This window comes from Cupressus sempervirens, chromosome 2 (genome assembly GCF_028749045.1).
Source record: "Cupressus sempervirens isolate cs-2001-9-10 chromosome 2, ASM2874904v1, whole genome shotgun sequence".
In the NCBI taxonomy this organism is placed as follows: Eukaryota; Viridiplantae; Streptophyta; class Pinopsida; order Cupressales; family Cupressaceae; genus Cupressus; species Cupressus sempervirens.
In genome coordinates this window covers 568,981,172-569,053,260 of record NC_143119.1, presented here as the reverse complement: position 1 = coordinate 569,053,260, position 72,089 = coordinate 568,981,172, and the positions used below count along the sequence as shown (strand labels likewise).

The 72,089-nt window shown below is 44.9% G+C and overlaps 5 non-coding genes and 5 pseudogenes across 5 annotated transcripts; 3 read left to right on the top strand and 7 right to left on the bottom strand.

The window, feature by feature from the left end:
* Window positions 1–9,297: 9,297 nt before the first annotated feature.
* LOC149574693 (25S ribosomal RNA) lies at window positions 9,298–11,635 on the bottom strand (annotated as a pseudogene).
* Window positions 11,636–11,856: 221 nt separating this feature from the next.
* Window positions 11,857–12,009, bottom strand: LOC149574692 (5.8S ribosomal RNA). Its single transcript, XR_016361319.1, has one exon. It is a non-coding gene; the product is annotated as a 5.8S ribosomal RNA (ribosomal RNA).
* Window positions 12,010–12,751: 742 nt separating this feature from the next.
* Window positions 12,752–14,562, bottom strand: LOC149574691 (18S ribosomal RNA; annotated as a pseudogene).
* A 24,996-nt stretch (window positions 14,563–39,558) lies between these two features.
* Window positions 39,559–39,712, top strand: LOC149574690 (5.8S ribosomal RNA). Its single transcript, XR_016361325.1, has one exon. It is a non-coding gene; the product is annotated as a 5.8S ribosomal RNA (ribosomal RNA).
* A 677-nt stretch (window positions 39,713–40,389) lies between these two features.
* LOC149574689 (5.8S ribosomal RNA) lies at window positions 40,390–40,542 on the bottom strand. The gene has a single exon (XR_016361341.1). It is a non-coding gene; the product is annotated as a 5.8S ribosomal RNA (ribosomal RNA).
* A 629-nt stretch (window positions 40,543–41,171) lies between these two features.
* On the bottom strand, window positions 41,172–42,549 carry LOC149574688 (18S ribosomal RNA; annotated as a pseudogene).
* A 6,011-nt stretch (window positions 42,550–48,560) lies between these two features.
* Window positions 48,561–49,939, top strand: LOC149574687 (18S ribosomal RNA; annotated as a pseudogene).
* Window positions 49,940–50,568: 629 nt separating this feature from the next.
* LOC149574686 (5.8S ribosomal RNA) lies at window positions 50,569–50,722 on the top strand. The gene has a single exon (XR_016361313.1). It is a non-coding gene; the product is annotated as a 5.8S ribosomal RNA (ribosomal RNA).
* Window positions 50,723–55,708: 4,986 nt separating this feature from the next.
* Window positions 55,709–55,862, bottom strand: LOC149574685 (5.8S ribosomal RNA). The gene has a single exon (XR_016361274.1). It is a non-coding gene; the product is annotated as a 5.8S ribosomal RNA (ribosomal RNA).
* Window positions 55,863–56,603: 741 nt separating this feature from the next.
* LOC149574684 (18S ribosomal RNA) lies at window positions 56,604–58,414 on the bottom strand (annotated as a pseudogene).
* Window positions 58,415–72,089: the final 13,675 nt, after the last annotated feature.

Here is a 72,089-nt window from a genome sequence, read left to right as displayed (position 1 = left end):
GACCTAAAGAGTTCACTTGGTGAGAGTACTTAGTGGGGTGACTTAATGAACGGACTCAAAGAGTCGACTTGGTGAGAGTACTTGGTGGCTCGACTTGATGAGTAGACTTAAAGAGTCCACTTGGTGAGAGTACTTGTCGGGGTGAACTGATGAACGAACTTAAAGAGTTGACTTGGTGAGAGTACCTTGTGGGCTGTCCTGGTGGGGTGACTTGATGAACGGACATAAAGAGTCGACTTGGTGAGAGTAATTGTTCTAGTGACTTGATGACCAAACATAAAGAGTCAACTTGGTGCAAGTACTTGCTCTAGTGACTTGAAGAACAAAATTAAAGAGTCAACTTCGTGGGGTGACTTGATGAAAGGACTTAAAGAATTGACTTGGTTAGAGTACTTGGTGGGGTGACTTGATGAAAGGATTTAAAGGGTCAGCTTGGCAGGGTGACTTGATGAATGAACCTCAAGAGTTGACTTGGTGAGAGTACTTGGTGGGGTGACTTGATGAACAAACTTAAAGAGTCAACTTGGTGAGAGTACTTCGTGGGGTGACTTGATGAATGCACTTGAAGAATTGACTTGGTTAGAGTACTTGGTGGTGTGACATGATGAACAGACTCGAAGAGCTGACTTGGTGAGAGTACTTGGTGGCTCGACTTGATGAGCAAACTTAAAGGGTCAACTTGGTGAGAGTACTTGGCGGGGTGAACTGATGAATGGACTTAAAGAGTCGACTTGGTGAGAGTACTTGGTGGGCTGACCTGGTGGGGTGACTTGATGAATGGATTTAAAGAGTCGATGTGGTGAGAGTACTTATTCTGGTGATTTGATGAACGAACGTAAAGAGTCAACTTATGGGGTTGACTTGATGAAAGGACTTAAAGAGTCAACTTGGTGAGAGTACTTGGTGGGATGACTTGATGAATAGACTTAAAGGGTCGACTTGGTAGGGTGACTTGATGAACGGATGCCAAGAGTTGACATGGTGAGAGTACTTGGTGGGGTGACTTGATGAACAAGCTTAAAGAGTCGACTTGGTGAGAGTACCTGGTGGGGTGACTTGATGAACACACTTGAAGAATCGAATTTGTTAGAATACTTGGTGGGGTGACTTGATGAACAGACTCAAAGAGTCAACTTGGTGAGAGTAATTGGTGGCTTGACTTGATGAGCAGATGTATAGAGTCAAGTTGGTGAGAGTAATTGGTGGGGTGAACTGATGGATGGACTTAAAGATTCAACTTGATGGGAGTACTTGGTGGGCCGACCTAGTGGGGTGACTTGATGAAGGGACATAAAGAGTAGACTTGGTGAGATTACTTGTTTTGGTGACTTGATGAATGCTCTTAAAGGGTCAACTTAGCGGGGTGACTTGATGAACGAACCTAAAGAGTTGACTAGGTGAGAGTACTTGGTGGGGTGACTTGATGAACGATCTTAAAGAGTCTACTTGGTCAGAGTACTTGGTTGGGTGACCTGATGAACGAACTTAATGGTTTGACTCTACGGGGTGACTTGGTGAATGGACCTAAAGAGTTGACTTAGTGAGAGTACATGGTGGGGTGACTTGATGAACGACCTCAAAGAGTCGACTTGGTGAGAGTACTTGGTGGCTTGACTTGATGAGCAGACTTAAGGAGTCCACTTGGTGAGAGTACTTGGTGGGGTGAACTGATGAACAGACTTAAAGAGTCAACTTGTTGGGAGTACTTGGTGGGCCGACCTGGTAGAGTGACTTGATGAACGAACATAAAGAGTCGACTTGCTGAGAGTACTTTTTCTAGTGACTTGATGAATGGACATAAATAGTCGACTTCGTGAGAGTACTTGTTCCAGTGACTTGATGATTAGACTTAATGAGTTGACTTGGTTGGGTGACTTGATGAAAGGACTTGAAGAGTCGACTTGGTGAGAGTACTTGGTGGGGTGACTTGATGAACAGACTTAAAGTGTCAACTTGGTAGGGTGAATTGATGAAAAAACCTCAAGAGTTTACTTGGTGAGTGTACTTGGTGGGGTGACTTGATGAACAGACTTAAAGATTCAACTTGGTGAGAGTACTTGGTGGGGCGACTTGATGAATGCACTTGAAGAATCGACTTGGTTAGAGTACTTGGTGGGGTGACTTGATGAGCGGACTCAAAGATCCAACTTGGTGAGAGTACATGGTGGCTCGACTTGATGAGAAGACATAAAGAGTCAACTTGGTGAGAGTACTTGGTGGGGTGAATAGATGAATGGACTTAAAGAGTCTACTTGGTGGGCCAACCTGGTGGGGTGACTTGATGAATGGACTTAAAGAGTCGACTTGGTGAGAGTACTTGTTCTGGTGACTTGATGAATGGACTTAAAGAGTCGACTTGTGGGGGTGACTTGATGAGAGGACTTAAAGAGTCGACTTGGTGAGAGTACTTGGTGGGGTGACTTGATGAATGGACCCCAAGAGTTGACTTGGTGAGAGTACTTGGTGGGGTGACTTGATGAACAGACTTAAAGAGTCAACTTGGTGAGAGTACTTGCTGGGGTGACTTGATGAACTGACTCGAAGAATCGACTTGGTTAGAGTACTTGGTGGGGTGACTTGATGAATGGACTCAAAGAGTCAACTTGGTTAGAGTACTTAGTAGCCCGATTTGATGAGCAAACTTAAAGAGTCAACTTGGTGAGAGTACTTGGCAGGGTGTAATGATGAACGGACTTAAAGAGTCAACTTGGTGGGCCGACCTGATGGGGTGACTTGATGAACAAACTTAAAGAGTGGACTTGGTGAGAGTACTTGTTCTGGTGACTTGATGAATGGATTTAAAGAGTCAACTTGGTGAGAGTACTTGGTGGCACGACTTGGTGAGAGGACTTAAAGAGTCATCTTGGTGAGAGTACTTGGCGGGGTGAACTGATGAACGAACTTAAAGAGTCAACTTGGTGAGAGTATTTTGTGGGCCAACCTGGTTGGGTGACTTGATGAATGGACTTAAAGAGTCAACTTGGTGAGAGTACTTGTTCTGGTGACTTGATGAAAAGACTTAAAGAGTCAACTTGGTGGGGTGACTTGATGAAAGGACTTAAAGAGTCGACTTGGTGAGAGTACTTGGTGGGGCGACTTGATGAACGGACTTAAAGGGTCGACTTGGCGGGGTGACTTGATGAACGGACCTAAAGAGTTGAGTTGGTAAGAGTACTTGGTGGGGTGACTTGATGAACAGAGCTAAAGAGTTGACTTGGTGAGAGTACTTGGTGGGGTGACTTGATGAACGCACTTGAAGAATACACTTGGTTAGAGTACTTGGTGCGGTGACTTGATCAATGGACTCAAAGAGTTGACTTGGTGGCTCAACTTGATGAGCAAACTTAAAGAGTCAACTTGGTGAGAGTACTTGGCAGGGTGAACTAATGAATGGAATTAAAGAGTTGACTTTGTGGGATTACTTGGTGGGCCGACCTGGTGGGGTGACTTGATGAACGAACATAAAGAGTCAACAAGGTGAGAGTACTTGTTCTTGTGACATGATGAATGGACTTAAAGAATTGACTTGGTGGGGTGACTTGAAGAAAGGACTTAAAGAGTCAACTTGGTGAGAGTACTTGGTGGGGTGACTTGATGAATGGACTTAAAGGGTTGACTTGGTAGGGTGACTTGATGAACGGACCTAAAGAGTTGAGTTGGTGAGAGTACTTGGTGGGGTGACTTGATGAACAGACTTAAAGAGTCGACTTGGTGAGAGTACTTGGTGGGGTGACTTGATGAACGCACTTGAATAATCGACTTGGTTAGAGTACTTGGTGGGGTGACTTGATGAACCGACTCAAAGAGTCAACTTGGTGAGAGTACTTGGTGGCTCAACTTGATGAGCAGACTTAAAGAGTCAACTTGGTGAGAGTACTTGGCGGGGTGAACTAATGAATGTACTTAAAGAGTCAACTTTGTGGGATTACTTCGTGGGCCGACCTGGTGGGGTGACTTGATGAAGGGACATAAAGAGTCGACTTGGTGAGAGTACTTGGCAGGGTGAATTGATGAATAGAATTAAAGAGTTGACTTGTTGGGAGTACTTGGTGGGGTGACCTTGTGGGGTGACTTGATGAACAAACTTAAAGAGTTGACTTGGTGAGAGTACTTGTTCTGGTGACTTGATGAATAGACTTAAAGAGTCAACTTGGTGGGGCGGCTTGATGAAAGGACATAAAGAGTCGACTTGGTGGGGTGACTTGATGAACGAACTTAAAGGGTCAACTTGGTGGGGTGACTTGATTCAATGGACCTAAAGAGTTGAGTTGGTGAGAGTACTTGGTGGGGTGACCTGATGAACAGAATTAGAAAGTTGACTTGGTGGGCCAACCTAGTTGGGTGACTTCGTAAACGAACTTAAAGAGTCAACTTGGTGAGAGTACTTGGTGTGCCGACTTTGTAGGGTGGCTTGATGAACAAACTTAAAGAGTCAACTTGGTGCGCTGACCTCCTGTGGTGACTTGATGATTGAACTTAAAGATTTGACTTGGTGAGAGCACTTGGTGCATCGACTTGCGCAGCCGAGCTGGTGAGTCGAATTGGTGAGCGAGCTTAAAACAACAAGTTGGTTCAGAAAGTTGGTGAGGCAAGATGGTAGGCCAACATGGTGAGCCAACTTGTCGAGCAAACTAAAAGAGTCAACTTGTTGAGGCTACTTGGTGGGGTGACCTGGCAACCCCACTTGGTGAGGTGACCCGATGAGAGATGCTATCCAACCCTTGGTTGCCAGCCCTAAGGAGAGGCATCTTGATGAGCTGACTTGGTGAGAAAACTTAGAGAGTCAAGTAGATGAGTTGGGTCATTGAGGCGACTTGGTGGGGTGACTTAATGAGCTGACCATGCGAGAAGACGTTGTGAGCAAACTAAGAATGTCAACTTGGCGAGCGTGCTTGAACAGTCAACTTGTGGAGCTGACTTGGAAAGTTGACATTGTGAGAAGGGCTTAAGATGTGACTTGGTGAGGTGACGTAGGAAGGTCCTGTTAATACCATAAACTTATAACAGAACCATAGAAATAATAGAAAATGCGAGAACCAAATGTGGTATTGTCATTTGGACTGCAGAAGTGGAATTGCATAATTCATAAGCACAATATGCTAACCCACACGGGCGCATTCACTGCAACAGTCTGCAAGATAAGCTGCCAGCTATCACCCAGAGTTGTCTTAGACAACATTCGAGCCTTTCTTAAATAGGCAATTGTATGCTAGCTCAGAAGGTTCTAGATGCTCAAACTTAATACCTATGGCTGGAAGACCCTGACAATACACATAAGTCTGCCTAATACATCTTTGACAAATTATTTTAGAAATTTTGGTAGCCCAACCTCCGGAGGCCATAACTCATGAATGGTTGCTCCGATTGGCTATTATAACCACTTTTTGGAAATGCCAGCTCCTGATCTACAGGCTCAGAATGGCGCTTGCACCCTTCCCTTGATTTTTTGAAACTCATCCGGGCACTCTCAAGCCTCCAATGGTGAGCCTGAAGATTTTTAGCATATTTTTCCATCGAAAATCTGCAATAAATTCTTGACGCTTATGCTTGAGCTAACTTGGTGAGAGGACTTAGAGAGTCAACTCATTGAGGTGACTTGGTGGGGTTGACCTAGCAAGGTGAGACCCACTTGGTGAGAAAACTACAAGAGTCAGCTTGGTGAGCACGTTGGAATTGCAGGCTTGGTGAGCTGACATTTCGAGTGGGCTTAACGAGGCGAGTTGGTGGGGCAACTTGGCGAGTGGAATTAAAGAGCCAACTTGGTGAGGTGACTCGATGAGTTAGTTCATTTAGATGACATGGTGAGCTAAACTATGGAGGTGACCTGGCAAGGGAACTTGCTGAGTTGACTTGGCGAGCCGAATTTGGGAGTTAACTTGGTGAGAAAACTTGAAGAGTAGACTCATTAAGGCAACTTTGCAAGTCCACCATGTGAGCTGACCTAGGGAGATGACCTAGGGGTGGACTTGGTGAGTGTGCTTGAATTGTCAGCTTGGCAAGCTGACATAGGGAGCAAACCTAGCGACTCGACGTGGTGAGTGGGCCTAACGGGGCGAGTTGGCGGGGTGACTTGGTGAGTGGAATTAGAGAGCCAACGTGGTGAGGCAACTTGGTGAGTTGGTTCATTGAGTTGACATGGTGAGCTAACTTGGTGAGTTGACTTGGCGAGCGAACATAAAGAGTCGACTTGGCAACGTACTCGAGTAAACTTGGTGAGGCGACCTGGCGAGCAGGCTCAAAGAGTCAACATGGTGAGGCAACTCATTGAGCTAGCTCCTTGAGGCAACTTGGTGGGCCTACTTTATTAGTTGACTTGGTGAGCCGACCTGACGAGCTGATACAGTGAGTGAGCTTAAAGAGGTGACTTGGTGGGGTAACTTGGCAAGCTAACTTATCAAGGCGAGATGGTGAGTAAACTTGGTGAGCTGACTTGGTGAGTGCACTTAAAGAGTCAACTTCATGAGGTGACTCAGCGACTTGGGCGAGCTGACCTGGCGAGTGAACTTAAAGAGCCGACTTGGGCAAGCTGACTTGGTGAGTGAACTTAAAGAGTTGACTTGGAAACGTACTTGAACAACTGACTTGGTGAGCTGACATGGTGAGTGGGCTTAGAGAAGCAACTTGGTGGGGCAACTTGGCAAGCACACTTGCTGGGGCAAGGTGGTAAAATGACTAGGTTAGTCAACTTGGTAAGCTGACTTGGTGAGTGAACTTAAGGACTTGACTTGGTGAGGCAACCTGAATATTCGACTCGGTGAGCTAACTTGGGGAGTCGACATGGTGAGCGGTCTTAAAGAAGAGGCGACCTGGTAGGGCAACCTGGTGAGACAAGATGATAAGTCATCTTGGTGAGCTAGCTTGAGGAGCTGTGAGTGGACATAAAGAGTCAATTCTTTGAGGCAACTTGGTGGGGTGATTTGGCAAAGACTCGAGGTGTTACGCCTAGCTAGCCATATTCGAGGTAGGGTAGCCTAAATGATCTGATTTGAGAATTTTCTTTATAAGAAGAGATCATGATAGGCCCTGTAAGGTGAAAAAGAATAAAATTTTGGGAGTTCAAAAAAAAAATGTTACCCAATTTTGGATCACGCACAGGGCTCAGGTCACGTAGCATCGAGGTGCCCATGGTGACATGATTCAATCAAAAAGTCGACGGTGGCATGAGTTGTGCAAAAACATTGGAGGCCATTAAGGCTCAAGGTGCTTCGAGTCAAGGTTGTTGAGGTGGGTTAGGTTGAAAACTTTGGGCGTTAACCAAAAAGAAAAAGTTAACCGCTTTTGGATCATGCACACAGCTCGGGGCACTTAGAATCAAGTCGAGCAGGGTGCCATGAGTCATGCAAAAAATTTGGAGACAACTCGAGTTGGGGTATTCGACTCTATTCGAGCTCAAAACTTTGGGACTTGACAAAAAAAAGAAAAAAGAAAAAGTTACCCAGTTTTGGATCATGTAAGTGACTCAGGCCACTCAGAATCAAGGCGAGTGAAGTTACATAAGTCGAGCGAAAAAAAATGGAGGCAATTTGAGTTGGGGTTGCTGACATGATTTGGGTTGAAATCTTTGGGTGTTAACCAAAAAAGGAAGAAGTTAACTGCTTTTGGATCACGTACATGACTCAGGGCACCAAGTCGAGCACGGTGACATGAGTCCTACGAAAAAATTGGAGGCGATACAAGTTGGGGTTACCAACACAATTTGGGTTGAAAACTTTGGGCGTTAACCTAAAAAAAAGATGACCGCCTTTGGATCATGCACATGACTCAGTGCACTTAGAATCATGTCAAGCACGATGACATGAGTCATGTGAAAAAATTGGAGGCAGTTAAGGCGATTCGTGTCAGGGTAGCCAACTCAATTTGAGTTCAAAACTTTGGGCATTAACCAAAAAAACAAGTTAACTAATTTTGGATCACGTACATGAGTTATCTGCCCTCGCAAAAATTATAAAACCTGGATACTCACCTAGAATTTGCAGTCAGAAGATTTTTCTGCCCTTACGAAAATTTACAAACCCCACCCGTTCAAAATTTGGACTTGGAAGATTTTTCCGCCCTCACAGAATTTACAAACCCCACCCGCTCAAAATTTTGCACTTGGAAATTATGAAACCCCACTTGCCCAAAATTTGGACTTGGAAATTACGAAACCCACATGGAAATTGTACTTGGAAGACTTTTTCGCCCTCGAGGAAACTTTGGCACTCGAGAGATTTTTTCGCACTCGCGGAAATCACAAAACCCCACCCACCGAGAATTTGGCACTTGGGAGAATTTTTTTCCCTTCCAAAAATCGCAAACCCCACCAGCTCAGAATTTGGGACTTGCGAGATTTTTTTCCCCCTCTTGGAAATTTTACAAAACCCCACTTGCCCGAAATTTGGCAGTCGGGACATTTTTCTGCCCTAGATAAAATTTCTACAAAACCACTCCCTCCTGCCCGAAATTTGGCACTCGAGAGATTTTTTTGCCTTGGCAGAAATTACAAACCCCACCTACCAGGAATTTGGCACCTGGGAGATTTTTACGCCCTCGTGAAAATTGCAAACCCCACCCACTGAGAATTTGGCACTCGAGAGATTTTTTCGCCCTCGCAGAAATAGAAAACCCCACTCACCCAGAATTTGGCACTTGGGAGATATTTTTGCCCTTGCAAAATTTTTTACAAAACCCCACTCACTCAAAATGTTGCACTTGGGAGATTTTTTTGCCCCGAAAGAAATTACAAACCCCACCTACCAAAAATTTGGCACCTAGGAGATTTTTCCGCCCTCATGAAAATTTCAAACCGCACCCGCTTGGAATTTGGCACCTAGAAGATTTCTCCACCCTCACGCAAATTACAAACCTCACCCGTTGAGAATTTGGAACTTGGGTGATTTTTTTTCCCTCGTAGAAATTTTTACAAAACCCCACCCGCCGAGAATTTGGCACTCAGGAGATTTCTTTGCGCTCGTGGGAATTTTCAGAAAACCCCACCCGCTCGAAATTTGGCACTTGGGAGATTTTTCTGCCCTGGTGGAAATTACAAACCCCTACCAAGAATTTGGCACCTGGGAGAGTTTTTTATCCTCATGAAAATTGAAAACCCCACCCGCTCAGAATTTGGCACTTGGAAGATTTTCTCGCACTCGCACAAATTACAAAATCCACCTGCTGGGAATTTGGCATCTGAGAGATTGTTACAACCTCACAAAACAAATTGGCAAAGGGCTCCCAACTAGAATTTGGCAGTTGGAATATTTTCTCGCACTTGCACAAATCACAAACCCCACTCACCTTAGAGTCAAAAAAGGTTTTACGAATCGAGGTGATAGAGGGCTAAATCTTAGTGGATCATGGCGGCAAGGCCACTCTACCACTCACAATACCCTGTTGCTTATTTAAGTCATCTTTAAAAGATTCTTCTCGTTGATCGCTTGAAATTAATATCCAAGGTTGCTCCAACGGACTAATGCGCCGATCTAGGATGGCCAATGATACGGGCCCCAGGGATTGCAAGAGCACCCCTACTTCGGGTCGCGATGCAGTCGGAGAGAGATATGTACCGCATCTAGCGTGGATTCTGAGTTAGAGGCATTCAGTCATAATCTGACACACGGTAGCTTCGCGCCATTGGCTTTTCAAACAAGCATGATGACCAAATGTGTGAATCAAAGGTTCCTCTCGTACTAAGTTGAATTACTATCACGACACAGATCATCAGTAGGGTAAAACTAACCTGTCTCATGATGGTCTAAACTCAGCTCACATTCCCTATTGGTGGGTGAACAATCCAACACTTTGTGAATTCTGCTTCACAATGATAGGAAGAGCTGACATCAAAGGATCAAAAAGAAATGTGGCTATGAATGCTTGGCTACCACAAGCCAGTTATCCCTGTGGTAACTTTTCTGACACCTCTAGCTTCAAATTTCGAAAGTCTAAAGGATCAATAGGCCACACTTTCACGGTTTATATTCATACTAAAAATCAAAATCAAATGATCTTTTACCCTTTTGTTCCACACGAGATTTCTATTCTCGTTGAGCTCATCTTAGGACACTTGCGTTATCTTTTAACAGATGTGCTACCCAAGCCAAACTCCCCACCTGACAATGTCTTCTGCTCAGATCGGCGTGCCTAGATGCATGTTAAGGCCAAAAATAGGGGCATTACCCCGTCTCTGCCTCACAAAATAAGTAAAATAACATTAAAAGTAGTGATATTTCACTTGTGCCTAAAAGCTCCCACTTATTCTACACCTCTCAAGTCATTTCACAATGTCAGACTAGAGTCAAGCTCAATAGGGTCTTCTTTCCCCACTAATTCCGCCAAGACCATTCCCTTGGCTATGGTTTTGCTAGATAGTAGATAGGGATAGTGGGAATCTTGTTAATCCATTCATGCGTGTCAATAATTAGATGACGAGGCATTTGGCTACCTTAAGAGAGTCATAGTTACTCCTGCTGTTTACCCATGCTTGGTTGAATTTCTTCACTTTGACATTTAAAGCATTGGGCAGAAATCACATTGCATTAGCATCCATAGGGACCATCGCAATTCTTTGTTTTAATTAAATAGTTAGGTTCCCCTTGTCCATACTAGTTTTGAGTCAATTGTTCGCCACCTAGGCCTAGCCCTCAGAGCCAATCCTTTCCTAAAGTTACGAATCCATTTTGCCGACTTCCTTTACCTACATTGTTCTATTGACTAGAGGTTGTTCACCTTGGAGACCTAATGTGGTTATGAGTACGACTGGGTGTGAACGATACTTAGTCCTCTAGGTCCTTTCCCCACTTCAGTCTTCAAAGTTCTCATTTGAATATTTTCTACTACCACCAAGATCTACACCGAGGGCCGGTCCACCCAGGCTCACAGAAGATCAGGGTTAGTCAGCGGTGCACCCCCCAAGAGGGGATCTCGTCGGTCAGCTTCCTTACACCTCGTGGGTTTTCCCAACCTGCAAAATTGCACACATGTTAGACTCCTTGGTCCATGTTTCAAGACAGGTTGGATGGAAAGCCCGTTGGCCAGTGCCACGAGCACAAAGGTGCCCAAGAGCCAGCCATAAAGGCACGCGGTTCACTCCTTGACCGCCGTAATGGAACCATTTGTGCAACCAAAAGGTCGCACTTGTGCTGCCACGATAGCTCGCACTGGCACGTTTCCCAAACCAAGCGGTGGACCGGCTCACACAAGTTTGCATTGGACTGGGGCACATCGTCGACCTCCATCCGCTTCCCTCCAAGCAATTTCAAGCACTCTTTAAATCTCTTTTCAAAGTCCTTTTCATCTTTCCCTCGCAGTACTTGTTCGGTATCAATTTCTCGCCCGTATTTAGCCTTGGATGAAATTTACCACGTGATTAGGGCTGCATTCCAAAACAACCCAACTCACCGTAAGCAGCTCGTGGTGCGAGAAGGTCTGGGCCTGACGGGGCTCTCACCCTCTCTAGTGCCCCCTTCCAGGGGACTTGGGCCTGGTTCATCACTGAGGATGCTTCTACAGACTACAATTTGACAGGCACGACCGTCAATTTTCATGCTGGGCTCTTCCCAGTTCGCTCCCCGTTACTAGGGGAATCCTGGTAAGTTTCTTTTCCTCTGCTTATTGATATGCTTAAACTTAGTGGGTATTCATGCATGACTTGGGGATGCAATAGAGAGATGCAGCATTCCTACACTGCGGTGAGCCACTAAGCCTAGAATAACGTTCCTTGTGAGGAATCGTTTGATCAGCACAAATCAGTGCCGACCTTTGCGAGACACCGCTTGTTGCGACAGATCGACAGACCTTGTGCTCATTTTAGCCGACCATGCCACTTGCAGACACGGACAACCATCTCCACTCCTCGTTGGAGAGGGCAATTTTGTAGTGCGACGCCCAGGCAGACGTGCCCTTGGCCGAGGCCTCGAGTGCAACTTGCGTTCAAAGACTTGATGATTCACAAGATTCTACAATTCACACTAAGTATCGCATTTCGCTACATCTTCATCATGGCAAGAGTTGAGATATCCATTGCTGAGAGTTGTGATTTTGTTATGTTTTTTTATTTCGGCAACCCAAGCACGTAAGGCGGTAGATCACACTTCCTTCTTTGGATTTCTAAGGTGCATGGTACACCCGTGTGTTGGGTGTTGACACATCCCAAAACTTGAGCACCCAATGGGTGCGACGAGGAACACTGTGGTGTGTCCCCACCCTGTCACCTCTCAAAGGTGGGAGTCGACGCATGGGAGAGCCGTGTCATCGGACGGGGCCCCTGCCCCACAAATCATGTGAGTGCACTCATCCTAACCATAGAACACTCCAAGTGATTGGTTAACATCAGTCCTGAGTTATAACGAGTTGCGAGTTAACACACCTGGGAAAGGCAACGAGGGGTTGCGGAAGTCTTGACATGTCACCGTCGAAATGACGGATCTCTGGCACAGCGTCGCGCACCTGATCAAACCATGAAATCTCAATTGAGCACAAGGCCTGGACCCCCTCTGAACTACAACCGAGCAGAGACCTCTCTCTCCAATGCAGATGTCATTCGAAGGCATTGGTCCTAATTCAAATTGCATATGAGTCTCTTCTTTGCCCTGTGGGGAATCCACGCTTTCGATCACGACATTCGATGTGACCCTCAACCTTGACGGCGCTGGACTCATAGCTTCACCGCCATCTAGCACATCACTGTAGGGCCAAGTGTTTTCACATCGCCAAGATTTTGGGGGCAGGGAGGAGGCCAGCTCCATCCCCTACATGATTCAGGGTCTCGAACTGACAATGATCCTACTGCAGGTTCACGTACGGTAACCTTGTTACGACTTCTCCTTCCTCTAAGTGATAAGGTTCAATGAACTTCTCACGATGTCACCGACAGGAACCACCGTCGTCGCCACAATCCAAACACTTCACTGGATCATTCAATCGGTAGGAGTGACTGGCGGTGTGTACAAAGGCCAAGGACATAGTCAACGCGAGCTGATGACTCGCGCTTACCAGGAATTCCTCGTTGAAGATCAATAATTGCAATGGTCTATCCCAATCATGATGCAATTTGGCAAGATTTCCCAAACCTTTCAAGCCAGGGAGAGAAACTTGTTGGTTGCATCAGTGTAGTGTGCATGCGGCCTAGAACATCTAAGGGCATCACAGACCTCTTACTGCCTCAAAATTCCATGGCCTAGGAGGCCATAGTCCCTCTAAGAAGTTGGCCGCAAAGGGGAACCTCTGCATAGCTAGTTAGTAGGCTGCGGTCTTGTTCATTAACGAAATTAACCAGACAAATCGGTCCACCAACTAAGAATGACCATGCACCACCACCCATAGAATCAAGAAAGAGCTCTCAATCTATCAATCCTTACTATGTCTAGACCTAGTAAGTTTCCCCGTGTTGAGTAAAATTAAGCTGCAGGCTCCACTCTTGGTGGTGCCCTTCCATCAATTCCTTTAAGTTTTAGCCTTGCAACCATACTCCCCCCGGAACCCAAACACTCTGATTTCTCAGAAGGTGCTGGCAGAGTCCTTAGAGAAACATCCGCCGATCCCTAGTTGACATCGTTTATGGTTGAGACAAGGATGGTATCTGATCGTCTTTGAGCCCCTAACTTTCATTCTTGATTAATGAAAACATCCTTGGCAAATGCTTTTGCAGCAATTTTTCTTCCATAAATCCAAGAATTTCACCTCTGACAATGAAATACGATTGCCCCCGACAGTCCCTATTAATCATTACTCTGGTCCCAAAGGCCAACGGAATAGGACCAGACTCCTATCGTGTTATTCCATGCTAATGTATTCAGAGTGTAGGCTTGCTTTGAGCACTGTAATTTTTTCAAAGTAACTACACCGAAACTGCGACCTAGCCAATTAAGGCCAGGAACACGCCGCCGGTAGAAGGGAAGTGAGGGCCAGTGCACACACAGAAGGCGGATCGACCGTGATGACCCAAGGTCCAACTATGAGCTTTTTAACTACAACAACTTAAATATACGCTATTGGAGTTGGAATTACCATGGCTGCTGGCACCAAACTTGTGCTCCAATGGATCCTCGTTAAGGGATTTAGATTTTACTCGTTCCAATTACTAGACTCGATGAGCCCAGTATTGTTATTTATTGTCACTACCTCCTTGTGTCAGGATTAGGTAATTTGCGTGCCTGTTGCCTTCCTTGGATGTGGTAGCCATTTCTCAGGCTCCCACTCTAGAATCGAACCCTAATTCTTCATCACCCATAACCACTATGGTAGGCCTCTATCCTACCATTGAAAGTTGATAGGGCATAAATTTGAATGAAGCGTTGCTAGGACAAAAGCCATGTGATCCGTTGAGTTATAATGAATCACCAGAATAGCAAGCGAGCTTGCGCTGGCCTTTTATCTAATAAATGTAGCCCTTTTGAGAGTCAAGATTTGGTACACATATTAGCTCTAGAATTACTACGATTATCCAAGTAGAAAAGTACCATCAAAGAAAGTATAACTAATTTAAGGAGCCATCCACAGTTTCACAGTCTGAAATAGTTCATACTTAGACATGCATGGCTTAATCTTTGAGACAAGCATATGACTACTGGTAGGATTGACAAGGTATCTTGTAACAACGAGGGGATCCCCAAGACCTGCTACAGCCAAGGGGATGCCCGCCACGATTTTGAAACCAAAATTTGCATTCGCTCCGTCATTCATCCAAACATAATCCCCCGCACAAGCAACAAGAATGAAATTCATAGCATGAGCAGGTCTCAGAATGCTCAAAGATTTCAAACAAGAGGAATGTGTCCCATCATCGATCAGAGAGGGCCAAATAGGGAGCTTCGGTTCACAGGCACCTAGGAAGAATGTCCCATATGAAAGCCTTTACCCTCGAGCTCGCTATCGCCACAACTCAAAAAGAAGCCTCAAGTTTGTATGAGATGGATCACGCACCTAGCCACCTCAATTGTAAGGCCACTCAGAGACATCCATTTCCCAGGCATATGCCTCCTACAAACCTGTTGAGGTGCACTTACATAGACAAAAGCCTTCTCAATCGCAACGAACATTTTCCCATGATGAAGAGCTGGTTGTTGAAATGCCAACGGAGACCACCGTGCTAAAGGGTGAAGGGCCATGCGAGTCAAAAACATGGCTGGTTATGCGATTGGCGAGGGCATCACTGTGCATGCGACGACCTCAATTATAAGGCCGCTCAAGGGCATCGTGTATAACACACCCTACGAACATTTATAGGTGATGAGAGCCCACCTGCATACACAGACAAGTCTAACCTCTGGCAAATATCTCCTTTCCTTGCACAACCTCGCTAATTGTTCCCCGTAAAACATGATCTGACCACATTGGAATGACAACCACTGTTGAACCATTCCCAATGTTGTGCCGATTGAGTTGCACAGAGGTGACCTTAGGGAGCTCCCATGTAGCAATCAGGATGTGCTTTCGTACCCATCTCAAACAAAAACCAATGTTAGCTGAACAAATTTAGAATCCAAGGCTCGTATCCATCGATATCATTGGCACTGGGTATATATTCAAAGGCCACAAAGAGGTTCTGATAAGAGAAGCTCCCCTGGTCACTTGCACAAACATCCCAAATCCTAGACACAAGCTCCCACCCTTAGCATTCGTTGAGGGATTCACAATGATAGCAAAAATTTATGCAATACCCAAGCAACACGGGATGGAGGTGCTAGATGAGGGCTCCCATTTTAGATCAATTTTTAAAATCACCAAGTAGATGCGGTGGGGGCTGGCAACCGCTGCCAAACCATTTTTAAAAATTGCACCAGCCGAGTGACAAGACACCATGATCTAAAGGAGAGTCGAAGAATAGAACCTCGAGGGTGGGGCTTCATGCCCCTCTAATTGATTCAACGTCAGTGTCCACACTTTCAAACTCTGACATATCCATCTGCCTTGACACTGATGTTGAATTAATGAGAGGGGCATGGGAGAGGCCCATGGCAACCACCACTCCCATTGTAGCCACGATAGGCACATTAAAAATTGCTAGAGTGCCAAGTACGCACCTCATGGCTAGACGAGGGCTCGCCATTAGGATCAAATTTGAAATCGCTGAACATATGCATTGTAGAATGGCAACCGCTGCCAGGTCTCTTTTGTAATTACGTCGGTCGAGTGATCAAAGAAGGTGATCTAAAAGAGTGTCCAAGGGTAGGCATTCATTGGGGGATTCGCGCAGATGGAAAAAATTTATGCAATACCCGAGCAACACCGGACAAAGGTGCTAGACAAGGGCTCCCATTTTAGATCAAGTTTTAAAATAACCAAGTAGACGTGGTGAGGGTTAGCAACCGCTGCCAAACCTTTTTTTGAAATTGCACTAGCCAAATGACAAGAAAACAATATCTAAAGGAGAGTCGAGGAATAGCACCTCAAGGGTGGGCTTCATGCCCCTCTAATTGATTCAAGGTCCGTGTCCACTGTTTCAAAATCTGACATATCCATCTGCCTTGACACTAGCATTGAATCAATGAGATGGGCATGGGAGAGGCTCACGACAACCACCTATCCCATTGTAGCCGTGATAGGCACCCAAAAAATTGCTAGAGTGCCAAGCACCCACCTCATGGCTAGATGCGGGCTCGCCATTAGATCAACTTCAAAATTGATGAAAAGACGTGCTGTAGAATGGCAAATGCTGCCAAGTCTCTCCCATAATTGCATTGGTCAAGTGATAAAAGAAGGTGATCTAAGAGAGAGTCCAACTGTAGGCATTCGGTTGGGGGATTCGCGCCGATGGAAAAAATTTATGCAATACCCGAGCAACACTGGACGGAGGTGTTAGATGAGGGCTCCCATTTTAGATCAAGTTTTAAAATCACCAAGTAGATGCGGTGAAGGCTGGCAATTGCTACTAAACCATTTTTTGAAATTGTGCCAGCCAAGTGACAAGAAAATATGATCTAAAGGAGAGTTGAGGAATAGCACCTCGAAGGTGGGCTTCATGCTCCTCTGATTGATTCAACATCGGCGTCCACCATTTCAAAATCTGACATATCCATCCACCTTGACACCAGCATTGAATCAATGAGAGGGGCATGGGAGAGGCTCGCAGAAACCACCTCTTCCATTGTAGCTGCGAGAGGCACACAAAAAATTGCTAGAGTGCCAAGCACCCACCTCATGTTTAGATGAGGGCTCGCCATTAGATCAACTTTGAAATCGCCGATCAGACGCGCTATAGAATAGAAACTGCTACGACGGCTTGCCATTAGATCAACTTCGAAATCACCGATCAGACGCGCTGTAGAATGGAAATTGCAATACCTGAGCAACACCAGACGAAGGTGCTAGATGAGGGCTCCTATTTTAGATCAAGTTTCAAAACCACCAAGAAGATGCGGTGAGGGCTGGCAGCCGCTGCCAAACCTTTTTCCAAAATTGTGCTAGGCGAGTGACAAGAAAACATGATCTAAAGGAGAGTCAAGGAATAGCACCTCAAGGGTGGGCTTCATGCCCCTCTAATTGATTCAGTGTCGTCGTCCACTATTTCAAAATCTAACATATCCGTCCAACTTGACACTGGCATTCAATCAATGAGAGGGGCATGGGAGAGGCTCATGACAACCAACTCTCCCATTGTAGCCATGATAGGCACACAAAAAATTGCTAGAGCGCCAAGCACCCACCTCATGGCTAGACAAGGGCTCGCCATTAGATCAACTTTGAAATCACCGAAGACACACTATAGAATGGCAACCGCTACCAAGTCTCTTCCATAATTGCATCGGTCGAGTGATCAAAGAAGGTGATCTAAGAGAGAGTCCAAGGGTAGGCATTCATTATGGGATTCGTGCCGATGGAAAAAAATTATGCAATACCCGAGCAACATCGGACAGAGGTGCTAGACGAGGGCTCCCATTTTAGATCAAGTTTTAAAACCACCAAGAAGATGCAGTGAGTGCTGGCAACCACTGCCAAACCTTTTTCTGAAATTGCGCCAGTTGAGTGACAAGAAAACATGATCTAAAGGAGAGTCGAGGAATAACACCTCAAGGGTGGGCTTCATGCCCCTCTAATTGATTCAATTTCGGCATCCACCATTTCAAAATTTGACATATCCATCCGCTGTGACATCGACATTGAATCAATGAGAGGGGCAGGGGAGAGGCTCGCTGTAACCACCTCTCCCATTGTAGCCGCGATAGGCACACAAAAAATTGCTATAGTGCCAAGCACCCACCTCATGGCTAGACAAGGGCTCACTGTTAGATCAATTTCAAAATCGCCGAATAGACCCACTATAGAATGGCAACCACTGCCAAGTCTCTTCCATAATTGTGTCAGTTGACTGATCAAAGAAGGTGATCTAAGAGAGAGTCTAAGGGTAGGCATTCATTGGGGGATTCACGCTGATGGAAAAAATTTATGCAATACCCGTGCAACACCGGACGAAAGAGCTAGACGAGGTCTCCCATTTTAGATCAAGTTTTAAAACTACTAAGAAGATGCGGTGAGGGCCTGAAATCGCTACCAAAGCTTTTTCCAAAATTGTGCCAGCCGAGTGACAAGAAATCATGATCTAAAGGTGATTCGAGGAATAGCACCTCGAGCGTGGGCTTCATGCCCCTCTAATGAATTCAATGTCGGCGTCCACCATTTCAAAATATGACATATCCGTCTGCCTTGACACTAGCGTTGAATCAATGAGAAGGGCATGGGAGAGGCTCGTGGAAACCACCTTTCCCATTATAGCCATGATAGGCACATAAAAAATTGCTAGAGCGCCATGCACCCACCTCATGGCTAGACGAACGCTCACCATTAGATCAACTTCAAAATCGCCGGATAGACACGTTGCAGAATGGCAACCGCTGCCAAGTCTCTTCCATAGTTGTGTTGGTCGAGTGATCAAAGAAGGTGATCTAATAGAGAGTCCAAGGGTAGGCATTCGTGGGGGGATTCGTGCCAATGGAAAAAAATTATGCAATACCTGAGCAACACAGGACAAAGGTGCTAGACGAGGGCTCCCATTTTAGATCAAGTTGTAAAACCACCAAGAAGATGTGGTGAGGGTTACCAACCGCTACCAAACCATTTTCCAAAATTGTGCCAGCTGAGTGACAAGAAAACTTGATCTAAAGGAGTGTCAAGGAATAGCACCTCGAGGGTGGGCTTCATGCCCCTCTAATTGATTTAACGTCCGCGTCCACCATTTCAAAACCTGACATATCCGTCTGCCTTGACACCAGCATTAAATCAATGAGAGGGGCATTGGAGAGGCTCATGGCAACCACCTCTCCCATTGTAGCCATGATAGGCACACAAAAAATTTCTAGAGCACCAAGCACCCACCTCTTGGCTAGACGACGGCTCACCGTTAGATCAACTTTGAAATTGCTAAACAGACGCACTGTAGAATGGAAACCGTTGCCAAGTCTCTTCCATAATTGTGTCGGTTGAGTGATCAAAGAAGGTGAGCTAAGTGAGAGTCCAAGGGTAGGCATTCATTTGGGGATTTGCACTGATGGAAAAAATTTATTCAATACCCAAGCAACATCGGACCAAGGTGCTATATGAGGGCTCCCATTTTAGATCAAGTTTTTAAATCACCAAGTATACTCGGTGAGGGCTGGCAACCGCTGCCAAACATTTTTCCAAAATTGCACTAGCCGAGTGACAAGAAAACATGATCTGAAGGAGAGTTGAGTAATAACGCCTCGAGGGTGGGCTACATGGCCCTCTAATTGATTCAACATCGATGACCGCCGTTTCAAAATCTGACATATCCATCCACCTTGACACCGATGTTGAATCAATGAGAATGGCATGGGAGAGGCTTGCGGCAACCAACTCTCCTATATAAGCTATTAGTGTGAGGCTCGCTTTGCATAAGAAATTAGTGAACACATCAAAAACTGCCTTAAAAATCCAAATCATTGAAAAATGTGACGAAACAACCATCCACGACCCCATTTTTTATGAGGTTGGCAGAGGAGCGAAAGATTGTCATCGGTTAGGAGATGTGAATTCATTGAGCCAATGCAGTGAAATGGGTCATCGAGATCATCCGATCAACTTGATGATTTTATCCTTGAAGGGGCCTAATCCAAAAGTTTTGGAGGTCATCTCTTGGAACTGTCAAGAACAAGGCCAATCTTACATGCCAACTCTACTACTACGTGAACATAGGTTGCAATTAAAGAGAAATTGCAAGGTCATCACAATGGCTCGAGGCCAATGCTCTAACTAAAGTCAATTTTCTCTTGCAATCACCATGCTGTCGTTCACAGAGAGATCTCCCCATTCACTTGTGACGACGCACAATCCAAGTGCTAAATGTGAGCTCACCCTTGAAAGACCACTTTCCAAGAGAACCTGATGACACATTGGAATGACAACCGCTGTCAAACCATTCCCAATGTTGTGCCGATCGAGTTGGCACAGAGGCAACCTTAGGGATCTCTCGCATAACAATTGAGATGTGCTTTCATACCCATCTCTCATAAAAACCAATGTTAGCTAAACAAATTTAAAATCCAAGGCTCGTATCCATCGATATCATCAGCACTGGGTCTATATTCAAAGGCCATGGAGAGGTTTCAATAAGAGAAGCTCCCCTACTCACTTGCACAAACATCCCAAATGCTAGACACAAGCTCCTACCCTTAGCATCGCTCTCTAGATCACCACAATTACACATTCGAACGACAATAGCTGTGGAACAACTCCTAAATTTGTGCCAATGGAGTGAGAAAGAAGAGCAACTTTGGGGAGCCGCGCATAGCAAATGGGCTATTTCTTTATTTCGCTCTTATATAGATCCGACATCGTCGATTTTGTTTGAAATTCAAGGTTGCATTTGTCCTTGCTCACATAAGAAATGGCTCTTCTAATCGAATGGCCATGAGGAGCTTCTGACAACTAAGGCTTACTTGTCACTCGTGATGCGCAACCCAACTGCTAGGAGATGACTTGCCCTTAAGATCACTGCTACCCTGGCAACCACCACAATGACACCATTTGAAGGACAACCGCTGCCAAACCATTCTAAAAATTTTATGCCAAAGAAGTTGTTGCAAAGAGAACAACTCTGGGGAGAAATACCTCGCATAGCAATTGGGCTGGCTTCACGACCCTCCCAATCAAAACAATGCCGGTGCCAATATTCAAAATCTGAATAACGTGTCTTTCTTGAACACTAGCACTGATTCTATTGGGGAGGGTTGCCGATAGCTTTTGTTATCAAAGCTCCCATTGTAGCCATGGTAGGAACACAAAAAATTGCTAGAGCGCCAAGCACCCACCTCATGGCTAGACAAGGGCTGGCCATTAGATCAACTTAAAAATCACTGAACAGACGCGTTGTAGAATGGCAACCGCTGCCAAGTTTCTTCCATAATTGCGTTGGTTGAGTGATCGAAGAAGGTGATCTAAGAGAGAGTCCAAGGGTAGGCATTCATTAAGGGATTCACGCCGATAGAAAAAATTTATTCAATACTCGAGCAACATCGGACGAAGGTGCTAGACAAGGGCTCCGATTTTAGATCAAGTTTTAAAATCACCAGTAGACGTGGTGAGGGCTGGCAACCGCTGCCAAACCTTTTTCCAAAATTATGCTAGTCGAGTGACAAGAAAACATGATCTAAGGGAGCGTCGAGGAATAGCACCATATATATTGTTGGCACTGGGTCTATATTCAAAGGCCATGGAGAGGTTCCGATAAGAGAAGCTCCCCTACTCGCTTGCACAGACATCCCAAATGATAGACACAAGCTCCCGTGCTTAGCATCGCTTTGCAGATCATTGCAATGACACATTGGAACAATAACCACTGTTGAACAACTCCCAAAATTGTGTCGATGGAGTGAGAAAGAAGAGCTAGATCAGGTCGACGAAAATGGCTAAGCCAAATCACATTGGCCAGCATGGCTCGTGTAGATTGGGTCGGCCAGCATGGCATGGCCACCATTTTCCACCAAGATTTTTTGATATTAAAGCTCCCATGTTGTCGCAATAAGTACACCATGACAAATTGCTAGAGCGCTGAGCACCCATAGCAAATTGCCATTATACCAAGCAACGCCGGAGTGCTAGACAAGGGCTCATTTTTAGATCAAGTTTTAAAATCACAAAAAAGACATGCCATGGATCGGCAACCGCTGCCTCACCTTTTCAAAATTTGAGTCATCGGAAAACATGATCTAAAGGAGAGCTGAGGAAAAACACTCCGAGATCGCTTCATGCCCCTTTCATTGATTGAACATCAGCATACACCATTTGAAAATCCAAGAATCTGATCCGCCTAGACACCAATGTTGAATCAATTAAAGGGGCATGGGAGAGGCTCGTGGCAACCACCTCTCCTATATAAGCTATTAGTGTGAGGCTCCTTTTGCATTTGAAATATTTGGTAGCATGCAAAAATCCCTTAAAAATCCAATTTAATGAAAAATGTGACCAAACAACCATCCATGACACCATTTTTGGAGCTCGGCAAGATCGGGTTGGCAAAAATGGCCCAGCCAGATCGGGTCAGCCAGCATGGCTCGCCCAGATCGAGTCAGCCAGCATGGCTCAGCCACCATTTTTCATCGAGAGCTTTTGGTATTAAAGCTCCCATGTAGCCGCGATAAGTACACCATGACAATTTGCTAGAGCGCCAAGCACCCATAGCAAATTGCCATTATACCAAGTAATGACGAAGTGCTAGATAGGGCTCACATTTAGATCAAGTTTTAAAATCACCGAAAAGACATGCCATGGATCAAAAATTGCTGCCTCACCTTTTCCAAAATTGAGTCATCGAAAAACATGATCTAAAGGGAAAAGCACTCAGAGATCACTTCATGCCCCTGTCATTGATTCAACATCAGCATACACCGTTTGAAAATTCAACAATTTGATCCGCCTAGACACCAATGTTGAATCAATGAAAGGGGCATGGGAGAGGCTCGCGGGAACCACCTCTCCTATATAAGCTATTAGTGCGAGGCCCCATCTACATTAGAAATATGTGATAGCATGGAAAAATCCCTTAAAAATCGAATTTAATGAAAAATGTAACCAAACAGCCATCCATGACACCATTTTTGGAGCTCGACCAGATCGGGTCGCCGAAAATCGCTCATCCAGATCGGGTCGGTCAGAATGGCTCCCCCAGATCAGGTTGGTCAGCATGGCTCGCCTAGATCGCGTTGGCCAGAATGGCTCACCCAGATCGGCTCGACCAGCATGGCTCGTCCAGATTGGGTCAACCAGAATGGCTCGGCCGCCATTTTTTGTTGAGAGCTTTTGGTATTAAAGCTCCCATGTAGCGACGATAAGTACACCATGACAAATTGCTAGATCACCAAGAACCCATAGCAAATTGCCATTATACCAAGCAACACCGGATTGCTAGACAAGGGCTCACGTTTAGATCAAGTTTTAAAATCACCAAAAAGACACGCCATGGATCAGAAACTGCTGCCTCACCTTTTCCAAAATTGTGTCATTGGAAAACATGATCTAAAGGAGAGCTGAGGAAAATCACTCAGAGATCGCTTCATGCCCATTTCATTGATTCAACATCAACATACACCATTTGAAAATCCAAGAATCCGATCCACCTAGACACTAATTTTGAATCAATGAAAGGAGCATGGGAGAGGCTCGCAAAAATTACCTCTCCTATATAAGCTATTAGTGCGAGGCTCCTTCTACATTAGAAATCTATGATAGCAAGGACAAATCCCTTAAAAATCCAATTCAATGAAAAATGTGACCAAATAGACATCCATGACACCATTTTTGGAGCTCGGCCAGATCGGGTCAATATAAATGGCTTACCTAGGTCGGGTCGGCCAGAACGGCTTGCCCAGATCAGATCGGCCAGCATGGCTCGCCCAGATCGGGTCGACCAGAATGGCTCGCCCAGATCGGGTCGGCCAGCATGGCTTGGCCACCATTTTTCACTGAGAGCTTTCAGTATTAAAGCTCCTATGTAGCCGTGATAAGTACACCATGAAAAATTGCTAGAGTGCCAAGCACCCATAGCAAATTTCCATTATGCCAAGCAACGTTAGAGTGCTAGATAAGGGCTCAAGTTTAGATCAAGTTTTAAAATACCAAAAAGACATGCCATGGATCGACAACCACTGCCTCACCTTTTCCAAAATTGAGTCATCGGAGAACATGATCTAAAGGAGAGCCGAGGAAAAGCACTCAGAGATTGCTTCATGCCCCTTTCATTGATTCAAAATTAGCATACACCGTTTGAAAACCCAACAATTTGATCTGCCTAGACACCAATGTTGAATCAATGAAAGGGGCATGGGAGAGGCTTACGACAACCACCTCTCCTATGTAAGCTATTAGTGCGAGGCTCCTTCTACATTTGAAATATGTGATAGCACGGACAAATTCCTTAAAAATCCAATTCAATGAAAAATGTGACCAAACAACTATCCACGACACCATTTTTGGAGCTTGGCCAGATCGGGTCAGCCAGTATGGCTCACCTTGATCGGGTAGGCCAAAACGGCTCGCCCAGATTGGGTTGGTCAGCATGGCTCACTCAGATCGGGTAGGCCAGAATGGCTCGGCCAGATTGGGTCAGCTAGGATGACTCGCCCAGACTGGGTCAGCCAGAATGGCTCACCCAGATCTGGTCGGCCAGCATGGTTCGGCTAGAACGGCTTGACCAGATCGAGTCAGCCAGCATGGCTTGCCCATATCGAGTTGGCCAAAATGGCTTGGCCTCCATTTTTCAAGCACACTGCCTCCCTTATATAAGTTATTAGTGCAAGGCTTACTCTACATTAGAAATGTACATTCAGTGGACAAGTACCTTAAAACCCAATTCAATGAAAAATGTGACCGAATAGCCATCCACGACCCCATTTTTGATGAGGTTGTCAACGGAGACAAAGATTGGCACTGGTTAGGCAATTTGATTGCATCAGTCAGGGAAGTAAATTGATCAATTTTTTGAGACCAACTAGAATGGCTCGACGACCATTTTATATCAGAAGCTATCCAATTTGAGAATTATGACTCAAGTAGAATGGCTTGGGTACCCATTTAATATCGCAAGTTACCCAAATTTGAAAATTATGGCTCGGCTTGAATTTTGTATCGTAGGCAACCCAATTTGAAAATTATGGCTCGGATAGAATGACTCAACTTCCATTTCATATCCAAGGCTACCCGATTTTAAAATTATAACTCGACTTTATTTCGAGCACACTGCCTCTCCTATATAATATCTTAGTGCAAGGCTTGCTCTGTATTCGAAAATATGCATTCACGCAGACAAGTGTCTTAAAAAAATCAATTCATCAAAAAATGTAACCGAATAGCCATCCATGACCCCATTTTTGCTGAATTTGGCAATGGAGCTAAAAATTGACATCAATGAGGTGGCGTGATTTCATGAGCCATGAGAGTAAATTGACCGTGAGGAAAGATGGTAAGTAAATTGGGTGAGACGACTTGACTCAGTGAGCCGACCTAACGAGCGGACTTGGTGAGCAAACTTAAAGACTCGACTTGGTGGGCACACTTAAACTTTTGACTCGTGAGCTACCTTGGCAAGATGACTTGGGGAATCGAGCTAGAAATCTGACATGATGAGAAGACTTAAAGACGTGACCAGGTGGGGTAACTTGGTTAGGCGACATGGTAAGTCAATGTGGTGAATTTACTTGGTGAGCAGAGTTAAACAGTCAACTCATTGAGGCAACTTTCTGGGGTGACTTGGCGAGCCCACATGGTCAGATGCCTTGGCGAGCAGAGCTGGCTAGCCTGGTGGTGAGATGACTTGGCCAGCGAACTTGGCTAGCCTAAACGAACTTAAAGAGTCGACTTGGTGAGAGTACTTGGTGGGATGACCTGGCAGGGTGACTTGATGAACGAACTTAAAGAGTTGACTTGGTGGGCCGGCCTGGTGAGGTGACTTGATGAATGAACTTAGAGAGTCAACTTGGTGAGAGCACTTGGTGACTTGGTGGGCTGACCTGGTCGGGTGACTTGATGAAAAAATTTAAAGAGTCCACTTGGTGGGCCGACCTGGAAGGGTGACTTGATGAACAAACCTAAAGAGTCAACTTGGTGAGAGTACTTGGTGGGCAGACATAGCGGGGTGATTTGATGAATGAACTTAAAGAGTCGACTTGGTGAGAGTAGTTGGTGGGGTGACTTGATGAACGAACCTAAAGAGTTGACTTGGTGGGGCGACTTGGTAGGGTGACTTGATGAACGAACTTAAAGAGTCGACTTGGTGGGCCGACCTAGTAGGGTGACTTGATGAAAAAACTTAAAGAGTTGACTTGGTGAGAGTACTTGGTGGGCCAACCTGGCGGGGTGACTTGATGAACAAACTTAAAGAGTCAACTTGGTGAGAGTACCTAGTGGGCTGACCTGGTGAGAGTACTTGTTCTGGTGACTTAATGAACATACTTTAAGAGTCAACTTGGTTGGGTGACTTGATGAAAGGACTTAAAGAGTTGACTTGGTGAGAGTACTTGGTGGGGCGACCTGATGAACGAACTTAAAGGTTTGACTTGGCAGGGTGACTTGGTGAATGGACCTAAAGAGTTGACTTGGTGAGAGTACTTGGTAGGGTGACTTGATGAAGGGACTCAAAGAGTCGACTTGGTGAGAGTACTCGGTGGCTCAACTTGATGAGAAAACTTAAAGAGTCCACTTGGTGAGAGTACCTGGCAGGGTGAACTGATGAACAGACTTAAAGAGTCGACTTGTTGGGAGTACTTGGTGGGCCGACCTGGTGGAGTGACTTGATGAACTAACATAAAGAGTCGACTTGGTGAGAGTACTTGTTCTAGTGACTTGATGAACGGACATAAAGAGTCAACTTGGTGAGAGTACTTATTCTAGTGACTTGATGAACGAACTTAAAGAGCCGAATTTGTGGGGTGACTTGATGAAAGGAGTTAAAGAGTTGACTTGGTGAGAGTACTTGGTGGGGTGACTTGATAAATAGACATAAAGGGTCAACTTGGTCGGGTGACTTGATGAACGGACCTCAAGAGTTGACTTGGTGAGAGTACTTGGTGGGTCGACCTGGTGGGGTGACTTGACAAATGGACATAAAGAGTCACCTTGGTGAGAGTACTTTTTCTGGTGACTTGATGAATGAACTTAAAAAGTCGATTTCATGGGGTAACTTGATGAAAGGACTTAAAGAGTCGACTTGGTGAAAGTAGTTGGTGGGGTGACTTGATGATCAGAGTCAAATGGTTGACTTGGCCGGGTGAATTGATGAAAGAACCTAAAGAGTCAACTTCATGAGATTACTTGGAGGGTTGAACTAATGAACAGACTTAAAGAATCAACTTGGTGAGAGTACTCGGTGGGCTGACCTGGTGGGGTGACTTGATGAATGGACTTAAAGAGTCAACTTGGTGAGAGTACTTCAACTGGTGACTTGATGAACGGACTTAAAGAGTTGACTTGGTGGGTTGACTTGATGAAAGGACTTAAAGAGTTGACTTGGTGGGGTGACTTGATAAACGGACTTAAAGGGTCAACTTGGCAGGGTGACTTGATGAACAGACCTAAAGAGTTGACTTGGTGGGGTGAATTGATGAACAGACTTAAAGAGTCGACTTGGTGAGAGTACTTGGTGGGGTGACTTGATGAATGAACCTAAAGAGTTGACTTGGTGAGAGTAATTGGAGGGGTGATTTGATGAACGAATTCAAAGAGTCGACTTGGTGAGAGTACTTGGTGGCTCGACCTGATGAGCAGACTTAAAGAGTCCACTTGGTGACAGTACTTGGTGGGGTGAATTGATGAACATACTTAAAGAGTTGACTTGGTGAGAGTACTTGGTTGGCCAACGTGGTGGGGTGACTCGATGAGCGGACATAAAGAGTCAACTTGGTGAGAGTACTTGTTTTGGTGACTTGATGAACGGACCTAAAGAGTCAACTTGGCTGGGTGACTTGATGAAAGGACTTAAAGAGTTGACTTGTTGAGAGTGCTTGGTGGGGTGACCTGATGAATGAACTTAAAGGTTTGACTTGGCAGGGTGACTTGGTGAATGGACCTAAAAAGTTAACTTGGTGAGAGTACTTGGTGGGGTGACTTGATGAACGGACTCAAAGATTCAACTTTGTGGTTCGACTTGATGAGCAGACTTAAAGAGTCCACTTGGTGAGAGTACTTGGCGAGGTGTACTAATGAACAAACTTAAAGAGTCGACTTGGTGGGAGTACTTGGTGGGCCGACTTGGTGGGGTGACTTGATGAACAGACATAAAGAGTCGACTTGGTGAGAGTACTTGTTCTAGTGACTTGATGAACAGACATAAAGAGTCGACTTGGTGAGAGTACTTGTTCTAGTAACTTGATGAACAAACTTAAAGAGTCGACTTGGTGGGATGACTTGATGAAAGGACTTAAAGAGTCAACTTGGTGAGAGTACTTTGTGGGGTGACTTAATGAATGGACTTAAAGGGTCAGCTTGGTAGGGTGACTTGATGAACGAACCTCAAGAGTTGACTTGGTGAGAGTACTTGGTGGGGTGACTTGATGAACAAACTTAAAGAGTTGACTTGGTGAGAGTACTTAGTGGGGTGACTTGATGAACGCACTTGAAGAATCAACTTGGTTAGAGTACTTGGTGGGATGACATGATGAATGAACTCGAAGAGCCAACTTGGTGAGAGTACTTGGTGGCTCGACTTGATGAGCAAACTTAAAGAGTCAACTTGGTGAGAGTACTTAGTGGGGTGAAATGATGAACAGACCTAAAGAGTCGACTTGGGAGAGTACTTGGTGGGCCAACCTGGTGGGGTGACTTGATGAACGTACTTAAAGAGTCGACGTGGTGAGAGTAGTTGTTCTGGTGACTTGATGAACAGACTTAAACAGTCGACTTGTGGGGTTGACTTGATGAAAGGACTTAAAGAGTTGACTTGCTGAGAGTACCTTGTCGTGTGACTTGATGAATGGACTTAAAGGGTCAACTTGGTGGGGTGACTTGATGAACGGACCCCAAGAGTTGAATTGGTGAGAGTACTTGGTGGGGTGACTTGATGAAAAATCTTAAAGAGTCAACTTGGTGAGAGTACTTGGTGGGGTGAATTGATGAACGGACTCAAAGAGTCAACTTGGTGAGAGCATTTGGTGGCTTGACTTGATGAGCAGATGTAAAGAGTCAACTTGGTGAGAGTACTTGGTGGGGAGAACTCATGGACAAACTTAAAGAGCCGACTTGGTGGTAGTACTTGGTGGGCCGACTTGGTGGGGTGACTTGATGAAGGGATATAAAGAGTCAACTTTGTGAGAGTACTTGTTCTTATGACTTGATGAACGATCTTAAAGGGTCAACTTAGTGGGGTGACTTTATGATCGGACCTAAAGAGTTGACTTGATTAGAGTACTTGGTGGGGTGACTTGATGAATAGACTTAAAGAGTCCACTTGGTGAGAGTACTTGGCAGGGTGAACTGATGAACAGACTTAAAGAGTTGACTTGGTGGGAGTACTTGGTTGGCCGACTTGGTGGGGTGACTTGATGAGCGGACATAAAGAGTCGACTTGGTGAGAGTAATTGTTGTGGTGACTTGATGAACGAACTTAAAGAGTCAACATGGCTGGGTGACTTGATTAAAGGACATAAAGAGTTGACTTGGTCAGAGTACTTGGTGGGGTGACCTGATGAATGAACTTAAAGGTTCAACTTGGCGAGGTGACTTAGTGAACGAACCTAAAGAGTTGACTTGGTGAGAGTAGTTGGTGGGGTGACTTGATGAATGGACTCAAAGAATCAACTTGGTGAGAGTACTTGGTGGCTCAACTTGATGAACAAACTTAAAGAGTCCACTTGGTGAGAGTACTTGGTGGGGTGAATTGACGAATGGACTTAAAGAGTCGACTTGTTGGGAGTACTTGGTGGGCCGACTTGGTGGGGTGGCTTGATGAACAGACATAAATAGTCGACTTGGTGAGAGTACTTATTCTAGTGACTTGATGAAGGGACATAAAGAGTCAACTTGGTGAGAGTACTTGTTCTAGTGACTTGATGAACGAACTTAAAGAGTCGACTTGGTGGGGTGACTTGATGAAAGGACTTGAAGAGTCGACTTGGTGAGAGTACTTGGTGGGGTGACTTGATGAACGGACTTAACGAGTTGACTTGGCAAGTTGAATTTATGAATGGACCTCAAGAGTTTACTTGGTGAGAGTACTTGGTAGGGTGACTTGATGAATAGACTTAAAGAGTCGACTTGGTTAGAGTAGTTGGTGGGGTGACTTGATGAACACACTTGAAGAATCGACTTGGCTAGAGTACTTGGTGGGGTGACTTGATGAGCGAACTCGAAGAGCCGACTTGGTGAGAGTACTTGGTGGGTTGACTTGATGAGAAAACTTAAGGAGTCAACATGCTAAAAGTACTTGGCGGGGTGAACAGATGAATGGACTTAAAGAGTCAACTTGGTGAGAGTACTTGGTGGGGTGACTTGATGAACAAACTTAAAGGGTCGACTTGGCGGGGTCACTTGATGAATGGACCCCAAGAGTTGACTTTGTGAGAGTACTTGGTCGGGTGACTTGATGAACATACTCAAAGAGTCGACTTGGTGAGAGTACTTAGTGGGGTGACTTGATGAACGCACCTTAAGAATTGACTTGATTAAGTACTTGGCAGCGTGACTTGATGAATGGACTCAAAGAGTCGACTTGGTGAGAGTACTTGGTGGCTCAACTTGATGAGCAAACGTAAAGAGTCAACTTGGTGAGAGTACTTGGTGGGGTGAACTGATGGACAGACTTAAAGAGTCGACTTTGTGGGAGTACTTGGTGAGCCGACCTGGTGGGGTGACTTGATGAAGGGACATAAAGAGTCAACCTGGTGAGAATACTTGTTCTGGTGACTTGATGAACAGTCTTAAAGGGTCGACTTGGTGTGGTGACTTGATGAACTGACCTAAAGAGTTGACTTGGTGAGAGTACTTGGTGGGGTGACTTGATGAATAAACTTAAAGAGACGACTTGGTGAAAGTACTTGGTGGGGTGACTTGATGAATGCAGTTGAAGAATCGACTCGTTTAGAGTACTTGGTTTGGTGACTTAATGAATGGACTCAAAGAGTTGACTTGGTGAGAGTACTTGGTGGTGTGACTTGATGAGTGGACTAAAAGAGTCATCTTGGTGAGAGTACTTGGCGGGTTGAACTGATGAACTGACTGAAAGAGTCAACTTTGTCGAAGTACTTGGTGGGCCGTCCTAGTTGGGTGACTTGATGAATGGACATAAAGAGTCAACTTGGTGAGAGTACCTATTTTTATGACTTGATGAAAGCACTTGAAGAATCATCTTGGTTAGAGCACTTGGTGGGGTGACTTGATGAACAGACTGAAAGAGTTGACTTGGTGAGAGTACTTGGTGGCTCCACTTGTAGAGCAGACTTAAAGAGTCCACTTGGTGAGAGTACTAGGCAGGGTGAACTAATGAACTGACTAAAAGAGTCGACTTGGTGGGAGTACATGGTGGGCCGACTTAGTGGGGTGGCTTGAAGAATAGACATAAAGAGTCAACCTAGTGAGAGTACTTGTTTTGGTGACTTGATGAATGAACTTAAAGAGTTGACTTGGTGGGGTGACTTGATGAAAGGACTTAAGGAGTTGACTTGGTGAGAGTACATGGTGGGGTGACTTGATTAACGGACTTAAAGGGTTGACTTGGCAGGGTGACTTGATGAACGAACCTAAAGAGTTGACTTGTTGAGAGTACTTGGTCAGGTGACTTGATGAACAAAATTAAAGAGTTGACTTGGTGAGAGTACTTGGTGGGGTGACTTGATGAACACACTTGAAGAATCGACTTGGTTAGAGTACTTGGTGGAGTAACTTGATGAACGGACTTAAAGAGTTGACTTGGTGAGAGTACTTGGTGGTGCGACTTGATGAGCGGACTTAAAGATTCAACTTGGTGAGAGTACTTGGCGGGGTGAATTGATGAATGAACTTAAAGAGTTTACTTGGTGGGAGTACTTGGTGGGCCAACCTGGTGGGGTGACTTGATGAACGGACTTAAAGAGTCGACTTGGTGAGTGTATTTTTTCTGGTGACTTGATGAACGAATGTAAAGAGTCAACTTGGTGAGAGTACTTGGTGGAGTGACTTTATGAGCAGCCTTAAAGAGTCAACTTGGTGAGAGTACTTGGTGGGGTGAACTGAATAACAGAATTAAGGAATTGACTTGGTGAGAGTAGTTGGTGGGCCGACCTGGTGGGGTGACTTGATGAACAGACTTAAAGAGTCAACTTGGTGATAGTACTTGGTGGGGTGACTTGATGAACGCACTTGAAGAATAAACTTGGTTAGAGCTCTTCGTGGGGTGACTTGATGAACGGACTCAAAGAGTCGACTTGGTGAGAGTACTTGGTGGCTCGACTTGATGAGCAACCTTAAAGAGTCCACTTTGTTAGAGTACTTGGCGGGGTGAACTGATGAATGAACTTAAAGAGTCGACTTGGTGGGAGTACTTGGTCAGCCAACCTGGTGGGGTGACTTGAAGAAGGGACATAAAGAGTCGACTTCATGAGAGTACTTGTTCTTGTGACTTGATGAATGGACTTAAAGAGTCAACTTGGTGGGGTGACTTGATGAAAGGACGTAAAGAGTCGACTTGGTGAGAGTACTTCATTCGGTGACTTGATGGACAGACTTAAAGGGTCGACTTGTCGAGGTGACTTGATGAAAGGACCTAAAGAGTTGAGTTGGTGAGAGTACTTGGTGGGTTGAATTGATGAATGCACTTGAAGGGTCGACTAGGTTGGGTGACTTGATGAACGGACCTGAAGAGTTGATTCAGCTAGAGTACTTGGTAGGGTGACTTGATCAATAAACTTAAGGAGTCGACTCGGTTAGATTACTTGGTGGGGTGACTTGATGAACGCACTTGAAGAATCAACTTGGTTAGAGTACTCGGTGGGGTGACTTGATGAGTGGACTCAAAGAATTGACTTGGTGAGAGTACTTGGCAGGGTGAACTGATGAATGGACTTAAAGTGTTGACTTGGTACGAGTACTTGGTTGGCCAACCTGGTGGGGTGACTTGATGAATGGACATAAAGAGTCAAATTGGTGAGAGTACTTGTTCTGGTGACTTGATGAACAGACTTAAAGAGTCGACTTGGTGAGAGTACTTGGTGGGCCGGCTTGGTGGGGTGACTCGATGAACAGACTTAAAGAGTCGACTTGGTGAGATTACTTGGTGGGGTGACTTGATGAATGCACTTGAAGAATCAACTTGGTTAGAGCACTTGTTATGGTGACTTGATGAATGGCCTTAAAGAGTCGACTTGTGGGGATGGCTTGATGAAAGGACTTAAAGAGTCAACTTGGTGAGAGTACTTGGTGGGGTGACTTGATGAAAAATCTTAAAGGGTGGACTTGGCGGGGTTACTTGATGAATGGACCCCAAGAGTTGACTTGGTGAGAGTACTTGGTGGGGTGACTTGATGAACATACTCAAAGAGTCGACTTGGTGTGAGTACTTAGTGGGGTGACTTGATGAACGCACCTTAAGAATTGACTTGATTGAGTACTTGGCAGCGTGACTTGATGAATGGACTCAAAGAGTCGACTTGGTGAGAGTACTTGGTGGCTCGACTTGATGAGAAGACGTAAAGAGTCAACTTGGTGGGGTGAACTGATGGACAGACTTAAAGAGTCAACTTTGTGGGAGTACTTGGTGGGCCGACCTGGTGGGGTGACTTGATGAAGGGACATAAAGATTCAACCTGGTGAGAATACTTGTTCTAGTGACTTGATGAATGGTCTTAAAGGGTCAACTTGGCGTGGTGACTTGATGAACTGACCTAAAGAGTTGACTTGGTGAGAGTACTTGGTGGGGTGACTTGATGAATAAACTTAAAGAGACGACTTGGTGAAAGTACTTGGTGGGGTGACTTGATGAATGCAGTTGAAGAATTTGACTTGGTTAGAGTACTTGGTATGGTGACTTAATGAATGGACTCAAAGAGTTGACTTGGTGAGAGTACTTGGTGGTGCGACTTGATGAGTGGACTAAAAGAGTCATCTTGGTGAGAGTACTTGGCGGGTTGAACTGATGAACTGACTGAAAGAGTCAACTTTGTCGAAGTACTTGGTGGGCCGACCTGGTTGGGTGAGTTGATGAATGAACATAAAGAGTCAACTTGGTGAGAGTACCTATTTTTATGACTTGATGAAAGCACTTGAAGAATCGTCTTGGTTAGAGCACTTGGTGGGGTGACTTGATGAACAGACTGAAAGAGTTGACTTGGTGAGAGTACTTGGTGGGTCAACTTGTAGGGAAGACTTAAAGAGTCCACTTGGTGAGAGTACTTGGCAGGGTGAACTAATGAACAGACTTAAAGAGTCGACTTGGTGAAAGTACTTGGTGGGGTGACTTGATGAATGCACTTGAAGAATCAACTTGGTTAGAGCTCTTGGTGGGGTGACTTGATGAACGGACTCAAAGAGTCGACTTGGTGAGAGTACTTGGTGGATCGACTTGACGAGTAGACTTAAAGAGTCCACTTTGTCAGAGTACTTGGCGGGGTGAACTGATGAATGAACTTAAAGAGTCGACTTGGTGGGAGTACTTGCTCAGCCAACCGGGTGGGGTGACTTGAAGAAGGGACATAAAGAGTCGACTTCATGAGAGTACTTGTTCTTGTGACTTGATGAATGGACTTAAAGAGTCAACTTGGTGGGGTGACTTGATGAAAGGACGTAAAGAGTCGACTTGGTGAGAGTACTTCATTCGGTGACTTGATGGACAGACTTAAAGGGTCGACTTGTCAAGGTGACTTGATGAAAGGACCTAAAGAGTTGACCTGGTGAGAGTACTTGGTGGGTTGAATTGATGAATGCACTTGAAGGGTCGACTAGGTTGGGTGACTTGATGAACGGACCTGAAGAGTTGACTCAGCTAGAGTACTTGGTAGGGTGACTTGATCAATAGACTTAAGGAGTCGACTCGGTTAGAGTACTTGGTGGGGTGACTTGATGAACGCACTTGAAGAATTGACTTGGTTAGAGTACTCGGTGGGGTGACTTGATGAGTGGACTCAAAGAATTGACTTGGTGAGAGTACTTGGCAGGGTGAATTGATGAACGGACTTAAAGTGTCGTCTTGGTGTGAGTACTTGGTTGGCCAACCTAGTGGGGTGACTTGATGAACGGACATAAAGAGTCAAATTGGTGAGACTACTTGTTCTGGTGACTTGATGAACAGACTTAAATAGTCGACTTGGTGAGAGTACTTGGTGGGCCGACCTGGTGGGGTGACTTGATGAAGAAATGTAAAGAGTCGACTTGGTGAGATTACTTGGTGGGGTGACTTGATGAATGCACTTGAAGAATCAACTTGGTTAGAGCACTTGGTGGGGTGACTTGATGAATGGACTCAAAGATTCGACTTGGTGAGAGTACTTGGTGGCTTGACTTGATGAGCAGACTTAAAGAGTCCACTTTGTTGAGTACTTAGTAGGGTGAACTGATGAACGAACTTAAAGAGTCGACTTGGTGGGAGTACTTGGTCAGCCGACCTAGTGGGGTGACTTGAAGAAGGGACATAAAGAGTCGACTTGGTGCGGTGACTTGATGAAAGGACTTAAAGAGTCGACTTGGTGAGAGTACTTGGTGGGGTGACTTGATGGACAGACTTAAAGGGTCGACTTGGCTAGGTGACTTGATGAAAAGACCTAAAGAGTTGACTTGGTGGAGAGTACTTGGTGGGTTGACTTGGTTGGGTGACTTGATGAACAAACCTAAAGAGTTGACTTGACTAGAGTACTTGGTGGGGTGACTTGATGAATACACTTAAAGAGTCGATTCGATGAGAGTACTTGGTGGGGTGACTTGATGAACGCACTTGAAGAATCGACTTGGTTAGATTACTTGGTGGGGTGACTTGATGAACAGACTCAAAGAGTTGACTTGGTGAGAGTACCTGGTGGCTCGACTTGATGAGCAGACTTAAAGAGTCCAGTTGGTGAGAGTACTTGGCAGGGTCAACTGATGAACGGACTTAAAGAGTCGACTTGGTGAGAGTACTTGTTCTAGTGTCTTGATGAACGGACTTAAAGAGTCGACTTTGTGGGGTGACCTGATGAAAGGAATTAAAGAGTCAACTTGGTGAGAGTACTTGGTCGGGTGACTTGATGAACGGAATTGAAGAGTCAACTTTGTAGGGTGACTTGATGAAAGGACTGCAAGAGTTGACTTGGTGAGAGTAATTGGTGGGTTGACTTGATGAATAGACTCAAAGAGTCGACTTGGTGAGAGTACTTGGTGGGGTAACTTGATGAACGCACTTAAAGAATCAACTTGGTCAGAGTACTTGGTGGGGTGAATTGATGAATGGACTCAAAGAGTCGACTTGGTGAGAGTATTTGGTGGCTCGACTTGATGAGTAGACTTGAAGAGTCAACTTTGTTAGAGTACTTGGCAGGGTGAACTGATCAACAAACTTAAAGAGTCAACTTGGTGGGCCGACCTGGTGGGGTGACTGGATGAATAGACTTAAAGAGTCAACTTGGTGAGAGTACTTGTTCTGGTGAATTGATGAATAGACATAAAGAGTCAAATTGATGGGGTGACTGGATAAAATAATTTAAAGGGTCAACTTGGTGAGAGTACTTGGTGGGGTGACTTGATGAATGGACTTAAAGGGTTGACTTGGCGGGGTGACTTGATGAACGAACGTAAAGAGTTGACTTGGTGAGAGTACTTGGTGGGGTGACTTGATGAACAGACTTAAAGAGTCAACTTGGTGAGAGTACTTGTTGGGGTGACTTGATAAACACACCTGAAGAATCGACTTTGTTAGAGTACTTGGTGGGGTGACTTGATGAACGGACTCAAAAAGTTGACTCGGTGAGAGTACTTGGTGGCTCAACTTGATGAGCAGAAGTAAAGAGTCAACTTGGTGAGAGTACTTGGTGGGGTGAACTAATGAACGGACTTAAAGAGTCAATTTGGTGGGAGTACTTGGTGGGCCGAACTAGTGGAGTGACTTGATGAAGGGACATAAAGAGTCGACTTGGTGAGAGTACTTGTTTTTATGACTTGATGAATGGACTTAAAGAGTCGACTTGGTGGGGTGACTCGATGGAAGGACTTAAAGAGTCGACTTGGTGAGAGTACTTGGTGGGGTGACTTGATGAACGAACTTGAAGGGTCGACTTGGTGGGGTGACTTGATGAACGGACCTAAAGAGTTGACTTGGTGAGAGTACTTGGTGGGGTGACTTGATGAACAAACTTAAAGAGTCGACTTGGTGAGAGTACTTGGTGGCTCAACTTGATGAGCAGAAGTAAAGAGTCAACTTGGTGAGAGTACTTGGTGGGGTGAACTAATGAACGGACTTAAAGAGTCGACTTGGTGGGAGTACTTGGTGGGCCGACCTAGTGGGGTGACTTGATGAAGGGACATAAAGAGTCAACTTCGTGAGAGTACTTATTCTGGTGACTTGATGAACGAACTTAAAGAGTCAACTTGGTGGGGTGACTTGATGAAAGTACTTAAAGAGGTGACTTGGTGAGAGTACTTGGTGGGTTGACTTGATGAACGAACTTAAAGGGTTGACTTGGCGGCGAGACTTGATGAACGGATCTAAAGAGTTGAGTTGGTGAGAGTACTTGGTGGGGTGACTTGATGAATAGACTTAAAGAGTCAACTTGGTGAGAGTACTTGTTGGGGTGACTTGATGAATGCACTCGAAGAAACGACTTGGTTAGATTACTTGGAGGGGTGACTTGATGAACGGACCTAAAGAGTTAACTTGGTGAGAGTACTTGATGGGGTGACTTGATGAACAGACTTAAAGAGTCCACTGGGTGAGAGTACTTGGTGGGGTGAACTGATGAACAGACTTAAAGAGTTGACTTAGTGGGAGTACTTGGTGGGCCGACCTGGTGGGGTGACCTGATGAACAGACTTAAATAGTCGACTTGGTTAGAGTACTTGTTCAGATGACTTGATGAATGGATTGGAAGAGTCAACTTGGTAGGGAGACTTGATGAAAGGACTTAAAGAGTCGACATGGTGAGAGTACTTGGTGGGGCGACTTGATGAACAGACTTAAAGGGTTGACTTGGCAAGGTGACTTGATGAACGGACCTAAAGAGTTGACTTGGTGAGAGTACTTGTCAGGGTGAACTGATGAACGGATTTAAAGGGTTGACTTGGTGGGAGTACATGGTGGGCCGACCTGGTGGGGTGACTTGATAACCGAACTTAACAAGTCGACTTGGTGAGACTACTTGTTCTGGTGACTTGATAAACGGACTTAAAGAGTCAACTTGGTGGGGTGACTTGATGAAAGGAGTTAAAGAGTCGACTTGGTGGGGTTACTTGATGAACGAACTTGGTGGGCCGACCTAGTTGGGTGACTTCATGAATGGACTTTTAGAGGCAACTTGGTGAGAGTACTTGGTGTGCCAATCTTGTGGGGTGGCTTGATGAACGGACTTAAAGAGTCAACTTGGTGCGCCAACCTATGGAGCTGAGCTGGTGAGTCAAATTGGTGAGCAAGCTTAAAAAATGCAACTTGGTTGGTAAAGTTGGCGAGGTGAGATGGTAGGCCGACTTGGTGAGCCAACTTGTCGAGCAAACTAAAAGAGTCAACTTGTTGAGGCTACTTGGTGGGGTGACCTGGCGACCCCACTTGGTGAGGTGACCCGGTGAGCGAAGCTATCCACCCCTTGGTCGCCATCCCTGAGGAGAGGCAACTTGACGAGCTGACTTGGTGAGCAGACTTAGAGAGTCAACTAGATGAGTTGGGTCATTGAGGAAACTTGGTGGTGTGACTCGATGAGCTCACCATGCAAGAAGACCTTTTGAGAAAACTAAAAGTGTCAAATTGGTGAGCATGCTTGAACAGGCGACTTGTTGAGGTAACTTGGAAAGTTGACATTGTGAGCAAGGCTTAAGATGTGACTTGGTGAGGTGATGCAGGAGGGTCCCATTAATACCATAAACTTATAATAGAACCATAGAAATAATAGAAAATGCGTGAACAAAATGTGGCTAGTTGATTCGGCAGGTGAGTTGTTACACACTCCTTAACAAATTTTGACTTCCATGACCACCATCTTGCTGTCTTAATCAACCAACACCCTTTTTGGGATCTGGGTTAGCATGCAATTTGGCATCGTAACTCAGCTTTCAGTTCATCCCACATCAAGAGTTCTGCTTGCCAAAAATGGCCCACTTGGAGCTCGCATTTCCGTGGCACGGCTCAACAGAGCAGCTGCACCGACTTAAATATTTAAAGTTTGAGAATAGGTCGAGGGTGTTACGCCCTCGATGCCTCTAATCATTTTCTTTACCTAATAAAACTCGCACATGAGCTCCAGCTATCCTAAGAGAAACTTCAAAGGAAACCAGCTACTAGACGGTTCGATTAGTTTTTCGCCCCTATACCCAAGTCAGACGAACGATTTGCACGTCAATATCTCTGTGGGCGTCGACCAGAGTTTCCTTTGGCTTCGCCCTGCTCAGGCATACTTCAATATCTTTCGAGTCCCAAAAGTTTTTCTTGCACTCGAACCATTCATAGAAGATCAGGGTCAATCGGTAGAGCACCCCTTGAGAGGGGATCTCTCTAGTCAGCTTCCTTGCACCTCACAACAGATATCTCAACTCTCACAACGATGAAGAATGTAGCGAAATGTAATACTTAGTGTGAATTGAAAAATTCTATGAATCATCAAGTCTTTGAACACATGTTGTGCCTGAGGCCTCAGCCAAGGGCATGTCTGCTTGGGTGTCACACTACAAAATTGCCCTCCCCAATGAGGAGCAGAGATGGTCATCCATGTTCGCAAGTGGCGCGGTCAGCTGAAATAAGCATGAGGTCTGTCAATCCATCACGACGAGCAGTGGCTCACAAAGGCTAGCGTTGGTTTGCACTGATCGAACGATTCCTTGCGAGGAACTTTATTCTGGGCTCAGCGGCCTGTTGCAGTGTGGGCATGCTGCATCTCTCTACCGCATCCCCAAGTCAGGCGTGAATACCTGCTGAGTTTAAGCATATCAATAAGCAGAGGAAAAGAAACTTACCAGGATTCCCCTAGTAACGACGAGCGAACCAAGAAGAGCCCAGCATGAAAATTGACAGTCGCACCTGTCAAATTGTAGTCTATAGAAGCATCCTCAGTGATGGAGTAGGCCCAAGTCCCTTGGAAGGGGGCATAGGAGAGGGTGAGATCCACATCGAGCTCGGACCCTATCGCACCACAAGGTGTTTTCAGCAAGTCAAGTTGTTTGGGAATGCACTTCCACTTCCCTCCCAGCAATTTCAAGCACTCTTTAACTCAACACCAGCCTTTGCGAGCCACCGCTCATCGCGATAGATCGACGGACCTCATGCTCATTTCAGGCGACCGTGCCACTTGCGGACACGGATGGCCATCACCACTCCTCATTGGGGAGGGAAATTTTGTAGTGCGATGCCCAAGCAGATGAGCCCTTGGCTGAGGCCTCGGGTGCAACTTGCGTTCAAAGACTTGATGATTCACGAGATTTTGTAATTCACACTAAGATCGCATTTTGCTACATTCTTCATTGTGGCGATAACCGAGATATCCATTGCCGAGAGTCATGATTTTGTTATGTTTTTTTTATTTTGATGACCCAAGCATGCAAGGCGCTTGATCGTGCTTCCTTCTTTGGATTTCTAAGGTGCACGGTGCACCCATGTGTTGGGTGTTGACACATCCAAAAATTTGAGCACCCAATGGGTGCGACGAGGAACACTGTGGTGTGTCCAAGTGACAAGTTAATGTTAGTCCTGAGTTATAATGAGTTGTGAGTTAACACACCTGGTCAAGGCAATGGGGGGTTGCAGTAGTCCTAAATTGTTGCTGTCAAAACAACGGATCCCTGGCACAACGCCGCACACGCGATCGGACCATGAAATGTCAACGGGGCATGAGGCCCGGACCCCCTCTGAACTACAACCGAGCAGAGACCTCTTGCTCCGACGCAGATGTCATTCGAAGGCATTGATCCTAATCCAAATTACATCTGAGTCTCTTCTTCACCTCACAAGGAATCCATGCTTTCGATCATGACATTTGATGTGACCCTCGACCTTGACGGTGCTGGACCCGTAGCTTGGCCTCCGTCCAGCACATCGTTGCAGGGCCAAGTGTTCGCACATCACCAAGATTTTGGGGGTGGGGAGGAGGCTAGCTCCATCCCCTACATGATTCAGGGTCTTGAACTGATAATGATCCTATCACAGGTTCACCTATGGTAACCTTGTTACGACTTCTCCTTCCTCTAAATGATAAGGTTCAATGAACTTCTCACGATGTCACCGACAAGAACCTCCATCATCGTCATGATCTGAACACTTCATTGGATCATTCATTTGGTAGGAGCGACAGGTAGTGTATACAAAGGGCAGGGACGTAGTCAACGCGAGCTGATGACTCGTGATTACTAGGAATTCCTCGTTGAAGATCAATAATTGCAATGGTCTATCCCCATTACGATGCAATTTGGTAAGATTTCCCAAACCTTTCGGGCCAGGGAAAGAAACTCATTGGTTGCATCAGTGTAGCATGCGTGCGGCCCAGAACATCTAAGGGCATCATAGACCTATTATTGCCTCAAAATTCCATGGCCTAGGAGGCCATAGTCCCTCTAAGAAGCTAGCCGCAAAGGGGAACCTCCGCATAGCTAGTTAGCAAGCTGAGGTCTCATTTGTTAACAGAATTAACCAGACAAATTACTCCACCAACTAAGAACGGCCATGCACCACCACCCATAGAATCAAGAAAGAGCTCTCAATTTGTCAATCCTTACTATGTCTAGACCTGGTAAGTTTCCTCATGTTGTGTTAAATTAAGCCGCAGGCTCCACTCCTAGTGGTGCCCTTCCATCAATTCCTTTAAGTTTCAGCCTTGCAACCATACTCCCCCTGAAACCCAAACACTCTGATTTCTCAGAAGGTGCTGGCGAAGTCCTTAGAGCAACATCTGTCAATCCCTAGTCAACATCGTTTATAGTTGAGACTAGGACGGTATTCGATCATCTTTGAGCCCCCAACCTTCATTCTTGATTAATGAAAAAATCCTTGGTAAATGCTTTCGCAGTGGTTCATCTTCCATAAATCAAAGAATTTCACCTTTGACAATGAAATACGAATGCCCCTGACAGTCCCTATTAATCATTACTCCGGTCCCAAAGGCCAACAAAATAGGACCAAACTCCTATCGTGTTATTCCATGCTAATGTATTCAGAGTGTAGGCTTTCTTTGAGCACACTAATTTTTTCAAAGTAACGGTGCAAGAACCGCAACCCAGCCAATTAAGGCCAGGAACATGCGACCGATAGAAGGGACGTGAGGGCCAGTGCACACCTAGAAGGCGGACCGACTGTGACGACCGAAGGTCCAACTACGAGCTTTTTAACTGTAACAACTTAAATATATGCTATTGGAGCTAGAATTACCATGGTTGCTGGCACAAGAATTTCCCTCCAATGGATCCTCGTTAAGGGATTTGGATTGTACTCATTCTAATTACCAGACAACCATCCACAACCCCATTTTTTATGAGGTCGGTAGAGGAGAAAAAGATTGTCATTGGTTAGGAGATGTGAATTCATGGAGCCAAGGGAGGGAAATGGTCATCGATCTCATCCGATCAACTGGATGAATTTCACCTTGAAGGGGCCCAATCCAAAAGTTTCGGAGGTCATCTCCTGGAACTGTCACGAACAAAGGCCAGTCTTACATGAAAACTCTGCTATTGCACAAACATAGGTTGCAATTATAGAGAAATTGCAAGGCCGTCACAATGACCCGAGGCCAATGCTCTGACTACTAAGTCACTTTTCTCTCACAATCACCATGCCCCCATTCACAAAGAGATCTCTCGATTCACTTGTGATGACACACAATCCAAGTGCTAGATGCAAGCTACCCCTTGAAAGGCCACTTTCCAAGACATCTCGATGACACATTGGAATGACAACCACTGTCGACGCATTCCCAATGTTGTGCCAATCGAGTTGGCACAGAGGCGACCTTAGGGAGTTATTGCATAGCAATCGGGAGATGCTTTCGTACCCATCTCTCACAAAAACCAATGTTAGCTAAAAAAATTTAGAATCCAAGGCTTGTATTCATCAATATCATCGGCACTGGGTCTATATTCAAAGGCCACAAAGAGGTTCTGATAAGAGAAGCTCCCCTGCTTGCTTGCACAGACATCCCAAATGCTAGACACAAGCTCTTGCCCTTAGCATCGCTCTGCAGATCACCACAATGACACATTGGAATGACAATTGTTGTCGAACAACTCCCAAATTTGTGTTGATAGAGTGAGAAAGAAGAGCCAGATCGAGTTGAACAAAAAATTTGTGTCGAAAAAAAATTTGCTAGAGAGCCAAGAACTCATAGAAAATTGCCATTATACCAAGCAACTTCAGAGTGCTAGACAAGGGCTCATGTTTAGATCAAGTTTTAAAATCACCAAAAAGACACGCCATGGATTGGCAACCACTGCCTGACCTTTTCCAAAATTGAGTCATCAGAAAACATCATCTAAAGGAGAGATGAGGAAAAGCACTCAAAGATCGCTTCATGCCCCTTTCATTGATTCAATATTAGCATACACCATTTGAAAACCCAACAATTCGATCTGCCTACACACCAATGTTGAGTCAATGAAAGGGGCATGGGAGAGGCTTGCGGCAACCACCTCTCCTATATAAGCTATTAGTGTGAGAGACTCTTTAAGTGGAAGTGTACTCTTTAAGTCTTCTCATCAAGTCGAGCCACCAAGTACTCTCACCAAGTTGACTCTTTGAGTCCCTTCATCAAGTCACCCCACCAAGTACTCTCACCAAGTCAACTCTTTAGGTCCGTTAACCAAGTCACCCCGCCAAGTCGAACCTTTAAGTTTGTTCATCAGGTCACCCTACCAAGTACTCTCACCAAGTCAACTCTTTAAGTCCTTTCATCAAGTCACCCAACCAAGTCGACTCTTTAAGTCCGTTCATCAAGTCACCAGAACAAGTACTCTCACCAAGTCAACTCTTCATGTCCATTCATTGAGTCACCCCACCAGGTCGGCCAACCAAGTACTCCCACCAAGTTGACTCTTTAAGTATGTTCATCAGTTCACCTTGCCAAGTACTCTCACCAAGTGAACTCTTTAAGTTTGCGCATCAAGTTGAGCCACCAAGTACTCTCGCCAAGTTGAATCTTTGAGTCTATTGATCAAGTCACCCCACCAAGTGCTCTCACCAAGTCAACTCGTTAGGTCCGTTCACCAAGTCACCCTGCCAAGTCGACCCTTCAAGTTTGTTCATCAAGTCATGCCACCAAGTACTCTCACCAAGTTAACTCTTTAAGTCCTTTCATCAAGTCACCCCACCAATTTGACTCTTTAAGTCCATTCATCAAGTCACCAGAACAAGTACTCTCACAAAGTCGACTCTTTATGTCTATTCATCAAGTCACCCCACCAGTTCAGCCAACCAAGTACTTCCACCAAGTTGATTTTTTAAGTCCGTTCATCAGTTCACCCTGCCAAGTACTCTCACCAAGTGGACTCTTTAAGTTTGCTCATCAAGTCGAGCCACCAAGTCAACTCTTTGAGTCCGTTCATCAAGTAACCCATCAAGAACTCTAACCAAGTCAATTCTTCAAGTGCGTTCATCAAGTCACCCCACCATGTACTCTCACCAAGTCGACTCTTTAAGTCTATTCATCAAGTCACCCCACCAATTACTCTCACCAAGTTAACTCTTTAGGTCTGTTCATAGAGTCACCCCACCAAGTCGACCCTTCAAGTGCATTCATCAAGTCACCCTACCAAGTCGACTCTTTAAGTTCGTTCATCAAGTCACCCCGCCAGGTCAACCCACAAAGTACTCTCACCAAGTTGACTCTTTAAGTTCGTTCATCAAGTCACCCTGCCAGTTCGGCCCACCAAGTTGACTCTTTAAGTTCATTCATCAAGTCACTCTACCATGTCGGCCCACCAAGTTGAGTCTTTTAGTTCGTTCATCAAGTCACCCTGCCAGGTTAGCCCACCAAGTACTCTCACCAAGTCAACTCTTTAAGTTTTTTCATCAAGTCACCCCGCCATGTCGGCCCACCAAGTACTCTCACCAAGTTTACTCTTTAAGTTCATTCATTAAGTCGCTCCACCAGGTCGGTCCACCACGTACTCTCACCAAGTCGACCCTTTAAGTTCATTCATCAAGTCACCCCTCCAGTTTGACCCACCAAGTACTCTCACAAAGTTGACTCTCTAAGTTTGTTCATCAAGTCACCCTGCTAGGTTAACCCACCAAGTACTCTCACCAAGTCACCCTACCAGTTCGACCCACCAAGTCAACTCTTTAAGTTCGTTCATGAAGTCACTCGACCAAGTCAGCCCACCAAGTTGACTCTTTAAGTTCTTTCATCAAGTCACGTGACCAGGTCAACCCACCAAGTACTCTCACCAAGTTGACTCTTTAAGTTTGTTCATCAAGTCACCCTGCCAGTTTGGCCCACCAAGTACTCTCACCAAGTCGACACTTTATGTTTGTTCATCAAGTCACCCTGCCAGGTCAGCCCACCAAGTCGACTCTTTAAGTTTGTTCATCAAGTCACCCTGCCAGGTCGGCCCACCAAGTCGACTCTTTAGGTTCGTTCATCAAGTCACCCCACCAAGTACTCTCACCAAGTTGACTCTTTAAGTTCGTTCATCAAATCACCCCAATATGTCTGCCCACCAAGTACTCTCACCAAGTCGACTCTTTAGGTTCATTCATCAAGTCACCCTGCCAAGTCGGCCCACCAATTGGACTCTTTAAGTTCGTTTATCAAGTCACCCAGCCAGGTCGGCCCACCAAGTCACCAAGTGCTCTCACCAAGTCAACTCTCTAAGTTCATTCATCAAGTCACCTCACCAGTTCGGTGCACCAAGTCGACTCTTTAAGTTTGTTCATCAAGTCACCCCGCAAGGTCGGCCCACCAAGTACTCTCGCCAAGTTGACTCTTTAAGTTCATTTAGGCTAGCCAAGTCCGCTGGCCAAGTCATCTCACCACTAGGGTAGCTAGCTTTGCTCGCCGAGGCATCTCACCATGTGGGCTCACCAAGTCAGCCCAGAAAGTCACCTCAACGAGTTGACTCTTTAAGTCTGCTCACCATGTCAAGTCACCACATTGACTTACCATGTCACCTTACCAAGTTGGCCCACCCGATCACATCTTAAAGTCTTCTCACCATGTCAGATTTCTAGCTGAATTCCCCAAGTCAGCTCTCCAAGGTGGCTCACAAGTCAAAAGTTTAAGTGTTCCCATGGGGTCGAGTCTTTAGGTTCGCTCACCAAGTCTGCTCGCTAGGTCGGCTCACCGAGTCAAGTCGTCTCACCCAGTTGACTTACCATCTTTCCTCACCGTCAATTTACTTCTGTGGCTCATGAAATCATGCCACCTAACCAATGTCAATTTTTGGCTCCGTTGCCAAATTTAGCAAAAATGGGGTCGTGGATGGCTATTTGGTTACATTTTTCAATGAATTGATTTTTTTAAGGCACTTGTCTCCGTGAATGCATATTTTCGAATGCAGAGCAAGCCTTGCACTAATATCTTAAATAGGAGACGCAGTGTGCTCGAAATAAAGTCGAGTCATAATTTTCAAATCGGGTAGCCTTGGATATAAAATGGAAGTTGAGCCGTTCTACCCGAGCCATAATTTTCAAATTGGGTTGCCTATGATACAAAATTCAAGCCGAGCCATAATTTTCAAATTTGTGTAACTTGCGATATAAAATGTGTACCCGAGCCATTCTACTTGAGTCATAATTCTAAAATTGGGTAGCTTTTGATATAAAATGGTCGTCGAGCCATTCTAGTCGGTCTCCAAAAATTGATCAATTTACTCCCCTGACTGATGCAATCAAATTGCCTAACCAATGCCAATCTTTGTCTCCGTTGACAACCTCATTAAAAATGGGGTCATGGATGGCTATTCGGTCACATTTTTCATTGAATTGGGTTTTAAGGTACTTGTCCACTGAATGTACATTTCTAATGTACAGTAAACCTTGCACTAATAGCTTATATAGGGGAGGTAGTGTGCTTGAAAAATGGTGGTCGAGCCATTCTAGCTGACCTGATCTGGGTGAGCCATGCTGGCTGACCCGATCTGGCTGAGCTGTTCTGGGCGAGCCATGCTGGCCGACCCCATTTGGGCAAGCCATTCTGGCCAACCCGATCTGGGCGAGCCATGCTGGCTGACCTGATCTGGCTGAGCCATTTTGGCCTACCTGATCTGGGCGAGACATGCTGGCCAACTCGATCTAAGCGAGCCGTTCTGGCCTACCCGATCTGGGCGAGCTAATCTGGCTGACCCGATCTGGCCGAGCTCCAAAAATGGTGTCGTGGATGGCTGTTTGGTCACATTTTTCATTGAAAATGATTTTTAAGGGATTTGTCCGTCCTATCATAGATTTCAAATCTAGAAGGAGCCTCACACTAATAGCTTATATAGGAGAGGTGGTTTTCGCGAGCCTCTCCCATGCCCCTTTCATTGACTCAACATTGGTGTGTAGGCGGATCGAATTGTTGGGTTTTCAAATGGTGTATGCTGATATTGAATCAATGAAAGGGGCATGAAACGATCTCTGAGTTCTTTTCCTCATCTCTCCTTTAGATGATGTTTTCTGATGACTCAATTTTGGAAAAGGCGAGGCAGCGGTTGCCGATCCATGGCATGTCTTTTTGGTGATTTTAAAACTTGATCTAAACATGAGCCCTTGTCTAGCAGTCTGACGTTGCTTGGTATAATGGAAATTTTCTATGAGTTCTTGGCTCTCTAGCAATTTTTTGTTCGACACAAATTTTTTGTTCAACTCGATCTGGCTCTTCTTTCTCACTCTATCGACACAAATTTGGGAGTTGTTCGACAACAATTGTCATTCCAATGTGTCATTGCGGTGATCTGCAGAGCGATGCTAAGGGCAAGATCTTGTGTCTAGCATTTGGGATGTCTGTGCAAGCAAGCAGGGGAGCTTCTCTTATCGGAACCTCTCTGTGGCCTTTGAATATAGACCCAGTGCCGACAATATGGATGAATTCAAGCCTTGGATTCTAAATTTTTTCAGCTAACATTTGTTTTTGTGAGAGATGGGTACGAAAGAATCTCCCGATTGCTATGCAATAACTCCCTAAGGTCGCCTCTGTGCCAACTCGATCGAAACAACATTGGGAATGGGTCGACAACGGTTGTCATTCCAATGTGTCATCGGGATGTCTTGGAAAGTGGCCTTTCAAGGGGTAGCTTGCATCTAGCACTTGGATTGTGTGTCATCGCAAGTGAATCGGTAGATCTCTCTGTGAATGGGGGCATGGTGATTGCGCGAGAAAATTGACTTAGTAGTTGGAGCATTGGCCTCGGGTCATTGTGACGGCCTTGCAATTTCTCTATAATTGCAACCTATGTTTGTGCAATAGCAGAGTTTTCATGTAAGCCTGGCCTTTGTTCGTGACAGTTCCAGGAGATGACCTCCAAAACTTTTGGATTGGGCCCCTTCAAGGTGAAATTCATCCAGTTGATCGGATGAGATCGATGACCATTTCTCTCCCTTGGCTCCATGAATTCACATCTCCTAACCGATGATAATCTTTTGCTCCTCTACCGACCTCATAAAAAATGGGGTTGTGGATGGCTGTCTGGTAATTAGAATGAGTACAATCCAAATCCCTTAACGAGGATCCATTGGAGGGCAAGTCTTGTGCCAGTAGCCATGGCAATTCTAGCTCCAATAGCGTATATTGAAGTTGTTACAGTTAAGAAGCTCGTAGTTGGACCTTGGGTCGTCACAGTCGGTCCGCCTTCTAGGTGTGCACTGGCCCTCACGTCCCTTCTATCAGCCGCATGTTCTTTGCCTAAATTGACTGGGTTGCGGTTTTGGCACCGTTACTTTGAAAAAATTAGTGTGCTCAAAGAAAGCCTACGCTCTGAATACATTAGCATGGAATAACACGATAGGAGTCTGGTCCTGTATCGTTGGCCTTTGGGACCGGAGTAATGATTAATAGGGACTGTCAGGGGAATTCGTATTTCATTGTCAAAGGTGAAATTCTTTGATTTATGGAAGATGAACCACTGCGAAAGCATTTACCAAGGATTTTTTTCATTAATCAAGAATGAAAGTTGGGGGCTCGAAGACGATCGAATACTGTCCTAGTCTCAACTATAAACGATGTTGACCAGGGATTGACAGATGTTGCTCTAAGGACTTCGCCAACACCTTTTGAGAAATCAGAGTGTTTGGGTTCCAGGGGGAGTATGGTTGCAAGGCTGAAACTTAAAGGAATTGATGGAAGGGCACCACTAGGAGTGGAGCCTGCGGCTTAATTTAACACAACATGAGGAAACTTACCAGGTCCAGACATAGTAAGGATTGACAAATTGAGAGCTCTTTCTTGATTCTATGGGTGGTGGTGCATGGCCGTTCTTAGTTGGTGGAGTAATTTGTCTGGTTAATTCTGTTAACAAATGAGACCTCAGCTTGCTAACTAGCTACGCAGAGGTTCCCCTTTGCGGCTAGCTTCTTAGAGGGACTATGGCCTCCTAGGCCATGGAATTTTGAGGCAATAATAGGTCTATGATGCCCTTAGATGTTCTGGGCCGCACACATGCTACACTGATGCAACCAATGAGTTTCTTTCCCTGGCCCGAAAGGTTTGGGAAATCTTACCAAATTGCATCGTGATGGGGATAGACCATTGCAATTATTGATCTTCAACGAGGAATTCCTAGTAAGCACGAGTCATCAACTCGCGTTTACTACGTCCCTGCCCTTTGTATACACCACCTGTCGCTCCTACCAAATGAATGATCCAATGAAGTGTTCAGATCACGACGATGATGGAGGTTCTTGTCGGTGACATCGTGAGAAGTTCATCGAACCTTATCATTTAGAGGAAGGAAAAGTCGTAACAAGGTTACCGTAGGTGAACCTGCGATAGGATCATTATTAGTTCAAGACCCTAAATCATGTAGGGGATGGAGCTGGCCTCCTCCCCACCCCCAAAATCTTGGTGATGTGCGAACACTTGGCCCTGCAACGATGTGCTGGACGGAGGCCAAGCTACGGGTCCAGCACCATCAAGGTCGAGGGTCACATCGAATTCCGTGATCAAAAGCGTGGATTCCTCGTGAGGTGAAGAAGAGACTCAGATGTAATTTGGATTAGGATCGATGCCTTTGAACGACATCTGCGTCGGAGCAAGAGGTCTCTGCTCGGTTGTAGTTCGGAGGGGGTCCGGGCCTCGTGCCCCATTGACATTTCATGGTCCGATCGCGTGCGCGGCGTTGTGCCAAGGATCCATTATTTTGACAGCAACAATTTAGGACTACCGCAACCCCCCATTGCCTTGACCAGGTGTGTTAACTCACAACTCATTATAACTCAGGACTGACATTAACTTGTCGCTTGGACACACCACAGCGTTCCTCGTCGCACCCATTGGGTGCTCAAATTTTTGGATGTGTCAACACCCAACACACGGGTGCACCGTGCACCTTAGAAATCCAAAGAAGGAAGCACGATCAAGCGCCTTGCACGCTTGGGTCATCAAAAGAAAAAAAACATAACAAAATCATGACTCTCGGCAATGGATATCTCGGTTATTGCCACAATGAAGAATGTAGCAAAATGCGATACTTAGTGTGAATTACAAAATCTCGTGAATCATCAAGTCTTTGAACGCAAGTTGCACCCGAGGCCTCAGCCAAGGGCTCATCTACTTGGGCATCGCACTACAAAATTTCCCTCCCCAATGAGGAGTGGTGATGGCCATCCGTGTCCGCAAGTGGTGTTGGTGTTTGAAAATTTTACCCATTTCCAATTACCCTGATGAGAACAAGATGCATCTAGGGGCAGCTAACTCCCAGTATCAACACATCCATTCAGGCACCAGGCCAACTATACGGCCGTAGTCCTTCTACACTTCAGGCTCTGCAAAACCTAGGCGGGTGAACCTCTTTAGAACTGACTATTTGACCAGTGCAATAAGCATATTCAGGATCTATAAAAATAGATGAAACCCCTAATCCTTCTATGCTTAACCAGGAGATCACAAGCATGAAATAGCTAAGGACATGACTCATGAAATTGGAAAGCTAAGTGTGGGTTATACTTTGAATACCTTTCAACAATAAAATGAAGATGATTTAATAGATTGGTATCAGCAAGACCCAAGTATGAGCAATAGAACTTAATGATCCTATCTCTGACCAGTGCCTTATCTATTGGGCAAATAAATGAATCATAACCATACATCTCTTGGAAACATCAAACGTATCTCTACATTAAGATCCTTGATCTATCTTTCACCTTGTGAATAGACATCTGCTACAGAATGAATCTCATACTCAGAAAATCCTATCATGAAATCTGCAAACCCTGTGACAAATATCAAGCAATTACATGGTTCTTTGTTCCATAAGCAAGACATTTTAACCACATACATTTCAAAATGTAATGCAACCTAATTCATGCTCTTTGATCACAAATTAGAAGAAATAACAGAGCCATAATCAGGAGACAAGATTCAAATTGAACTTCAAACTTTTGCTGCAATTTATTTGTTTTCCTTGAAATCAAATACATGAAATGTACAAAAAATAACTCATAGATCACCTCACAGAAAAGAACTATCTGCAAAACTTAAAATGCTGTTCAATACAAGAAGAAATGCTGAAGAATGGTTTTTCAGTGCCAAAACTGAAAAAAAAAAAAAATGAAGAAAGAAAGAAAGATATAGCAAGAAATGAATTCCCGGATCTGATATGCAATTGCCAGGTGTCCACTTGAAATCCAATCCTCTGTAATTGAAAAACCTCTTTCTTCTTTCATCCCTTCTAATCTGATTTTTTTTCATCATTAATCTGTAACAAACTTGCAAAATATCCTTGCCTAATGATGAAAACCCTTTACTTGCCAAAATATCTGATTGCCCCATGAAAAAGCCAGTGAAAATGAGTTTTTACTGAGTAAATCAGAACAAATTCAACCCTAACTACATTTCCATTGCCTTCTACTGATATCCAAGTCATTATCTTGATAAAAAACAAATCTGAACTTCCTGGTATGAATATGGTGGCAGTTTAGGTACCTGATAGAAAACTTTGTGTAGCTCAAACTGACTGATACCTGTGCAAAAACTGACTCCATAATTGGAAAGTTCGTCTTCTCCCAATTCCGGCGATATATAACATCGCCTATCTGGCCTCTCGAAAACCTCCAGAATCTTATTTCAAAAAATAGTCCTCTGCTAGAAGGTTCATGCTTGCAACTTTGATTTTTTTATAAAATTTTAAAAAATCTAAAGTATAAACTTTAGAAAATGTCCCATTTGATTTTCAAACTTGACATGGGCATTTTCAACAAAAATAATAATAAAATATTATTATTTTAAACTTCTCAATATTTCCCTCACCCTTTTAATCCGTGGTCAACCTAAAGTTTGACCAAGTGACACCTGTCACTTACTGATTCGCTGATGGAATTGCACGTGGGACCCACGCAATATTTTGGATCTCGTCGGATTTTGGGTTTTCCGGTGACATCGCTACCTCGCTAGCCAGAATTGCCAAGATTTTTCGGCTGGCGAAGTAGCGAGGCGCCGGATTCTTGGATTTTCCGATTGTGCTGATGTCATCGGTTTTAAATGCATTTGCCTTCAAAATTATGCTTTATTTGAATCTAGCTGATGTCAGCACCCTTTGGGTCGGATTGGGGGTCAACGGAACACAAGCCTTGCCTTTACAAAAGCCAGCCTTTAATTCACAATATGGTATGAGTGCTTTACAATTTAAAGACATGAGATTCTTTCCCCACGGCAAATGTGGGATAAACTATTTTTAAATGTTTTTTCCTGTGTCCCATGTCTGAAAACGTGGATCATTTCTTATCACTGGTTGTGTGTGATCTTGTGCTGCTTGGAAAGGCATGTAACATTTTCTCATTGCAATGTCATCTCCTGTGTTTTCTTTGGTGTTTTGCCTTAACTGGGGAATTCCTTCATACTACAAATTCAGCAATAGACTGATGCCTCTTCATTTCCATGCCTTGGTCGTTTTCATGGTGTGGGCGGCTCAGATTATGGATGGTTTCTTGTTTAATGCTATAACTTGCTTTGAAAACGTGGACCCCTGTTTAAAAAATGTGAGCATCCTTATGTAATGTGGCTGTGAGGGAGCCTACAAGCCATGACATTTGCAAAAACGTGGATCACTTAAGTATCACGTTGAACTCCTTTTAGCTTCTACCCTGCACGTGGATGACTCCTTTTCATGAGCAACTTTGTTCTGTAGGAGTGTAGATGTGGAAGTGTTGCCATTTCATTAATTCAGCTGTTCCTTTTCATTAGACATGCTCTATGCTGCATATTATTTGCTTGGTTTCTCTTGGCTCCATCAAAAAAATATTGGCATCTTAGTATGATTTTGCTGTTTGAGTTCTATTCTTGAATGTTGAACTTGGAGATCCTTCAATCTGAGATCCCCTTTACCTCACCTCCATATGACCCGGATATTTATTTTATTGTCTTCAACAGAAGTATAAAATTGTTTTCTCTTTTGTCCGGTCATTGTGGGCAATAACATAATTGTTTTTTCTTATTTCTTTACCTCTCCATTATGCGTAGGATCCCTTTGCAATGTGAGCTTTCTCCTTATTCCTTTTAGACAATATGATAAACATATGAAATGCATTTCAGTGATTAACATTATTACTTGAGCTTTATCAATCCTAGTAGATTGAGCCGGGCCTCAAGTGGGTGCGGCTAAAAAATTTCGTTTCCAAACAATTGATTCGGCCAATTGATCCCATGACTCCATTGCAATGACTGGAATTAAAAAATCACAAGAACATTACTTTAAAACTCCTTTTTAAATCATTTCCGCACCATTGTGAAAATTGTGTCAGGAGGCCTGCCAGGTGGCTGTAAAAGCTAACTTAATCAAGTAACCAGGTTGTAAAAATTGGCATGAGTGTTCAATCCTATATACTTTACCACACTGCAAATTTTTAGCCCATGACGAATTTCCAGTCAAAAGATTTTAATTGCCGAACATCCATACTTCAAATATCCTGCAAGCAGACAATGTTAAAAAACATAAACTGGGCTCGGATTCGGCATCATAAACTAGGTTATTGATCACTTGGGCTTCTGAAAACTGGGATATAGGTTCTTTGCCATGAGGAGAATGGAATTCTATAGTTTGGGCTCTTGAAAAATCACCGGGCACATTTGGCAAATTTCCGAAAATAGGCACTTGGAAATTTTAACTGGCAAATGTGTCAAAAAGTGATTTTTGGCAAATGTACGAACATAAGAAAGTATGCAAATGGATTCATCATGACTTAAGAATTGGCATACTTCAAGAATTTCTAGGACACAACACAATGGTACAATCCATTTAGGCTATCCAATCACAGGATCAAAGTTATAACATGCCGAACAGGGGTATGGATCAATCTGGATACCTTAGCCGTAACAAAACAATGCAAACTGGGTTTTTGATCATGTTAGCAAACTGATCAAATGGATTTGACATGATCTCAAAATTGGAATATATGAAGTGTCTTACCCCTAGAACACAATGCAAAAAGAATTTTTTCATTTGGGTCAACTGGGTCAAAGATATGATTGGTCGAACAGGGCTTCCCAGAATTGTGAACAACTAGTTAAATGCACAAAGTAGTGAATGACCAACTTTGTGGGGTGCAAAACCTAGTCAAACGGATTCGAAATGACTTGAAAATTGAAACATAGGTTCTCTATTATGGACACTAAATATCCCCAAAGTGACTAGTCATGACACAGTCCTGGGTAAAAGATATTCAGATGCAAACTGGGCCTCTGATCGCTATTTGACACTTGGGCAGAATTGCAAATTTTGACACTAGCTAGAAATGGGACTTCGCAGAATGGTTCGAAATGTCAGTTTAACTTCATAGAACACATAGATGCAATAAATGAAAGGTGTTAGAAACATTAAACACCTCTTAGGCCTCAGACTAACAACTGGGTACAATCTCATTTAAAAGCATTTATAGGGCTAATTTTTCTCAACAGGGTTCAAAATTGACCATGCAATTTTTAGCGCCAACAAGTGGCACGGTCGACTGAAATGAGCATGAGGTCCGTCGATCTATCACGATGAGCGGTGGCTCACAAAGGCCGGTGTTGAGTTAAAGAGTGCTTGAAATTGCTGGGAGGGAAGTGGAAGTGCATTCCCAAACAACCTGACTCGCCGACAACACCTTGTGGTGCGATAGGGTCCTAGCTCGATGGGGATCTCACCCTCTCCTACGCCCCCTTCCAAGGGACTTGGGCCTAGTCCATCACTGAGGATGCTTCTATAGACTACAATTTGATAGGCGCGACTGTCAATTTTCATGCTGGGCTCTTCTTGGTTCGCTCGTCGTTACTAGGGGAATCCTGGTAAGTTTCTTTTCCTCTGCTTATTGATATGCTTAAACTCAGCAGGTATTCACGCCTGACTTGGGGATGCAGTACAGAGATGCAGCATGCCCGCACTGCAACAGGCCACTGAGCCCAGAATAAATTTCCTCGCGAGGAATCGTTCGATCAGTGCAAACCAACGCTGGCCTTTGTGAGCCACTGCTCGTCGTGACGGATCGACGGACCTCATGCTTATTTCAGCTGACCGCGCCACTTGCAAACACGGATGACCATCTCTTCTCCTCATTGAGGAGGGCAATTTTGTAGTGCGACACCCAAGCAGACATGCCCTTGGCTGAGGCCTCAGGCGCAACTTGTGTTCAAAGACTTGATGATTCATAGAATTTTGCAATTCACACTAAGTATTACATTTCGCTACATTCTTCATCGTGGCGAGAGCTGAGATATCTGTTGCCAAGAGTCATGATTTTGTTATGTTTTTTTCTTTCGGCGATCCAAGCACACAAGGTGCTAGATCACGCTTCCTTCTTTAGATTTCTAAGGTGCGCGGTGCACCCGTGTGTTGGGTGTTGACACATCTTGAACCTTGAGCACCCAATGGTGTGATGAGGAACGCTGTGGCGTGTCCCCGCCTTGTCACCTCACAAAGGTGGGAGTCAATGCATGGGAGAGCCGTATCATCGGATGGGGCCCCTACCCCACAAATCATGCGAGTGCACCCATCCTAAGCATAGAATGTTGCAAGCGATGAGTTAACGTCAGTCCCGAGTTATAACGAGTTGCGAGTTAAAACACCTAGGCAAGGCAATGGGGGGTTGCGGTAGTCCCAACTTGCCGCCGTCGAAATGATGGATCCGTGGCAAAGCATCGCGCACATGATCAGACCATGTAATCTCAATGGGGCATGAGGCCCAGACCCCCCCTAAACTACAACCAAGGAGAGACCTCTCGCTCTGATGCAGACATCATCCAAAGGCATCGATCCTAATCCAAATTGGATCCGAGTCTCTTCTTTGCCCCGCAGGGAATCCACACTTTTGATCACGACATTTGATGTGACCCTCAACCTTGACGACGCTAGACCCGTAGCTTGGCCACCATCCAGCACATCGCTGCAGAGCCAAGTGTTCGTACGTCGCCAAGATTTTAGGGGCGGGGAGGAGGCCAGCTCAATCCCCTACACGATTCAGGGTCTCAAACCGATAATGATCCTACCGCAGGTTCACCTATGATAACCTTGTTACAACTTCTCCTTCCTCTAAATGATAAGGTTCAATGAGCTTCTCATGACGTCACCGATAGGAACCACTGTCGCCGCCGTGATCCAAACACTTCACCGGATCATTCAATCGGTAGGAGTGACTGGCGGTGTGTACAAAGGGCAGGGACATAGTCAACGCGAGTTGATTACTCATGCTTACTATGAATTCCTTGTGGAAGATCAATAATTGGAATGGTCTATCCCCATCACGATGCAATTTGGCAAGATTTCCCAAACCTTTCGGGCCATGGAGAGAAACTCGTTGGTTGCATCAGTGTAGAGTGCGTGTGGCCCAGAACATCTAAGGGCATCATAGACTTGTTATTGCCTCAAACTTCCATGGCCTAGGAGGCCATACTCCCTCTAGGAAGCTGGTCGTGAAGGGGAATCTCCACATAGCTAGTTAGCAGGTTGAGGTCTTGTTTGTTAATGAAATTAGCTAGACAAATCACTCCACCATCTAAGAATGGCCATGCACCACCACCCTTAGAATCAAGAAAGAGCTCTCAATCTATCAATCCTCACTATGTCTGGACCTGGTAAGTTTCCCTGTGTTGAGTCAAATTAAGCCGCAGGCTCCACTCCTGGTGGTGCCCTTCCATTAATTCCTTTAAGTTTCAGACTTGTGATCATACTCCCCTTGGAACCCAAACACTCTGATTTCTCAGAAGGTGCTGGCAGAGTCCTTAGAGCAACATCCACCGATCCCTGGTCGGCATCGTTTACGGTTGAGACTAGAACAGTATCTGATCGTCTTCGAGCCCCCAACTTTCATTCTTGATTAATAAAAACATCCTCGGCAAATGCTTTTGTAGTGGTTCATCTTCCATAAATCCAAGAACTTTACCTCTGACAAGGAAATACAAATGCCCCTGACAGTCCCTATTAATCATTACTCTGGTCCCGAAGGCCAATGGAACAGGACCAGACTCCTATCGCATTATTCCATGCTAATGTATTCAGAGTGTAGGATTACTTTGAGCACTCCAATTTTTTCAAAGTAACAGTGCCAAAACTGTGACCCAGCCAATTAAGGCCAGGAACATGCTACTGGCAGAAGGGACGTGAGGGCCAGTGCACACCTAGAAGGTGGACCAACCGTGACGACCCAAGGTCCAACTAGGAGGTTTTTAACTGCAACAACTTAAATATACGCTATTGGAGCTAGAATTACCATGGCTGCTAGCACCAGACTTGCCCTCTAATAGATCCTGGTTAAGGGATTTAGATTATACTCATTCCAATTACTAGACTCGATAAGCCCAGTATTGTTATTTATTGTCACTACCTCCCTGTGTCAGGATTGGGTAATTTGCGTGCCTGCTGCCTTCCTTGGATGTGGTAGCTGTTTCTCAAGCTCCCTCTCTGGAATTGAACCCTAATTCTCCATCACCCATCACCACCATGGTAGGCCTCTATCCTACCATCCAAAGTCGATAGGGCAAAAATTTGAATGAAGCATCGCCAACACAAAGGCCGTGCGATCCGTCGAGTTATCATGAATCACCAAAATAGAAGGCGAGCCTACGCTGACCTTTTATCTAATAAATGCATCAATTTTGAGAGTCAAGATTTGGTGCATGTATTAGCTATAGAATTACTATGGTTATCTGAGTAGCAAAGTACCATCAAAGAAACTATAACTGATTTAATGAGCCATTCGTAGTTTTACAGTCTGAAATAGTTCATACTTAGACATGCATTGATTAATCTTTGAGACAAGCATATGACTACTGGCAGGATCGACCAGGTAGCTTCTAACAATGAGGGGACCCCCAAGACCTACTACATCCAAGGGGATTCCCGCCATGATGGGAAACCAAAATTTGCATTCGCTCCATCATGCATCCAAACATAATCCCCCGCACATGCAACAAGAATGACGTTCATAGCACGAGCAGGACTCGTAATGGTCAAAGATTTCACACAAGAGGAAAGTGTCCCATCGTCAATCAGAGAGGGCCAAACAGGGAGCCTTGGTTCAGAGGCATTTGGGAAGAACGTCCCGTACGGAACCCTTTACCCTCGAGCTCGCTGTTGCCACTACTCGAAAAGAAGCCTCAAGTCTGTACGAGATGCACCACACACGTAGCCACCTCAATTGTAAGGCCACTCAAAGCCATCCATTTCCCAGGCATATGCCTCCTACATGCCTGTTGAGGTGCACCCGCATAGACAAAAGCCTTCTTGATTACAACAAACATTTTCCCATGATGAAGAGCTAGTTGTCAAAGTTGCAATGGAGACCACCGTGCTAAAGGGTGAAGGGCTGTGCGAGTAAAAAACATGGCTGGTTATGCAATTGGCGGGGGCATCACTGTGCACGCGACCACCTCAATTATAAGGCCGCTCAAGGGCATCGTGTATAACACCCCTATGCACATTTATAGGTGATGAGAGCCCACTCGCATACATAGACATGTCTCACCTCTGGAAAATATCTCCTTTCCAAGCACAACCTTGCTAACCATTCCCCATGACACGTGATCTGCCCGCGTAGGTACAAAAAATTTCCTACGGGCGAAAACTCACACTAGCATTGTTGAACAAGCTTCAATCTCATGCACATGCACATACCGAAGAACTACACCATGAGGGAACCACTCGCACACACCCACATCTCGACAAAAATCATTCATGCAATTTCTTTCCCTAGACAGACACATTGGGCCTGCACTTGTTAGACCATTGCAAAGACGAGCACTTTGGTGCACAGGAGCTTGAGAAGAACATCTTGTACGAAACCCGTTCCCCCAAAAATGCTCGAATCACAAATGCTCGTAGCAGAGTCGTAATGCAAAGATGTACACCGCGCATGCAACCAAGGACACTTAGAGACATCCATTTCCTAGGCATATGCCCCCTACACGCTTTTTGGTGCACCCCGTACAAACGGCCATACTTTGACAAGCCCTCCCAGAATTTCACATCTGAAGAGAGATGAAATGCCTTGGGCTTTTGCTCCACACAATGCAAACACCGAACGCTCTATTTAGGGGGAAGCTGAAGAAGAGTATCTCCCGCAAAACCCATGAGCCGCAGCCATTCGGATCGCACGTGCAGGATGGGGCATGGAGAGTTTTTGCATCCAAACAAAAATTAATGGTAATACTCGATGTCTCCACTGGCCCGGACCACAGAAGCTGTCACAACAGTGCCATGCACTTCTGTAGGATGAGACAGTGAAGAGGCAAGCACGCACCGAGAATACACTAGCGAATAAAATTATGCAGCAACCAAACCTTTCACCGACCCCCCTCTCAATCCCAAGACTCTACCAATTGGAAAAACTTAGGGTGGAGAGTGGACGTTTGATGAGATTAGTGACGTTGAGCAATGCACCTGTGCAACCATCTCTTTCCTTTTTGCCGTCCGGGCAGGATAAAAATGCAATGATAGAGTGTGCCAAGAGACAGAGCCCTTGGCTAAAAGATACAACTCCATACACTTAGCAAAAAGTGTATCTTAGAATCGAACACCAAATGTGCAGTGTGTTGCAAGACGTGCAGACACCTACATATAGGGTATCCAACAAAACAAAGCGATAAGTACTTCCCACAAGCTCTGCCATTATGATTACCGAATGTGATATACTCACCACCACAGATTAATGACCATGATTACTGTCTCGGAATAGATACAAGCACATCGAGCTCATCTAATCAACAGGATGAATTTCACCTTGAAGGGGCCCAATCTAAAAGTTCCAGAGGTCATCTCCTGGAACTGTTAAGAACAAGGCCAATCTTACATGCAAACTCTGCTACTGCGCAAACATAGGTTGCAATTAAAGAGAAATTGCGAGGCCGTCACAATGGCCCAAGGCCAATGCTCCAACTAAGTCAATTTTCTCTTGCAATCACCATGCTGCCATTCACAAAGACCTCCACATTCACTTGTGATGATGCACAATCCAAGTGCTAGACGCGAGATCGCCCTTGAAAGACCACTTTCCAAGACATGCCGATGACACATTGGAATGACAACCACTGTCAAACCATTCCCAACGTTGTGCCAATCGAGTTGCACAGAGGCAACCTTAGGGAGCTCCTACGTAGCAATCAAGATGTGCTTTCGTACCCATCTCAAACAAAAACCAATGTTAGCTGAACAAATTTAGAATCCAAGGCTCGTATCCATCGATATTGTTGGCACTGGGTTTATATTCAAAGGCCACGGAGAGGTTCTGATAAGAGAAGCTCTCCTGCTCGCTTGCACAAACATCCCAAATGCAAGACCAAAGCTCCCGCCCTTAGCATCACTCTCCAGATCACTTCAATGAAACATTGGAATGAAAACCACTGTCGAACAGCTCCCAAATTTGTGCCGATGGAGTAAGAAAGAAGAGCAAATTTTGGGAGCCATGCATAGAAAACAAGCTGTTACTTTATTTTGCTCTTATATAGGTCCGATGTCATTGATTTCGTTTGGAATCCGAGGCTGCATTCATCCTTGCTTGTATGAGCAATGGCTCTTCTAATCGAATGGCCACGGGGAGCTTCCAATAACAAAGGCTCCCTTATCACTCGTGATGCGAAGCCCAACTGCTAGAATATGGCTCGGCCTTCAGATCACTGCCCAGGCAACCACCACAATGGCACCATTGGAATGACAACCACTAGCCAAACCATTCCAAACATTTTGTGCCAAAGAAGTTTTTGCAAAGAGAATGACTCTGGGCAGAGAGACCTCGCAGAGCAATTGGGATGGCTTCACGGCCCTCCCAATGGGAACAATGCTGGTGCCAATGTTCGAAATCTGAATAACGTGTCTTTCTCGAACACCAGCACTGATTCTATTGGGGAGGGTTGCCAAGAGCTTTTTTTATCAAAGCTCCCATTGTAGCCACGATAGGAACACAAAAAATTGCTAGAGCGCCAAGAACCCAATTCATGGCTAGACGAGGGCTCGCCATTAGATCAACTTTGAAATCGCTGAATAGATGTGCTATAGAATGTCAACCGCTACCAAGTCTCTTTTGTAATTGCATCGATTGAGTGATCGAAGAAGGTGATCTAAGAGAGAGTCCAAGGGTAGGCATTCATTGGGGGATTTGTACCGATAGCAAAAATTTATGCAATACTCGAGCAACACCGGACAGAGGTGCTAGATGAGGGCTCTCATTTTAGATCAAGCTTTAAAATCACCAAGTAGACGCGATGAGGGCTGGCAACTACTACCAAACCTTTTTTTGAAATTGTGCTAGCTGAGTGACAAGACAACATGATCTAAAGGAGAGTCGAGGAATAGCATCTCGAGGGTGGGGCTTCATGCCCCTCTGATTGATTCAACATCAACATCCACTGTTTCAAACTATGACATATCCATCTGCCTTGACACCGACATTGAATCAATGAGAGAGGCATGGGAGAGGCTCGCGGCAACCACCTCTCCCATTGTAGCCATGATAGGCACACAAAAAATTGCTAGAGCGCCAAGCACCCACCTCATGGCTAGACGAGGGCTTGCCATTAGGATCAACTTCAAAATTACTGAACAGACGAGTTGTAGAATGGCAACCACTACCAGATTCATTGGCAGATTCGCGCTGATGGCAAAAATTTATGCAATACCCGAGCAACACCGGATGGAGGTGCTAGACGAGGGCTCCCATTTTAGATCAAGTTTTAAAATCACCAAGTAGATGTGGTGAGGGCTGGAAATCGCTATCAAACCTTTTTTCGAAATTGTGTCAGCCGAGTGACAAGAAAACATGATCTAAAGGAGAGTCAAGGAATAACACCTCGAGGATGGGCTTCATGCCCCTCTAATTGATTCAACGTCGGCATCCACCGTGTCAAAATCTGACATATCCATTTGCCTTGACACTAGCATTGAATCAATGAGAGGGGCATGGGAGAGGCTCGTGGCAACCACCTCCCCCATTGTAGCCATGATAGGCACCCAAAAAATTGCTAGAGCACCAAGCACCCACCTCATGGGTAGACACGGGCTCACCATTAGATCAACTTTGAAATCGCTGAATAGACGCGCTGTAGAATGGCAACCGCTGTCAAGTCTCTTCCATAATTGCATCGGTCGAGTGATTGAAGAAGGTGATCTAAGAGAGAGTCCAAGGGTAGGCATTTGGCTGGGGGATTCACGCCGATGGCAAAAATTTATGCAATACCCGAGCAACACCGGACGGAGGTGCTAGACGAGGGCTCCCGTTTTAGATCAAGTTTTAAAATCACCAAGTAGATGCGATGAAGGCTGGCAACTGCTACCAAACCTTTTTTTGAAATGGTGCTAGCTGAGTGACAAGAAAGCATGATCTAAAGGAGAGTCAAGGAATAGAACCTCGAAGGTGGGCTTCATGCCCCTCTAACTGATTCAACATCGACATCCATAGTTTCAAAATCTGACATATCCATCCACCTTGACACTGGCATTGAATCAATGAGAGGGGCATGGGAGAGGCTCATGGCAACCACCTCTCCCATTGTAGCCGCAATAGGCACACAAGAAATTGCTAGAGCGCCAAGCACCCACCTCATGGCTAGACGAGGGCTCACCATTAGATCAACTTCGAAATTGCCGAACAGACGCGTTGTAGAATGCCAACCACTAAAAAGTCTCTTCCGTCATTGCATCGATCAAGTGATCGAAGAAGATGACCTAAGGGAGAGTCCAAGGGTAGGCATTCGTTGGGTGATTCGCGCTGATGGAAAAAATTTATGCAATACCTGAGAAACACCGGATGGAGGTGCTAGACAAGGGCTCCCATTTTACATCAAGTTTTAAAACAACCAAGAAGATGCGGTGAGAGCTGGCAACCGCTGCCAAACATTTTTCTAAAATTGTGCCATCCTAATGACAAGAAAACATGATCTAAAGGAGAGTTGAGGAATAGCACCTCGATGGTGGGCTTAATGCCCCTCTAATTGATTCAACGTCGGCGTCCACCATTTCAAAATCTAACATATTCATCCGCCTTGACACTGGTGTTGAATCAATGAGAGGGGCATGGGAGAGGCTCATGGCAACCACCTCTCCCATTGTAGCCATGATAGGCACACAAAAAATTGCTAGAGTGCCAAGCACCCACCTCATGGCTAGACGAGGGCTCACCGTTAAATCAACTTCGAAATCGTCAAACAGACACGTTGTAGAATGGCAACCACTGCCAAGTCTCTTCCGTAATGGCATCGGTCGAGTGATCAAAGAAGGTGATCTAAGAGAGAGTTCAAGGGTAGGCATTCGTTAGGGGATTTGTGCCGATGGAAAAAATTTATGCAATACCCGAGCAACACCGGACGAAGGTGCTAGACGAGGGCTACCGTGTTAGATAAACTTTTAAAACCACCAAGAAGACACAGCGAGGGATGGCAACCGCTGCCAAACCTTTTTCTAAAATTGTGCCAGCCGAGTGACAAGAAAACATGATCTAAAGGAGAGTCAAGGAATAGCACGTCGAGGGTGAGCTTCAAGCCCCTCTTATTGATTCAACGTCAGCGTCCACCATTTCAAAATCTGACATATCCGTCTGCCTTGACACCGGCATTGAATGAATGAGAGGGGCATGGGAGAGGCTCATGGCAGCCACCTCTCCCATTGTAGCCATGATAGGCACACAAAAAATTGCTAGAGCGCCAAGCACCCACCTTATGGCTAGAAGAGGGCTCGCCGTTAGATCAACTTTGAAATCGCTAAACAGACACGCTATAGAATGGAAACCACTACCAAGTCTCTTCTGTAATTGTGTCAGTCGAGTGATCAAAGAAGGTGATCTAATAGAGAGTCCAAGGGTAGGCATTCGTTGGGGGATTCATGTTAATTGAAAAAAATTATGCAATACCCGAGCAACACCGGACAGAGGTGCTAGACGAGGGCTCCCATTTTAGATCAAGTTTTAAAATCACCAAGTAGACACGGTGAGGGCTGGCAACCGTTGCCAAAACTTTTTTTGGAATTGCGCCAGCCGAGTGACAAGAAAACATGATATAAAGGAGAGTCGAGGAATAGCACTTCAAGGGTGGGCTGCATGCCCCTCTAATTGATTCAACGTCGGTGACCACCGTTTCAAAATCCAACATATCCATCTGCCTTGACACTGACATTGGATCAATGAGAGGGGCATGGGAGAGGCTCGTGACAACCACCTCTCCTATATAAGCTATTAGTGAGAGGATCGCTCTACATTAGAAATTAGGGAACACATCGACAACTACCTTAAAAATCCAAATCGTTGAAAAATGTGACCAAAAAGCCATCCACGACCCCATTTTTTATGAGCTTAGAAGAGGAGAAAAATATTGTCATCGGTTAGGAGATGTGAATTCATTGAGCCAATGCAGTGAAATGGGTCGTCGAGCTCATCTGATCAACTTGGTGAATTTCACCTTGAAGGGGCCCAATCCAAAAGTTTCAGAGGTCATCTCCTAGAACTGTCAAGAACAAGGCCAATCTTACATGCAAACTCTGCTACTGCACGAACATAGGTTTAAATTAAAGAGAAATTGTAAGGCCGTCACAATGGCCCGAGGCCAATGCTTCGACTAAATTCAATTTTCTCTTGCAATCACCATGCCACCTTTCATAGAGAGATCTCCCCATTCACTTGTGATGATGTACAATGCAAGTGCTAGACGTGAGCTCGCCCTTGAAAGACCACTTTCCAAGACAACCCGATGACAAGTTGGAATGACAACCACTGTCAAACCATTCCCAATGTTGTGCTAATCGAGTTGGGACAGAGGCGACCTTAGAAAGCTCACGCGTAGCAATTCAGATGTGCTTTCATACCCATCTCTCACAAAAACCAATGTTAGCTGAACAAATTTAAAATCCAAGGCTCGTATCCATTGATATCGTCGACACTAGGTCTATATTCAAAGGCCACGAAGAGGTTCTGATAAGAGAAGCTCCCCTACTCGGTTGCACAAACATCCCAAATGCTAGACACAAGCTCCTGCCCTTAGCATTTCTCTCCAGAGCATCGCAATGACACATTGGAATGACAACCGCTATCCAACAACTCCCAATTTTGTGCCAATGGAGTGAGAAAGAAGAGTAACTTTGGGGAGCCACGCATAGTAAACAGGCTGTTGCTTTATTCCGCTATTATATAGATCCGACGTCATTGATTTTGTTTGGAATTTGAGGCTATATTTGTCCTTGCTCACACAAGAAATGGCTCTTCTAATCGAATGGCCATGGGGTGCTTTCGACACCTAAGGCTCCCTTGTCACTCATGATGCGCAGCCCAACTGCTAGACGACGGCTCACCCTTCAGATCACTGCTACCCAGGCAACCACCACAATGACACCATTTGAATGACAACCACTGCCAAACCATTCCAAAAAAATTTTGCCGAAGAAGTTGTTGCAAAGAGAATGACTCTTGGGAGAGAGACCTCGCATAGCAATCAGGTTGGCTTCACGGCCCTCGCAACAGAAACAATGCTGGTGCCAATATTTGAAATCCAAATAATGTTTCTTTCTCGAACACTAGCACTGATTCTATTAGGGAGGGTCGTCGAGAGCTTTTGTTATCAAAGCTCCCATTGTAGCTGTGATAGGCACACAAAAAATTGCTAGAGGACCAAGCACCCACCTCATGGCTAGACAAGGGCTACCCATCAGATCAACTTCAAAATTGCTGAACAGATGCACTGTAGAATGGCAACCACTGCCAAGTCTCTTCCATAATTGCATTTGTTGAGTGATCGAAGAAGGCGATCTAAGAGAGAGTCCAAGGGTAGGCATTCGTTGGGGGATTCGCGTCGATAGCAAAAATTTATGCAATACCCGAGCAACACTGGACATAGGTGCTAGACGAGGGCTACCATTTTAGATCAAGTTTTAAAATCACCAAGTAGATGCGGTGAGTGTTGGCAACCGCTACCAAACCTTTTTCCAAAATTGTGCCAGCCAAGTGACAAGAAAACATGATCTAAAGGAGAGTTGAGGAATAGCACCTCGAGGGTGGGCTTCATGCCCCTCTAATTGATTCAACGTCAATGTCCACTATTTCAAAATCCAACATATCCATCCACCTTGACACCAACATTGAATCAATGAGAGGGGCATCGGAGAGGCTCGCGACAACCACCTCTCCTATATAAGCTATTAGTGCGAGGCTTGCTCTACATTAGAAATTAGTGAAAACATCGACAACTGCCTTAAAAATCCAAATCGTTGAAAAATATCACCAAACAGCCATCCACGACCCCATTTTTTATGAGGTCGACATACGAGCAAAAGATTGTCATCGGTTAGGAGATGTGAATTCATGGAGCCAAGGGAGTGAAATGGTCATCGAGCTCATCCGATCAACTGGATGAATTTCACCTTGAAGGGGCCCAATCCAAAAGTTTCGGAGGTCATCTCCTGGAACTGTCAAGAACAAAGGCCAGTCTTACATGCAAACTCTGCTACTGCACAAACATAGGTTGCAATTATAGAGAAATTTCAAGGCCATCACAATGGCCCAAGGCCAATTCTCTGACTACTAAGTCAATTTTTTCTCACCATGCTGTCGTTCAAAAAGAGATCTCCCCATTCACTTGTGATGACGCACAATCCAAGTGCTAGATGCGAGCTTGCCCTTGAAAGTCCACTTTCCAAGACATCCTGATGACACATTGGAATGACAACCACTGTCGTACCATTCCCAATGTTGTGCCGATCAAGTTGGCACAGAGGCAACCTTAGGGAGCTCCTGCATAGCAATCAGGATGTGCTTTCGTACCCATCTCTCACAAAAACCAATGTTAGCTGAAAATTTTTTGAATCCAAGGATCGTATCCATCGATATCATCAGCACTGGGTCTATATTGAAAGGCCACAGAGAGGTTCCGATAAGAGAAGCTCCCCTGCTCGCTTGCATAGACATCCCAATTGCTAGACACAAGCTCCCGCCCTTTGCATCGCTCTACAGATCACCACAATGACACATTGGAATGGAAACCACTATCGAACAACTCCCAAATTTGTGCTGATGGAGTGAGAAAGAAGAGCCAGATCAGGTCGGCCAGCATGGCTCTCCTAGATCGGGTCAGCCGACATGGCTCGGCCACCATTTTTGGCCGAGAACTTTCGATATTAAAGCTCCCATGTACCCGGGATAAGTAAACCATGACAAATTTATAGAGCATCGAGCGCCCATAGCAAATTTCAATTATACCAAGCAACGCCGGAGTGCTAGACAAGGGCTCACGTTTAGATCAAATTTTAAAATCACCAAAAAGACACGCCATTGATCGGCAACTGCTGCCTCACCTTTTCCAAAATTGAGTCATCGAAAAACATGATCTAAAGGAGAGCCGAGGAAAAGCACTCAAAGATTGCTTCATGCCCCTTTCATTGATTCAACATCAGTATACACCATTTGAAAATCCAACAATCCGATCCGCTTAGACACCAATGTTGAATCAATGAAAGGGGCATGGGAGAGGCTCGCAGTAACCACCTCTCCTATATAAGCTATTAGTGTGAGGGTCCTTTTGCATTAAAAATCTACGGTAGCACAGAAAAATCCCTTAAAAATAAAATTCAATGAAAAATGTGACCAAATAGCCATCCACGACACCATTTTTGGAGCTCGGCAAGATCGAGTCGACGAAAATAGCTAGCCCAGATCGGGTCAGCCAGCATGGCTCGGCCATTGTTTTTCGCTGATAGCTTTCGGTATTAAAGCTCCCATGTAGCCACAATAAGTCCACCATGAAAAATTCTTAGAGTGCCAAGCACCCATAGAAAATTGCCATTATACCAAGCAATACCAGAGTGCTAGACAGGGCTCACGTTTAGATCAAGTTTTAAAATCACCAAAAAGATACACCATGGATTGGCAACCGCTGCCTCACCTTTTCCAAAATTGAGTCATCAAAAAACATGATCTAAAGGGAAAAGAACTTAGAGATCACTTCATGCCCCTGTCATTGATTCAACATCAGCATACACCATTTGAAAATCCAACAATCTGATCTGCCTAGACACCAATGTTGAATCAATGAAAGGGGCATGGGAGAGGCTTGTTGAAACCACCTCTCCTATATAAGCTATTAGTGTAAGGCTCCTTCTACATTAGAAATTTGCGATAGCACAGAAAAATCCCTTAAAAATTAAATTCAATGAAAAATGTGACCAAATAGCCATCCACGACACCGTTTTTGGAGCCCGGCTAGATCGGGTCAACGAAAATGGCTCATCCAGATCAGGTCGGCCAGAAAGGCTTGCCCAGATCGGGTCGGCGAGAATGGTTCACCCAGATTGGGTCAGCCAGCATGGCTTGCCTAGATTGGGTCAGCTAGCATGGCTTGCCCATGTAGTTGCAATAAGTACACCATGACAAATTCCTAGATCACCAAGCACCCATAGCAAATTGCCATTATACCAAGCAACGCTGGAGTGCTAGACAAGGGCTCACGTTTAGATCAAATTTTAAAATTACCAAAAATAAATGCCATGGATTGAAAACTACTGCCTCACCTTTTCCAAAATTGAGTCATCGAAAAACACGATCTAAAGGAGAGCCGAGGAAAAGCACTCAGAGATCGCTTCATGCCCCTTTCATTGATTCAACATCAACATACACCGTTTGAAAATCCAACAATCCGATCCGCCTAGACACCAATGTTGAATCAATGAAAGGGGCATGGGAGAGGCTCATGGAAACCACCTCTCCTATATAAGCTATTAGTGCGAGGCTCCTTCTTCATTATAAATTTGCGATAGCATGGACAAATCCCTTAAAAATCCAATTCAATGAAAAATGTGACCAAATAGCCATCCATAACACCATTTTTGGAGCTTGGCCAGATCGGGTCGACGAAAATGGCTCGCCCAGATCGGGTCGGCCAGAATGGCTTGCCCAGATCGGGTCGGCTAGCATGGGTTGCCCAGATTGGGTCGGCCAGAATGGCTCACCCAGATCGAGTTGACCAGCATGGCTCGACCACCATTTTTCACCGAGAGTTTTTAGTATTAAAGCTCCTATGTAGCCCCGATAAGTACACCATGACAAATTGCTAGAGCACCAAGTACCCATAGAAAATTGCCATTATACCAAGCACCACCGAAGTGCTAGACAAGGGCTCATGTTTAGGTCAAGATTTAAAATCACCAAAAAGACATGCCATGGATCGGAAACCGTTGCCTCACCTTTTCCAAAATTGAGTCATTGGAAAACATGATCTAAAGGAGAGCCGAGGAAAAGCACTCAGAGATCGCTTCATGCCCCTTTCATTGGTTCAACATTAGCATACACTGTTTGAAAACCCAACAATCCAATCTGCCTAGACACCAATGTTGAATCAATGAAAGGGGCATGGGAGAGGCTCGCGGCAACCACCTCTCCTATATAAGCTATTAGTGTGAGGCTCCTTCTACATTTGAAATCTATGATAGCACAGAAAAATCCCTTAAAAATTCAATTCAATGAAAGATGTGATCAAACAGCCATCCATGACACTATTTTTGGAGCTCGACTAGATCGGGTCGACCAGCATGGCTTGCCCAAATTGGGTAGGCTAGAACGGCTCACCCAGATCGGGTCAGCCAACATGGCTCACCCAGATCAAGTAGGCCAGAATGGCTTGGCCAAATCGAGTCAGCCAGCTTGGCTCACCTAGATTAGATCAGCCAGAATGGCTCGCCCAGATATGGTCAGCCAGCATGGCTCAACCAGATCAGGTCGGCCAGCATGGCTCGTCCAGATCGGGTCGGCCAGAATGGCTCGGCCACCATTTTTCAAGTACACTACCTCCACTATATAAGCTATTAGTGCAAGGCTTACTCTACATTAGAAATCTACATTCAGTGGACAAGTACCTCAAAAACCAATTCAATGAAAAATGTGACCAAATAGCCATCCACGACCCCAATTTTGATGAGGTTGTCAATGGAGACAAAGATTGGCATTGGTTAGGCGATTTGATTGCATCAGTCAGGGGAGTGAATTGATCAATTTTTTGAGACCGACTAGAATGGCTCGATGACCATTTTATATCGGAAGCTACCCAATTTGAGAATTATGACTCAAGTAGAATGGCTCAGGTACCCATTTTATATTGCAAGTTACCCAAATTTGAAAATTATGGCTGGGCTTGAATTTTTTATCATAGGCAACCCAATTTGAAAATTATGGCTCGGCTAGAATGACTCAACTTCCATTTTATATCCAAGGCTACCCGATTTGAAAATTATGGCTTGACTTTATTTTGAGCACACTACCTCTCCTATATAAGATATTAGTGCAAGGCTTGCTCTGCATTCAAAAATATGCATTCACGTAGACAAGTGCCTTAAAAAAATCAATTCACTAAAAAATTTAACCGAATAGCCATCCATGACCCCATTTTTGTTGAATTTGGCAACAGAGCCAAAAACTAACATCAGTTAGGTGGCATGATTTCATGAGTCACGAGAGTAAATTGACGGTGAGGAAAGATGGTAAGTCAATTGGGTGAGACGACTTGACTCGGTGAGCAGAACTAGTGAGTGGACTTGGTGAGCGAACTTAAAGACTTGACTTGGTGGGCACACTTAAACTTTTGACTCGTGAGCCACCTTGGTGAGCTGACTTGGGGAATCGAGCTAGAAATCCGACATTGTGAGCAGACTTTAAGACGTGGCTGGGTGGGGCAACTTGGTAAGGGGACATGGTAAGTCAATGTGGTGACTTCACTTGGTGAGCATGTAGACACCTAAATTTTATTACACTGCTTTGGTAATCTAATTTAGCCATCTCTAAAGGCATCATTAATTAAATTCTTATTTAATTAATCCTTTGCCATCCCTAGTTGATTAATTTAATTAATCATCTATAGTCCTAATTGATAAATCAAATAATCTATTATTTATCAATTAAATCCTTTTCTCCTATCTAATTCCAAAAATCCCCATTTATTAAATAAATCTATTTGATAAATGAAATCCTCAAATTCAAAAACCCCTAACCTATCTCTAATCCTCCATTTAGCCTAATCCACCCCATCCACCCATACTAACCAAGCTTAGCCACTAACTCACCCACCCTCATTAATGCCATCCACTTGCACATCTCTAACATCCCTAATCTAATCCTAAACCCAAGCCTAATCCATCCCCTAATGTTGTCACATTCCTTAAACAAGTTTAAGACTTTCCTAATCCAAACCAAAGTCTCCCCTCAAAAAAGCCCAACCACTAAGTCATGAGTGCTCTTACAAAACATAAAAGACTCTTACAAGCCCACTCATGACTCTTACACCCATCTTCCACACTCTTCCCTCTTCCACACTCATTCCTCTTACATCCCTCTTACATACTCAACCCCACTCATCATGCCTTTAACCAACCCTTTACCCTACCCTCTCACACTCATCCTCCTTGTGACAAGTGTCACCTTCCCATTGGTGCTAAACAAGCACAATCCATGTGCTCCCCTTTGAGTGCATCTTAGCCCTCCTTAAGCCTTCATCCATCCTTGCATCTAAGCCCTC